At 35.1% G+C, this 72,089-nt stretch overlaps 1 protein-coding gene and 3 long non-coding RNA genes across 4 annotated transcripts; 2 read left to right on the forward strand and 2 right to left on the reverse strand.

Annotated features, from left to right (window-relative positions):
• Positions 1-9,096: 9,096 nt before the first annotated feature.
• LOC125673422 (delta-like protein D) lies at positions 9,097-38,787 on the reverse strand. The gene is made up of 5 exons (XM_056159689.1): positions 38,716-38,787; positions 18,271-18,388; positions 9,752-9,897; positions 9,461-9,575; positions 9,097-9,378 (listed from the first exon to the last, which is right to left on the reverse strand). The coding sequence occupies exons 1-5, from the start codon at positions 38,749-38,751 to the stop codon at positions 9,245-9,247; spliced, it is 549 nt and encodes a 182-aa protein (XP_056015664.1). The 5' UTR covers positions 38,752-38,787; the 3' UTR covers positions 9,097-9,244.
• On the reverse strand, positions 27,409-32,755 carry LOC125673414 (uncharacterized). The gene is made up of 3 exons (XR_007369523.2): positions 32,442-32,755; positions 30,259-30,382; positions 27,409-28,079 (listed from the first exon to the last, which is right to left on the reverse strand). It is a non-coding gene; the product is annotated as an uncharacterized LOC125673414 (long non-coding RNA).
• A 6,030-nt stretch (positions 38,788-44,817) lies between the features above and the next one.
• LOC125673415 (uncharacterized) lies at positions 44,818-46,585 on the forward strand. The gene is made up of 3 exons (XR_007369526.2): positions 44,818-44,871; positions 45,421-45,474; positions 46,482-46,585. It is a non-coding gene; the product is annotated as an uncharacterized LOC125673415 (long non-coding RNA).
• Positions 46,586-52,110: 5,525 nt separating this feature from the next.
• Positions 52,111-52,732, forward strand: LOC130053106 (uncharacterized). Its single transcript, XR_008801574.1, has 2 exons — positions 52,111-52,211; positions 52,674-52,732. It is a non-coding gene; the product is annotated as an uncharacterized LOC130053106 (long non-coding RNA).
• Positions 52,733-72,089: the final 19,357 nt, after the last annotated feature.

Raw genomic sequence — 72,089 nt, forward strand, 5'->3', positions numbered from 1 at the left:
CCTCACCCTTTCCCTCTCATTTCCATTCCCACCCTTCCTATCTCTCTTCGCTCTCCCCTGTTTATCCCCTCTCTCTTTTCTCCCCTTATCCCTTTCCCTCCATCTCTCTCATCCTCCCTCTATATCTCCCCATCTCTCTTTCTCTCCCTCCTCTCACTCGGCTCCTTCTCTTACCCTTCCTCTCTCTCTCTCTCTCTCTCTCTCTCTCTCTCTCTCTCTCTCTCTCTCTCTCTCTCTCTCTCTCTCTCTCTCTCTCTCTCTCTCTCTCTCTCTCTCTCTCTCTCTCTCACTTCCTCTTCCATCTCTCTACCTCCTCTCTTTCTAATCTCTCTCCTCTTTCTCTCTATCCTTCCCTTTCCCACTCTTCCTATTTCTCTTCCCTCTCCCCTCGCTATGTTCTTCTCTCCCCTTGTCCCCATCTCTCTATCTCCAATTCCCATCCTTCCTCTCTCTAAACTCTCTCTCTCTCTCCTTTTATTCTCCGCCTCCCACACTTCCTCTCTTTTCCCTTTCTACCTCCCTATGCACTATGTCTCTCTTCCCTCTCTCTTTTCTTTCCCTCCCTCTCCCATCCTTTATCTTCTCTCTGTCCCCTCATTATATCTTTCCTCTCCCCATTTATATTTCCCTCTGTTCTTTCTATCTCCATCTTTCTAACCCCTTTCCTTCTCCCTCCTCTAATTCTCCTCTTTCTCTCCTGTCTATTTCCACAACTCTTTCTATCTACCCTCTCTCTCCCCACTCCATGTCTCCCCATCCTTTCTCTATCTCCTGTCTTCTTCCTCCTCTCTCTCTGTACCACCCTTCCCCCCTCTCCCTTCACTCTCTACCCTCTCCTCTTTATCTCTATCTCATTCTCACCTCTTTATATCTCTATCCATCCCTCTCTCTCTCCCCTTTCTTTTTCTCCCCCTATCTCTCCGACTGCAGTGTAAAAGAAAGGCTCCTCATTTATTTTGATTAATTACACTACAATTTGCAGTTTAACCAATAAGTCCATTGAGTGAAGGTAAGATAATAATATTTTTTATCTGTATACAAATACATACTCAAGATATATCATCATATTTTGGGCAAAAGCATGTATCATTGTATCGAGAGAGCTTGAGACACTGCAATCATATGTAATCACAATTGTTACTGATATGACAACATTACCATAAAAAGAAATGATTTATTATAACTTTTGGTTGAAAAATCTAATTGAGAGTTACGCGTATAATTGATCCTTCTTTTCTACAATATCACAGTTTTTGTAAGTATAAACAGCATTGATAGGCGGGTCAAAGGTCAAGTGATGATGTAACAATATAAGCCATTAGCGCTATGACTCAAAATGTCAATGACGTAGGATTAGGATCGACTAAATCGGATCACGCGTTAGTCTTTTTCCGGTAAAAAAAAAACAAACTCGGACGTGGATCGGCGCAAGAATTGCATCAAATTGATGCATTTCTTCGCCGGAAGCGCGCCTGTGGATTAGGTTAAAAGGCCAAAACCGAATCCTTGTATAATGTATTATTTATATTTTCACCAGATATTCATTTCTGATATGATGAACGTCTTATTCACTCTAATACATAAACATAAAAGTAAGAAAATAATAGTGGTAGAATACATTAGACATGTATGATATCTTAAATGCATTTGAAAGCTCGCGTTTCATATTGAAACATACGCCTGTGACGTCATAGTTGCATTTGTGTACACATGGCAACAGACTCTTATGGCGTCGATCCACATACGAGGTTCATTTGCGGTTACGAAAATAGCCGAGTAGTTACGATTGGGATGAACTAGGTCGGGTATGATATGAATTGGTACCCTGTTGACCTCGCTTCTCTCGCAAATCAGCGGGGAACCAGTTTAGGGTATAATATAAAAATGCAAGAGACCTATGATGTCAAGTCGGATATGACGTAACAATAGAAGTTGGGAGCGCTATGTTGTAATGTTAACGTAGAAAAGATTGAGAAAGCCAAGAGCGCTATGACGTAGCAATGACAAGGGAAAAATCGATAAAGTCGGCGTAGTGTTTAAATGTGTTAATAATAAGTGTGCCAGTGGTACCATGTATGTATAGGAGGTGATATAGGTGATTGTATGGGTGGTGGTATGTGGTGTATGACTGTGGTGGCACAATTTGTATGTGGTGTACACCACCCATACACTATCAACCACAACCTATACACCACATACTATTACACTGCTCATACACCCCTTACCACCACCCATACTACAAAATACCATTACACCTATATCACATACCAATGCAATTGTTACGTCATTGTGTTCTCTGCTATTTCAATTTTTCTGACGTTATTTTCCCTACGTAAAGCTAATAGCTTTCATTGTTACATCATGCTCGACTTTACGTCATATCGCTCTTAAAACTTCCGCCAGAGTGCGTTTGCTCAAAAACCAAACGTAGTTGACGTAGTAAGGCCTCGACGGGGAGTTTGTACGCTCTTGCATTCCTACGTCATACAGCTCCCGGCTTTCATTGCTACGTCATACCTGACCTAGGTCTAGTCTCGTTCAACCAGACACTCGACTGTCGTGGCAAATCTCCAACGATTTTTGGAGAGAGCCGAGCGTCTGGTTCCACGAGACTAACTTAGGTCCTAAGCTGGTTCCCTACTGATTAGTGCTACACACGACAGAAGCGAGATCAACAGGGTACCAGTTTCTCTAGGTCTTAACCCAATCGGAACGCCTCGAACGTCTCGTGCACTCGACATAGTGTGCCATTATCTACCCCTAGTTCTGTACGCTACTTTTAAACGGAAAGGAAACGAGAATAATTGTTTATATCATGTGATTATATTATCACGTGATTCCAAGCGTTGACAGAGGTATAAGCGAAGCTTGCGTAACGCTACCTCTGGTAAGAGAAGCTTGCGTAACGCGCCCTCTGTTGAGAGAATGATAGTGCGTGAGACGTTCGGGGAATTCCGATTGGGTCCCAACCTAAACTGGTACCCCTCTGATTGGTGCTACACCAATTGTTACTATACACAAGAGAAGCGAGGTCAGCACGGTACCAGTTTAGTTCCAACCTAGTCCTATGTCATTATCTCACCAGAGGGCGTGCTAGGCAAGCTTCACTTTGTTGTAGCCTTAGTACGTAAGTCCTCGAAGCTCGCACTTCATAGTGCAGTAGGCAGTGACGTCATAGCTACACTTTGTTGTGGAGCGTACCGTAACGCTCTCTGGTGAAAACCGTAAGCTCCAGGATTTTACAACTTGGTACCTGTGGTCACCATGATGAGAGGAAGGTGCTTATTGTTTTTCAAGGTCAGAAGTCAAAGGACAAGGTCGTAGCATTACTTAGTAGGAAAACCTTGTAGGCAGGATACAAACCGAACCGTAAGCTCCAGGATATTGCAACTTGGTACATTTGATCACTATGATGAGAGGAAGATGCCTTTTGTTTTTTAAGGTCAAGGTCATAGTATCACTTAGAAATTGAGAAAGAACCCAGACCAGCAATTTGTTTTATCTTGGTTGGACCCTGCGACAAAAATATTACATAGAGAGTACAGTATTTGTCTTGTTTTTACGATGCAAAGAAAGTATACCACACCCTGATGAGTGTTGATACTACTTGAAGCCAAGTTCTGTAAATCGTTGTGTAAGAAAAACACCCTATATTAGCTTTTCACGGGCGTATTATGTACCGTTAGCGGTACTCTTGTTTAGCTCACCTGAGCTGAAAGCTCAAGTGAGTTTTTCTGATCACCCTTTGTCCGTCTTTCCGTCTGTGTCCGTCATCGAACTTTTTTTTTTACATTTTCAACTTCCTCTCCAGAACTACCGGGTCAATTTCAACCAAACTTGGTAGAAAGCATCCTTGGGTAAAGATATTACAAGTTTGTTCAAATGAAGGGGCAGACCCTTCAGTGGGGAGGTAATCACGAAAATACAAAGTTGAATGGGGCCAGTTGGCCAGAAAATTTAAATTTACATGAAAGCTTTCTGACATAGTGTAGATTCAAGTTTACTAAAATTATGCCCCCGTGGTAGTACAGGGTCACAATAAGGAATCAAAGTTTTACATGCGAATATAACGGGAAGATCTTTGAAGATCTTCTTCTCAAGAACCACTGCGTCAGAAAAGTTTAAATTTACTTAAAAGTTCCCTGATATAGAGTAGATTCTAATTTTTTCAAATCATGGTCCCCGGGGTTAGGGTGGGGCCACAATAGGGGATCAAAGTTTACATTTAGATATATAGGGGAAAATCTTAACAATCTTCTTAACTTGGTCAGAAAAGTGGCAGTTTTCATGAAAGCTTCCTAACATAGAATAGATTCAAGTTAGTTCAAATCATGGTCTTCGGGGGGTTAGGATGCGGTCACAATAGGGGATCACAGTTTTATATGCTGATTTATTTTGGAAAAATCTTTAAAACTCTCTAGAGCTAGGGATTTTATGCTTGGTATATACATTCGTTCCAGAAAGACTTTTCATGTGATGACATGGTGTGTGATCTTATGACATTGACCTGGAAGTTTGACCTACTTTTAATAAAATTCTGACCTATGCAATATGTCCTGAACTATTTAAGATTGATCTTTCATATCTTATATAAATGTCTTGTGGGAAGACCTTTCATTGCATAGCATGACCGCTGACCTTGTGACTTTGAACTCTGAGTTTGACCTACTGTTTAGAAAACATAACCTACTAAGGATATCCGGAACTATTTTGGTAGGGCTTTCATATTATGTGTATATATTCTTCGACAAGACGTTCTGACACAATGGCGTTTGATCTTTTGACATTGGAGTTTGACCTACATTTGAAAAACCCTTGACGCATTCAATATCTCCTGAACTATTTTAGGGTTTTTATATTTTGTATATATACATTATTATACTTTGTTGTTTGACCTAATGACCTTGAACAATGGCAGGGAAAAGATGGCTCATGTGAGCGATGTGGCACATTTGCCTCTTGTTTGACAGCGTACATTTCCCATTATTTTTTACATTCAAAAACTATCTTTACAATCCAAAGTAAAATATTTTGGGTTTACCCCCTATTTTTCAAGTATGTAAGCTTAAACAAGAGAAGGCAACGAGCGTTGACAGTCACATCCCGTGGTAAGCCCATATCTTGATCAGGTAATCGGAGTAATCCGTAGTCAAAAGTAGTATGTGAAGAACATCCTCACAATGGGGGTGTGTACTGTAACTCGTCAGACAACATTTGATCCTATGAATTGAATCCGTGTAGAGGAGGACGAATACTTACTACCCCCCCCCCCCCCCTTCACGACCCTTTACAATTTAATATAGTGAACTTTTAGTAAAGATCGTCGTTTAGTTTGTGTGTATGTTTTTTTTTTCCTTACAGGATTTCGAAGTTATGGTTTATTTAGGTTTTAAAATTTTACAGATTTTTCTTTTATTTTTCTTGTCAAGAATTATAGACATCTGTGAAGTCAACTTCCCATAAGACTGTACTCTCTTTACTTTGAAAAATTTGCTATGAGCCTGTAATGCCAATCCACCAATGAATGAAACAACCATTCCTGAAGATATAACAGGTAGCAGACAAATATCTGCCTGGGACTGAAAAATATCACTAATTGTACCTCATTTTGAATTCATGCCATAATTTCTTTCTTTTATAAACATAAATATGAGCTGAGTAAGCTAACACCAGCTTGGATTTATTTCTGTTGTTAAATATCACGAAAACAATATTCAAATATTACAGGTAAGATATATATAAACTCTGCAAATTGATATACTTTAAATTTATGATCTATTTGACATGACATGCAATTTTACAGATACTTACATGTACGGAGTTGATATGTCTTTGATTTTACCTTGGAAAATTCTACATTAAGAAAACATTGTGTTTATTTGTTTAAGTTCATGTAATTGTATCATTGCTACTGCTTGCTTAGATTTCGGGAAAAAGAGAAGGTCTTAAAACCCTTCCGTAAGATATATCATATAAATTAGTCAGCTATCTCGTTACAACGAGGTGGATAATTCGTTATAACGAGATACTAAGTCGTTATAACGAGATAATGAATTCGTTATATCGAGATAGTTAACTCGAAATAACGAGATACTAACTCGTTATAATTAGAAAATTAATTCGTTTTAACAAGGTAACTAACTCGTTAAACGACATAATTAACTCGTTATAACAAGATGATTAGCTCGTTATAACAAGATAATTAATTCGTTATAACGTTATAACTAACACGTTATAACGAGACACAAACTCGTAATAACGAGATCATTTACTCGTTATAATGAAATAATTAATTCGTTATAACGAGATAACTATCTCATTATAACTAGATAAATAACTCGTTATAAGATATAACTCGTTATAATGAAATAATCAACTCGTTATAGCAGAGATAATGAACTAGTTACGAGTATAAAGAGATAACTAATTCGTCATAACGAGATAATAACCCGCTATAACGAGATCATTTACTCGTTATAATGAAATAATTAATTCGTTATAACAAGATACTTAAATCCTTATAACGAGATAACTAACTCTTTTTCACGTTTGAAAAATGAGCCTATCCGGCTGTCGTAGTAGTCATCATGAACGACGTTTGCTCCTTGTATAGAAAACCTTAGTTGTTATCCCTAAAAAAAAAACGGGTTAGCACAGTACCCGTATAGTATAGGTCTTGCTGGGTGGCAAAGCTTATCTGGTATCCCTCAAAAGAAGGTGTATATATCGCCTGGGAACTTGGGCTAGTTGAGCATCGATAATAAACTCGGTATCCCTGAAAGGCAGGTCAGATATAGGGCTCGCTGGGTGACAAAGCTTATCTGGTATCTCTCAAAGGTAGGTGAGTTTAGCACCCAGGAACTTGGGCTAGTTGAGCGTCGATAATTAACTCGGTATTCCTGAAAGGCAGGTCTGATACAGGGCTCGCTGGGTGGCAAAGCTTATCTGGTATCCCTGAAAGGTAGGTGAGTTTAGCGCCCGAGAACTCGGGCTAGTTGATCGTCGATAATTAACTCGGTATCCCTGAAACGCAGGTCTGCTATAGGGATCGTTGGGTGGCAAAGGTTATATCGTATCCCTCAAAGATAGGTGAATTTAGTGCTCGGGAACCTGGGCTAGATGAGCGTCGATAATTAACTCGGTATCCCTGAAAGGCAGGTCAGATATAGGGCTCGCTGGGTGGCAAAGCTTATCTGGTATCCCTCAGAGGTAGGTGGGTTTAGCGCCTTGGAACTTGGGCTAGTTGGGCGTCGATAATTAACTCGGTATCCCTGAAAGGCAGGTCTGATATAGGGCTCCCTGGGTGGCAAAGCTTATTTGGTATCCCTCAAAGGTAGGTGAGTTTAGCGCCCTGGAACTTGGGCTAGTTGAGCGTCGATAATCAACTCGGCATCCCTGGAAGGCAGGTCTGATATAGGTCTCACTGGGTGGCAAAGCTTATCTGGCATCCTTCAAAAGTAGGTAAATATATCGCCCGGGAACTCGGGCTAGTTGAGCATCGATAATTAACTCGGTATCCCTGAAAGGCAGGTCTGATATTGGTCTCGCTTGGTGTATGGTATCCCTCAAAAGTATGTGATTTTAGCGCCCGGGAACCCAGGCAAGTTGAGCCTTGATAATTAACTCGGTATCCCTGAAGGGCAGCTCTAGCATAGGGCTCACTTGGTGGTAAAGCCTATCTGGTATCCCTCAAAAGTAGGTGTTTAGATCGCCCAAGAACCCGGGCTAGTTGAGCCTTGATAATTAACTCGGTATCCCTGAAAGGCAGGTCTAGCATAGGTCTCGCTGGGTGGCAAAGCTTATCTGGTATTCCTCAAAAGTCGGTGACTTTAGTTCCCGGGAACCCGGGCTAGTTGAGCCTTGATAATTAACTCGGTATCCCTGAAGGGCAGGTCTAGCATAGGGCTCGCTGGGTGGCAAAGCTTATCTGGTATACCTCAAAAGTATGTGTTTATATCGCCCTGGATCTGGAGCTAGTTTGGCCTTAATAATTAACTCGATAACCGTGAAAAGCAGGTTTTGAGGAATGCTCTTTTTAGTGAGTTATAATGTTGAATGAAAGTTTTGTTTTGATTTTGTGTACTGAATGAGGGGGTGGGGGATTAAAATAATTAAAATAATTTCTATGATTAACTTTCGATCAAAATACCATTCTGTACTTTCAAAAATAATTTCTAAATATATTTTACTCTGACTACCGTAGGTATCACAAGTATTGCTTTTAATAAGACTTCTTATTAAATATCATTTCTTTCCATGTTGCATTCGTTGTTTTATCTACTTCCTAGTGGCGAGATCAGAAGTTCAATGTCTGACAAAAAAACTAAATTCACATAGTTTTTACCCCCCCCCCCTCCGCCCCCGCAACGAACCTCTAAACTAGATATGATGAGTGTTTAAACTATAATAGATTAACAAGTAAGAACAAATGAGTATAAATAACTCTGTATACCCTATCTTCTGTTTATTTACAAATGAAAGTGTAGATTAAAACTATCAAATGTTCATTAAAATGTAATATCGTCATGTGGTGTTGAACAGTCACTTGTCTTTCTCCTTTTTCGACTAATGTGTAATCGATATCGGATAAAAGAAACTTACAGAAGTTTTACCCCCTCCCCTTTCCCCTAACTATTTGAATTTAGACTTTTATCCGAAATCAATCTTTTGATCTCGCCCCTTACAGTTTTTTATATCAAATTTCTTACTGTTTTTAACATCTGGGAGAATTAGGATTTGATTAATTATGTTAATTAAATAATACTCTGTACGCTTTCTATCAAATCGTATTTCTCTCCATATTGCGTTCATTGCTTTATTTATTTCTTACATTTTTAATAGTTGAGCTAATTAGGGTTTAATTAGTAATCTTAATTAGTAAAAAATTCCAACAATTTTCTTGCTTTTTTCATCGTAAACACATGCCTTTACGAAGTATTATTCGACGTACGACTTATCTTTCTATCTATGATCAGGGGCAAGTAACTCGTGGGTCACCTGCTTTTCAGGGATACCATCTAGTCATCACCTAAATTTGTCAACCGCCACTTTCGGTCGTCATCGTAAATGAACAAAAAAATTTAATTTCAACGAGAAACCCTTTAATCTGGAGAATTTAGATATTTAGGACAAAATCATCGTGTATGAAAAATCAGTTTACCTGACAGTATGGTATATGTATGTTTGATTCACACCAACTTTCGTATGCTATTTCTTTTTGATTTTCGGTGATTTGGTTTTACTGTTATTGAGTATATATTTCACCTATTTCACAATCATGCCCCCTCCATCCAGGTAAACACGTGCATGTATACAGGTTGTTACCGTTGTGGCATGTTCCCCCATTTTGGCACGGGTTGATCGCACATTCGTCAATGTCTGAAATCATAAAAAGACTCGTGGAAATAGAGAAATATGGCTAAAATATAATTTCGTAGTAATAATCATTCCATAGCCTTACCAACACAAGCAGATCTAAAATGAGCTGGACAGGGAGTAGTCAACAGACAGTGCTGGCCAGGAACACACGGTGCTAATGTTGCACACAGTTGTTCTCTCGTATGTTCATGTTGACCCTAAAACAAATGTAAAAATTGTAAACATATAGATATAATACCAAAGTCACTGCAATGTTTTGAAAATGAATAAGCTCTGTTATAAAGCAGACCAAAGATACTGTACACTTCCTAACTTTCTTCTGGTTACTTTCGGAAATTCTTGAAATAGTTCAAAGTATGGAAAATCAGTTTACCTGACAGTATGCTATGTTTAATTCACACCAACGTTCGTATCTTAATTCCAAGCAGTATGCGGGGTTTAGGGTAGCTTGTTTTTTGTGTAGGAAGGATTTGGCCTTGTGCTCAGATACCTCCGGGAGGTAGAAATGGTGACCAAACGCTGTAAGTAGAAAATGGTGTATATAGCTGTAAGATAACCTCTATTTGCATTATTCTTTTAAAAAGTCAAAATTATTTATTGAACCGTGGTACAGAAAAACAAACATCCAGAAATGATCGGCATTAGTGTGTTGAGATACCGCAACGATCAATCATGTACTGCTTTAAACCCCATAGGAGAAACAATTTAAGATAAATGATTAAACAATGACATGAACCTATCGTTCTATAGAGTTTATTGATAAGATTATTGAATCAATATAGAATACTGCTTTGATCCCTGTCAGTAGATATCGGGGTAAGTACAATGGAAGTAGTAAAACCATCTAAATGAGCAAAAACCTGAGCACAATCTTTTTAAAGGACTAAATCAAATTTTGTTCGGGCTGGTTGTTTATACTAACTAGATTGATTAGAATGCACGTGTATGTCTAGAAGAAGTTCCCATCTATCAGTTGTGAAATTATTTCCAATTTCCGCTTTAAGAGATATTTTGTCCGAGGATAATCTAAAAAACAAAACGGATGAAGAAAATCTAGAGAAACTTTGAGGGATAACAGATTGTACTGGAACAGATTGTTGATATATGTATTTCATTTGATTATTTTCCTAGATAAGGTTAAATCCATATAAACTTTCATTTATTAATTCAATTTTCATTGATTTACAATCATCTGTTTTATAACTGGCGTGTTTGTGTATTGGCAGCCACTGCCTTCCATAAGTATAACTTTAGAGTTATCGGCCCTTTGTATATTTGTGCCGCGCACAATTCTATGGACAGCTTTCCGAAATTTTCCATAAGCTTGGCTGGCCACAATGTAAGCATGCATTAAGTACATTTTGTATGATTTATTTAACAAGTTAGAACTATTTTAGGAATGCACATCATGTATTTTATCGTATATTGTGATTTCCATGCGGTCGTCTTTAAGTCACGTGGTATACTTCAGGCGCGGATCCATAATTTTTTTCCGGGGGGGGGGGGGTCGAACCTTTTCACAAAATCGAACCCGTGATATAATGTTTAACCCTTTATTTTTTATTAATATTTACTTAGAATAATAAACGAATACTAGTCTGTCACATTGAGTCTGAATCAGAGGTGTACTAAAGCCGATGACTTTATGACGATGCAGTAGCATAATGACAAGATTATGACGTCAATCACTCGTAATAGGATATTAAACAAATCGTTCCTGTTTAGATTCGTTTAGAAACTCGAATGACATTTGTGATTTGATTCTAACCTCATATTGACATTACAATACTAAGAAAGTTAATTCAGAAATATTTATGATATAATAACAGTCAACTCATTTTTCTTATAAATCGTTATATTGTAATTTGTTTATCTTTGCATGTACTTATAAACATGCATTTATAGTTAGTTGCTTCTCTGAGATTATACTTGCTTGGCTTATATTTACTTCTTTGTTCTGTTATATAATTTCCTTGGTCTGATTTGCTAATTTTTACTGGATTTTAACGTTTATTTAAACTATGGAACGCACTTTGTGTCATAATCGTGATGTACAACTTTTATTAAACGTTTCAATTGTCAGTTGAAATTCGTTTCTGTGATTATGTTTTTGTAGTTTTATGATGTGTTAACCTTGTGTACATGGAATCTTTACTTTTCTTTGTAGCTCTTCACCATTCAGTTATTCATTTATTCATTAAAGTGGTTTAACTGACTGCGTCTTGTCTAGGCAGTGCACAGATCTATCATTGTATAAAAGGTGAAGATAACGAACAGTAATCAATCTCATCACTCCTATAAGCAATATAAAATAGATATTTGGGCAAACACGGACCTCTGGACACACCAGAGGTGGGATCAGGTACCTAGGAGGAGTAAGCATCCCCTGTCGACCGGTCACACCCGCCGTGAGCCCTATATATTTCTATTGTAAGATTTGAAAACGTATTAAGTTGTATTTTAAGAAAATAAGCAACAACAGAAATAACTAACGTTAAGATAACGTGTTTTGTTGCTGTTGTTGTTGTTTTTTTTTTTGGTTTTTTGTATTCATTTACATGTACATGTAATAGTGTCGAGCTAATATTATCTCCGACGTTTAGTGCATCAGGGCAAATCTACATAAAAAAAATGTTTAGCCACATTATTAAATATGATATATCATCTTTAACCCTTGAGATAGACCTTCATAAAAGTGGCTGTCAGGTGAAAATAAGTATGTTGTCGCTGTGACGCAGGAATCGATGTGATAGCGCATGAAAAGGAACGTGCTTACTGATTTCACATAAAATATGATAGATATAATAGTTTACATATTAATTTATTGATAATTGTTTTTGACATATTCTTGAATTGACTGTGTTATATATATATATATATATATATATATATATATATATATATATATATATATATATATTACCAGCATTTCATTGTAGATTTTCAGCATGGGAAAACAATGACGTCACAATCACATTCATTTACAAACTGCACAGGGTTTCCCGAAAGTGACGGAGTTAGGAACTTTATGGATTTTGACATTCGCCTTTAAGAATCAATTATTATAGATATGATTTGAGTTCCTCTCTTTTTTATAGTATGCACTGATTTGTAACCTAAACTTTGAAAATCTAAATCCGCCAGTGGATGGAATTTAATATCATATAAAGATTTCTAATCCATGAAGCATTTTATCAATTTTTTTTTTAAGAGATGATAAACACTATCGTGCTTCTGGCAGCCCTTGAGATATATCGAAAATAACACTTCCGGTCTGCGTGGTCAAGTGGTTAGAGCACTGCGCTCAAATTCGCACGCCTCTCATCTCTGTCCGAATCCCGCACGTGCGGTTAAGTGAGAAAGTGTCCCAGTTTACTTTCGGAAGGTCGGTGGTCTCTTCTCAGGTACATTGAATCTGAGTTCTCTCTTCCACCAATAAAAACTGGGCGCCGCCAGATAACTGAAATTTTTTTGAGTGTGGCGGAAAAGAGCAATCACTTCCGGTCGGCAGGTACTAAGGACTTTTCGTTTTGATTTTGTCTATCAATTTTTTTTGTACCGAACGCTTTTGGTAGACAAATGGAATTTTCGGGAATTATTGTCAATAAAGAGTGTGTTATTATATGGGTAACTATACCTTCATATGACTTCCTGTCATCACCGGAAGTGACGGGAAATGCGTGAAATTTTAAATAATACTTTTTTAAAAATAAAATTCAGAAACTGTTTAGGGTATGCGTAACGATATACAAATTGAAGTTTATATTGTTTCTGTGTGTTTGTTCTAGCGCACATGAGTGGTAAATGGTGATTTCAAATTTTGAATTTTTTTTCTATCTAGTATTCCTCACAAACTATTTGAAATTACGTGTACTCGTGATAGACTATTGACTGTATAGTTCTGATTTCGATCTGACAGTTTTCTCCGTCAATTTGGTCCCCATAGGAAGTAGTCGCATTTATTTTCTGTTGATATAGTTTCTGTAAAAAATGTCTATTATTTTTTATGGAGATTTCAAAGATGATTGAGTATTAAGTCCCTAAAACTGAATATCATATATATCTCAAAAACTACAAACATTTTGTTAAATGTTATAGAGCATAAGTTATAGATAATGATGAGACCTATTCGCTGATTTCACGTTTTAGGTGTCAGTCCCTTAAATAAAGGACCGATAAGAATCAAACATATTTTTTAAACATCTCATGAACGGAATTGAATTCGTTAAGTCTTATTAAAGCAAAGTTGTTTTGATGTTCTGCAACTGTTAATGTCAGCAAATCAAGCACTCATTACGTAATAAGGAATTTCTAAGCTAATAATGTGAGCAACTTTGATGCTGTCTGTCTCTTGTAATGCATTATATAACACCAATTTGTCATAATGTCACTCTAATCAACGCGTGCCATGTACAAATTTGTCCTACGTTTCACTTTAAGAAATTCAGAGGATGACCCCTAACATGCATATCCTATACATCTTGAAATCTAAAAACATTACCTCTTTGTAAGTAGCTAAACTAATATTTAATAAATATGTCACTACTATACACTTTCAACACAACTTAAAACAAAATATGTGACGACGGGATTAAATAGGGGGCGTTTTAATAATAATTGGAATATAATGAAACAAATCATATTTTCTAAAAGTAGAGTAAAAACTAAACAATTTTTCTACTCAAAGTTTTTCTGTGCGATGTTGGGAACTAGTCGAACACATGCATTCAAAATCGCACATCGTTACCGGAAAGTAGGAAAATTAAGCCGAAATGACAAAAATTGTGTTATATTCTGTTAGTAAAATCTTTTCTAAAAAACACAATATTTAAAAACGTATATGATATTCGGAAAGGTTGAAACATTTGCTTAATTTTTTCTCACGGTCATATTTAGGTACGGGCACGTGTCATAGACCTATTTCTTCATGGAAGTAATGCATTTTACAAGTTAAACGCGATAAAAATGCACTTTGACGTCATTTGACATTAGCGTGCGTGTGTATTGCGCAAATAGATTATATAACGATACATAACTATATTTACGTGGAAAAAGTAAATAAATTTATAACGGTAAATCTGTGATTGGGTTTTTATTTTTGTTTTATGAATTAGAACTACTGTTTTACAACCTAAATACAATGTACATTTATTTCCCTATGTAAGCGTATCCGCCTTCAGCCTAGGTATACGTGTGTGAACAATGGCCAATGGTACCTTAGCATTCACGGATTTCTCTTACGGATCCTTACGTATTCCACAAATCCATAAAAGTACACGGATTTTTACGATTTAGACATGGATACCGACGAGTGATTTACGAATGCTTGTGATTGACTATGAGTCGGAGATCCGTAAGGACTCGTAAGAAAAATCCGTGAGTGTGAAGGTGGTATGATGCGCAAGGGATTTGTGGGTTTTTCTCTCTCTATCTTTTTGACGTACATGTCCGCATTCAACCTAAGTATGTATGTGTGAAAAATGGCTAAAGCGCACGGAATTTGTGTTTTTTCTCTCTCTATCTTTTTCACGTACGTGTATTATATAATCTAGAAGAATAAAGTTTTGTTTACATTTGAGTGTCTCGCATGCATGAATTAAAAAAGGTATATATGTATATTTCCATTAGATGAATAGGCAATGAATATGATGTAGGCTATGGAAAGGACTAAAATGTACATTTTTATAAGTTAATCATTACGAGCAAGTTGTCAGTGTGTGTTAGATGTAAGTATGTATACTCATTTAAAAGTGTTAGCGTTTAGATTATGATTTTTCCGTTTATTTGCAATAATAATCTGTTAGAATTTAAAGAAAAATAACTTCAGTACAAGTAAGTCAAATGAGTTGTTTTGACTAAATATTTCCATTTCTTGTTACGTTGTCATGACTGTAACGTAAACAGCGCATAATTTAATCATGGAGTATAGCGCTGAAAGCGATACAGGCTCAGTTTTGTTGTCCGGTGGGTCACCGTCAGACATTGGTGTAGATGACTACAGTTATGAAGAAGTTTCTATAATAAGGACAATAAATCAGAATATATAGAAACACGGTCACCAGTGTACACTGGACAGTCATTTGAGTGACATTACGGACGAATATTTCTACTTTTAGTCGCATCAACTCCATAGCGTAAATATTGTAAAGTTCCATGAAGATGTTGGTCCTTCTCATGAACTTGATTCCTTACATGAGGGGCGGACAGGGGGTGGCCCTCTCACCCTCTCTTCCCCTGAATAGTGATGAATTGCATATTTCATTTGGGTACTAAAGCGTATTGCATGCCATTTTACTATCCATATGCACGGCAACGATTATGATACATATAGATATAACAAGCTTACGCGATATTGCAAATGTATTCTTTATATTCTGTATTTGTTAATTGTTTCTTTTATCTGTTAAAAGACAATGGGTACGGCATCGAATACGTATAGCCGTTGATGCATATTAGATGTGAAAAAGGAAAAACGAAGGAGTTATAAGAAAAGAAGTATAAGAACCTCCCCACTAAATTTCCGTTATTTGAAAAAACACCATAAAACACACACATACACGTGATTCTACAGCATAACATATTCATATATGTAAATACAAAATATTGCAAACATTTTGAATTATGTCAGAGAAAAAGTACGATTGTGTACGGTGCCGACGAAGACTCTCTGATCTACTATTAGTACTAAATAGGATGCTTTTAAAAGTACGCTTAAAATATTAGTAATTAATTATCACTACATGTAAAATCATGCAAGGAAATGTACTCTATTGATTGAATATTGTTTAATGTCCCTCTCGAGAATTTTTCACTCATATGGAAACTACTTTGTAAAAATGGATTCTATTATGTACGGTACATATTCAGTACACAAAGACCTGCAGGATAACCGCATTACGACATGCAGGTATTTTATATAGGACAGGCACGTACATGTATGTAGCATAATTTTTCAACAGTGGGAGGGGGAGCCGGAAAAAATCCCTACACCATTGTTTAAATTTCTTGACGAGCAAATAAAAATAAATAAATGGATAAATGAATAGATAAACCAAAAACATAAAAAAGTTCTTTAGGACAATCAGCACTTGAATTCTCCAAACTCGGGGTGGGGATAATGCGGGAGTAACGTGCAACCTTTAAAAAATTCCGAAAATAAATTTTAAATTCAGGGGTGTGACATGTCTTAGCGCCGACTCATAAATAATCCCAAACTTCGACTTCTTAAAAAGGTGGAGGGGGTTGCGCACCTTTCAATACATGTACACAAGTTCAATTCATAACTTCGACTTTTCATTTTTATATTTCAATACTATTATAAAATATGGGAGGGGTCACCAAATATATCTTTTAACAATAAAAGGTGTTGAGAAAAGTTGGGGGATGGCAACTCCCCCTCCCCCTATTATACGTGTCTGCAGGGAACACGTTTTATATTCTATGGTTGAACACCCCAGGTACCGTGAAACCTCACAGGCATTACTCTCTAATCGATTTCTCACTAGACGTTGCCCAGTGTCTGATCGGAAACTTCTTCAGTCAGATGAGAAAACGGCTTGCATATGAGACACATCAGCGAAAAAAGCGTTGGTGCCGATGGTGTAGTTCTCTATACGTGATCGAGGCGAGACCGTGTACGCATTATTTTTATAATATAAATAGAAAAAAATCAGTAACAATTAATTTAGATCATATAACGCTTTAAACATATGGTACACTGTTTTATCAATATATTCACCGTCGCAAACCACGCCTAATGTACATACGTACGGTACTCCAGGACTTAGTAAGCGTGACTTGCGCGGATCCAATGTACATGTATTTGGCTTATTGTATTATAAACGAACTAAGCTATTGACGCATGTATGATCTACTGAACAATATTATATTAGAATTTGGAGAGTAAAGGTATTTAATTTCTATAGGCATATGGTTGTATGTATTGTAGGTTTATAAACCTTACATGTATATTTGAACTTGTACTGCTAGTTTTCATGATATCATTACGTACATGACGTAAATATTGTGATAGTTTATTGAACAATGTTTCTATTTCAAGGGGAGAAAAGGATGAAAAACTCATTTTAGCGATTTATGCGTTATTGTGTTGCCATGGCAACCATAACATCAGATCATACTACATAATTCAAAACTTAGTGTAGCAGTTTACTGGTCAATTTGTATTTTCATGTGAAGGAATGAATGAAAAATCAACAACAAAAATGTACCGGAAAAAAACCCAACAACATACTTTTGTGATTCATGGACTCATTTAGTTGCCATGGTAACTGTAAAAGTTTGTGACACTGCATAATTAGAAACTTATTTTTTTACATTTTGAAATTTTTATGAGTTATAGTCTAAAAATATGCGTAGAGAAAGTTTTAATTTCCATTAAAAATTGTCTTCAAGTTTTAAGGAACATTTTACAATAATTACAGGTAGTCTACTGTAACTTATGCGCATCTTGTACTTCAATGTTAATGTACATGTATAATTATATTTACAATAAATGACACTCAATTTCATGAATGCATGTAATACATGTATATGAATACAACTATTCCTAAAATCTATTCAAATGATGGCTGATAAACATTTAATTTGTGTGTTTTAGGTGACGAAAATGGTGGAAAAAACACATTTTTGGGGATTTGTGGGGTATTTTTGTTGTCATGGGAACCGTTACACCACATTTTAGTGCATAATTAAAATCTTCAAGAGTTTTCCTTTCAGAATATGTATAGGTTATATTACAAAAATGTGACTAGAAAGTGCTTTAATTTCAATTTGAAATATTTGTATCAGCTTTGAAGGAAAACTCGAAAATTTCTGGTAGTTAAAGGGTTAATAAGCGGACAATAAGATGTCTTCAAATAAGAAAATGCTTACTTGATCTATGTCCTCTAACAGATTGACGTATATTCGACTTCCTTGAGTGAACTGGGTTTCTAGAAGATGGATCATCAGAGGCAGCACAGAGGAATAAAATGGCAAGGCATATTGATACCTGTAATTGATTGGCTATATGATTTCTCAACACAGAGTAAACATCAGCACGTTTATGACATTCAGATACCTATGTTCCTGTTGAATTTATGCATGTTAATCTGTCTCGTATGAAAGTTATCGTACTTTTGAAGAACTGAATAAATTGCTATACTTTTTGTATCTTGGGGTGCAAAATAGACACAGGATAATTTGCAAAAGTACTGAAGAAGATGTTATCCCCATCATCGTACACTTGCTATCTTTCTATTGATGTGGTACCTATATCATTATGTATTTGTTTCTAGCAATCCTATAGGATGATGCCCTCCCCGATCGGCTACTCGCTGATTAATGACATGATTCAGAGGCATTATGTGTGGTTTGCCTGTGTTTACCTTACCAATACATGAGTTAATGCAAGGTGAAGATAACGAACAGTGATCAATCTCATAACTCCTACAAGCAATACAAAATAGATAGTTGGGCAAACACGGACCCCTGGACATACCAGAGGTGGGATCAGGTGCCTAAGAGGAGTAAGCATCCCCTGTTGACCGGTCACACCCGCCGTGAGCCCCATATCCTGATCAGGTAAACGGAGTTATCCGCAGTCAAAATCAGTGTGCCAGGAACGGCTTAACAATCGGTATGAAACATGTCAGACAGCATTTGACCCAATGCGAGGTTGTATTAACGACCATAGAATTTGCGAAATGCTGACTTCAATCGAGACTGTTGAAATCCCTGTACCATCAACTTGTTTGTCAGTAGCTTACCTCGATTTAAAAACTGACTATACCCAGAACAAGCTCTTGCGTATCGAATCAGTTGAGAGATATAAACACCATATGCAGGTGATAATGAGATATTGCTACATAAATGTGGGAAGTTGACGATGGAGAAGCTGAAATCATCCCGTTTGTCATACAGTTGAGTTGTTAGTTTGTCGTTAATGTCTACTTTCAATAAAATATCTAAGTATGAAGCAGAAATGGACGACTCTGTGGTGTCCTTTATTTCGAGCTCACAGGGATATATCAAATCGACATATGAATGAAAGCTATCATTGTTAATAGACAAAACGTCATCGATATATCTAAAAGTCGAATTGAAGGTCACAGCGAGAGATTTTTTCTTCTCACGTAGAAATTTTTGAATAAATTCTGCTTCATATGAATATAAAAACAGGTCAGCTAACAAAGGAGCACAATTCGTGCCCATGGGATTTCCAACAGACTGTTGGAAGACCTGATCACCAAAGACCACGAAGATATTGTCAATGAGAAACTCTAGCATATTTTTTATTTCAACTTTAGAGTACTTGTGCGTGGAATCAGAGTGGTGTTTAACAAAGTAAGTTTTTGAATGACTGATCACTAGATATGAATATTTCCGTTTTCCGTTTTTGTTGATGAAGCAACTGTCTATGATGTCAAAAAGTCTAGTCTTTAATTTATCGTGAGGAATGGTCGTGTATAGTGTTGAAAAGTCATAGGTTTTAATGCTATTGATTTGGGAAAAATTCTGTGATTTCAAGTTTACTAAAAGTTCTTTAGAATTTTTTAGATTCCACATTTGATTAACACCACTTCTGGCATATGTAGTCGCACAGTAAGTTTGAAGTTTCTCCTTCACAGCTGTTAACATTTTCGTGAGGAGCAAAGATAGGGGTTTGGTAGAGCACTTACTGGATCCAGCAATGTATCTTTGTGAGTGTTTTTATGTAGTTTAGGAATCCAGTATAGGTACGGTAACTCATATTCATTCGACCCATTGACTGGAATATTAAATGTGTCTAAAACTGAAGCATGGTTTTGAAGAATTTCGTCTTTTGAAAGGGCAGTTGGAGTATAAGTATGATTACCAAAAGTGGAATTAATGCCAAGTTCGTTTAAAATACAGTTGTAATAATGAGCCTTACAAACAAAGACAATGTTGTTACTAGCTTTGTCAGCTGGAACCAAAATATATTCCTCATGTAACCTATCTAATTCTTTTATCACTTCTGGTTTACTAAACACAGAAGGATAGATGGTACGTACTTTTGTTTTCATGTGTCTAATGCGGGATTTTAATATCCCTCTTATGCTTTCAACCCATTCTGACAATGTATCAAGTTCTTCTTTTTCATATTTAGCCCATCGTCTGGCATAATCTTCGACATAACTCATAATAGAGATGAAGTTCTGTGGCCAATTAAAAGACCGAGGTTCTCTGTATTTAGGACCTTTAAGAATAAGTGATTTGAGGTCCTCATTTTCAACTATATCAACATCACCAGTAATGACATGTCCAACTGGACTGTAGTTGAAAGAAGATGAAGAACAAGAACATGTTGGTGGATTACGTATAAGATGGTCTATATCTAAGCACTGCAAAGTTTGTTTATAATTAAAAAGTTTGGATGCAATAGTAGAAGTATAGCTGTAGGAAATAACGGGTTTAGATTTGAACTTGAAATAAGTTGAAATACACGACTGAACTCTTTTATGACGAAGAATGTTGCTTATGTTGACGGCATCTATTCCTTTGTTTGTAAATTTGAGCTTAAGGAACTGACGGCATGATTTGGAAGGAATATCATCCATGGTCCGTGCTGGTTTATAGAGCCTGTGGTAGGCAGCATCCATAATCATAAAGTTAAGTCTTTATTTTCTTGCGACTTATATAAATTTACTCTTTTAATGTGATATGCTCAAAACAAAAGGGAGGCCGAGTTCATACTACTAAAATATGAAGAAGTTTCTTCTATCTGACAAAACGAAAAATAGTATATACAGTACACGACACGAGTTTTATGCGTGTTCCACGCAACGCGGTGGAACAAATTTGCCCCAAACACGGTGGACCTTTACAATTGTCGACACCTTTGAAGTCCTATTTTTCCGCGCGAGCTAGACATTGAAGTCCACGGGGGATCTTCATGGATGTCACCGCGCATCTCCGTGGATGTCACCTGTACCTCCGTCGATGCCACCGTGTACCTCCGTGTGATAAAGCAAAGAAATAATTTTCGAAATGATTCACCCCAAAGACCTTTTCACTTAGCCAGCATGCATGCCCCCACCCCATTACTTATTTAGAAATTAGCTATCAATTATTCAATTCTTGCAATTGTTGTTTAATGATACGTTGGTGTTTTCGGTACATATCCGATTGTAGACTTCCCTGCAGACGTTCACACCTTTATATGAAACGCCCAAATTTCTCGACATCCTGTATATAAACACCTGTGTTATCCCTACCACTCGTCGGTACATTGTTTCACGGCACGTGCAGCACAATTTCACCAAATAAAAGAAGGGTCATGAACAACGACAATCACATGCCAGTAATTTCAATTTGATGAATAGCAGTTCAAAGAAATATGTACCATAAGCAATGGTTTATTTTTAACGTAATGTTTTCATTGTAATTAGGGATAGGTGATTAAGGTCTATGGAGCGCCAAATTAACATAAACTCAAATAATTGAAGATATCTTCAATTATTTGAAGATATCATCAATTCATTTGATGCGCGCAAAAATTGAATTAAAGATATCTTCAAATAATTAATGATATCTTCAATTCTGAATTATTGCGCACATTAATTGAATTGATGATAGCATTAATTCTTCAGCTGAATTGATGCTCGCTTTAATTGAATTAATGATCTCTTCAAATGAATTAATGATATCAATGCGCGCATTACATCAATTGATGAGAGGAATAATTGAATTGATGCTCGCATTAATTCATTTGATGAGAGCAATAATTGATTTAATGCGCGCATTAATTCAATTATTGCTCTCTTCAATTGAATTAATGATATCTTTAATTCATTTGAAGAGAGCAATAATTCTTTTAGAGAGAGCAACTATATAATTAAAGATATCTTCAATTCAACATATCCACAACTGAATTAATGATATCTTTAATTGAATTGTTGCTCTCTTTAAAAGAATTGATGCGCGCATTAATTCCTTATACAAAAGCATTGCAAATGATTTAAAGATATCTTCAATTGAATTAAATAGATCATCAAATTATTTATACCGAGCTCTAAATCAAATTATTGCGAGCAATATTTCTACTAAATTGATGCTCTCATCACATGAATTGAAGAGAGCAATAATTGAATTAATGTTCGCATCCAATATATTATTGCTGTCATTAATTGAATTAATGCGCGCATCAATTGAATTGAAGAGAGCAATAATTGAATTAATGCTCGCATTAAATCAAGTATTGCTCTCATTAATTCAATTGATGAGTGCATTAATTCAATTGATGAGAGCAGTAATTGAATTAAAGCGCGCATTAATTCATTTGATGAGAGCAATAGTTGATTTAATGCGCGCATTAATTCAATTAAAGAGAGCAATAATTGAATTGATGATATCTTCAAATAATTGAAGATATCTTCAATTATTTGAGTTTATGTTAACTTGGCGCTCCATAAAGGTCAGCTATATACATGTACATGTTTACATTGGAAATGAATTTCATTATGTACTCAACTGTGAAGCAATGTGAGCAAAGAATCAAATTTTTATAACCTAAACAAATAAAAATTAAGAATATCTTTACTTTTAAACAAACCTTTAGAAAACTCCGTACTTTCATTAAGAAAATAATAAAATAAAATGTGCTCCCCTACCTAGAATTTAATGCCCATACCTCACATTAATAATAACACGGGTATTTTTTTCTAACTTGGAAAATACTTTATTACACGCATGTATTATTTACTAAATGTATATAAAACAGCTTTTTGTCTTTATATTTTTGTATACCATTGCATAATAGTGATGAGAGCCACTAAATTGAATTGAGTACATGTAGTCTTGAACTATCACAACGTATAGAGTTGACAACCATTAAAATAAAAATGCAGACCCTTTCTCGTTTATTCGGTAACTCAATAACTTGCGCGTCTTCTGAATGAAAGTTGTAAAACAAACGTACTAGGTTTTGGTCAGTTATAACATAATACGGGGGTAAAATTCATCTAATCTCCGCTAGCAATGGGCTTTGAATCAACTGTGCCTTCGTGGATGAATAATCTCGACTAGCGAAGATGGGGGGAAAATCCTAGATAGTCCGCTTGCATTAACATGTATTATGAAGGTGAAATCGAGGAATTATCCAGTAAATCCAATGATGTTGTAGTATATATAGCATGGATTTATTTTATTTATGAATGAGTTCCCCCCCCCCCTTCCAAAACGATGTTACGTGCTTAGCTGTCTATCTCCCTCGGCCCTCTCAGTCAAAAATAAAATAAATACATGCTATATATACTGCAACATCATTGGATTTACTGGATAATTCTTCTATTTCACCGAAAAATTTAGCATGTAAAGAAAAGAAAATGGGAAATAAAATACAATATAGGAATGAAAGGGGATGGATAATTAATCAGAAAGAAATTGTACTTTCAAGATTTATATTGAACGTATTAAACTTCCCGTATCTGCATACAATCATGAATATTATAATCAATGATTGCCAATGCTCTCTCTCTCTCTCTCTCTCTCTCTCTCTCTCTCTCTCTCTCTCTCTCTCTCTCTCTCTCTCTCTTGCTTTCATTATCTAATACATCTAAAGATTAAATCAAAGATTGTTATCATTTGCCAAGTTATAAGTCTAGTCACTTTTGTTTCTCTCAATATATCTTAATAGCAACTTGTTTAATATTCTAATCTGGAAACTAATCACTTTAATTTTATAGTTAACTGTTTCATTGCGATAGTTTGTAGGAAAAATCTAATATCTATCCACGGAATTATATTATCGAAATTGTATCATTTATTTGCACTTAATATTTTAACACCTGTTTTTGATAACTGTCCCTTTAACCTGCAGTGTACAATTTACATGAGAACCAGTTTAAATATTTGTAGTTGGAATGTCAGGGGACTGTAATCTGAACATTATGACAAGACCTTAGATAGAATGTGTTGGCAGAATTCGATAACTTTGAGTTATCTTAACAGAAACACATGTGGGATATGAACACAAGGTCCAATTTGAAGATTTTAACTGTTATCCAATTTGTCGTATAAAAGTCAAGGAACAATCGATATTTTGGAGGTCTTGGCATTCTGATACGTAAAGGCATTAATAAAAGAATTTAAATCTCCAATGATTGCACTTCATAATATCAGTGGATAAAATTGTGCAAAGATTGCTTAAACTTCAAGAGCATTATATATTATGCTCCAAAAAGCAATACTGATATATTAGAATAACTGGGGGAAAATTATGGAAAGCCGGAGGGTACCCCCACATTATTATTATTTTTCCCTATATAAAATACCAAAATTATAATCTCTTCCAAAAATAAAAATTTCCCCCTATTTGCCCGATATTATTATTATATCGCAACGATAATAATAATATGTCCCGATTCTCAGATACCAAATTATAATATCATCCCCAAAATAAAAATATTCTTCATTTATGACATTATTATAATTATAAATACTGCCGCAATAATTATAAAAACTGACCCGATTTAAAGTCACACATTATCTTTATAAATATAATCTTTCCACCACAATAATAATTACTGAACATCACCAACAATAATTATCTTTTTTATTTGAACGCTACAAAATATAATCTGTACTGACAATAATAATTCTGGACCAGCCAAAAAGACAAGATTATTATTTGGACGCTTGAAACAGAAAACGTTTGTCTGACTCGGATTCACAATAATAATCTCCGACTTCAGATTGGCAGATATTATATGAAGCGTGAAGGTAGATATTATTTCATGCGTGACTGGGCAAGCGGTTGGTCGAGAGGGAAATCACGTGACATAGTTTCACTTTGACTTTATTATGGAAATAATTGTTTGTCGAAAAGGTATCCTGGTATGTGTTTCTTTTGGAGGATGATAAATGTGAATGATTCAATGAATAAATCTTTGTTGGAACCGGAGTATAACATTTTATATCTTTGTGACATGATAGATAGAAAGGGAATTTTATCAAACACACTGGCCAGCTGCACAGGCATTTTTTTTTCGTAACACAGGCCACCCTAGGGCTTAATTACGCAAAATGATATAGGGTTCACGGCGGGTGTGACCGGTCGACAGGGGATGCTTACTCCTTCTAGGCACCTGGTCCCACCTCTGGTATATCCAGGGGTCCGTGTTTGCCCAACTTTCTATTGCTTATAGGAGTTACGAGATTGATCACTGTTCGTTATCTTCACCTTTCATGGATCTCTTGAATCTGTGTTTTATGTTGATTTCTTAAGGTACTGAATAGGGTGTCATCACATGAGGTGTCCATTTCTGGTACAGGAACAACTCTATCCGGGGAGTGTCAGTACTAAGTAGCACCTCCACCGCTAAATCCCACATCATTTTGTATACATGACCACCCTTCTGCTTAGATAATTCACAAAGGTGGTACTAAGTACACATACGCCATGCAGTTAATTGTTTCCTATCTATTCACACGACCATCTAAGGGTGCATACAATGTATAATTAAGGAGGTACCTTACATCGTCATAATGACGGATTTCCTTTTAAAACATGGATGAAAAAATCAGTATCAGCAGCATTTATCTATTCCTTTTTTATTTAACTACCTAGCCAAGTAGCTCAGCAAACTGACTGGTTGTGCGTTCGAGTCTTCAGATTTCTACTATAACTGCATTTTTTACATTAAAATGAAGGAAATTTGAAAATTTTCAATTTCAAAATATTGTTGTACATATCCTTAGGATTACAAGGAGAAAGCTTTAAGAACCCTGGCTTATATTTGCCATGATTGTCATGCAATAAATTTGTGCACGATTCAGTTATTGCTTTTCATTAATCTAATTGATGTGTATATCAATGTGGTGGAGATACTGCTCACATTCAAATTTGGAGCTCAGTATAAATATATCTAATTATTTTAATCTGTTTTTGTATAAGAATTAATACACAGAAGAGAGCTACAATTCAATAAGATCATTAATTCAATTGTAGAAATGTTGAATTGATGATTAGTTGCTCTCTCTAAAAGAATTATTGCATACATCTGCAGTCAATTAATGTTATTTTAATCGAATTGTAGAGAGCAATACATCAATTACAGTGCACATTAAATGAATTATTGCTCTCTACAATTGAATTGTAGTTTACACCAATTCAGTTGTTAATATCATCAATTCATTTGAAGAGAGCAACAATTCAATCATAGCGCACATCAATTCAGCAGAATAATTACTGCTATCACCAATTCAATTAATGTATGCAAAAATTCTGAAATGAAAATATGTTAAAATTATTTGAAGAGATCATTGACTTGTTGCATGCTTCAAATGAATTGATAGTATCTTCAAAATAATTAAAGATGCCTTACATTATTTGAGTTTATATTGATTTGGCACTCCATACAACTGAGCCAAAGACCTCAATAAGCTTGTCTGATCAGAATGTCATTGTTGCAAGTCCTCTTTCAATTTTTCATTTGGCATTTCAATGAAACTTAGTAGAAAGTATCTTTGAGTAAAGAACTTTTAAGTTTGTTCATTTCAGGTTCCATGCCACCCCCAAAAGGGAAATGGACCTTATATCAATTCATGAAATATAATAAAAACCAAAACATGTTAAAGCATCTGCCATATTCAAGTGGTCCAGTGTTTCTTAACAAAGAATGACTACCAGAAAACCATCCATATAAGAAGGTTAAACTTTTTTTTTCCCATTGAGACGTACCGGTAGTACATACACAAGAAAGATATTTCATTGAACTGAGAATCAATTCCAAAATACTTTTAAATAATTGTTATAATGAGGGTTTTAGGAGAAATCAACACCAATCATGGTTCAAAGAGTTATATTGTCTTAATCACATTAACTCTAAAATATTTAAACAATGTCACATGGCATAGTGTCTAAAACATATATATACAAGTATGTGGATGCATACTGTAATTTACATTATAGCAACCAACATGACTATTTTAGATCAGAACCTTTGCTTTGGCAACCATAGTCTATTAAAGCACAAGCACTTTAAGTATCAAAGACAATTCAATAAATACATGTATATAATTTATTACACAATCATACATATCTGACATTAATAATACGTATCAGAAGGTGCTAAACATTTTGAATATATAAATGCATAGTAAATAAAAAAACATTTCTGTAAACTTCTCCTGTGGTTAGCAAGTTTAACAGTACAAAGGTATGGCTTGGACAAAATTCATGGGTGTTTTTGTAGGGGATGGTGGAGTGGGATGGGAGACTTCAAAGAACAAATTCTGTTCATGAATAGCCTTTAGCATTCATACCAAATGAAATTCTGTAAAGCTCCACATTTAAAATATTTCAAGGATAAAAAAACACCCCCAGAAAATGCGAATACATGAAAATGTATCTGATGAGTTAAATACATAAAACTATGGAACAGAAATCAGCTGTCAATAAAAGCAAGTGTACAAAGTCATGGAAACAAATGTATATTCTACAACATCTTATGATGTTAAAGAATCATCAAATGCATCATGCACTCCCTCAGATATATGTAGAGATGATGAGCAGAGGTCCAGTCTCTCAAAGTGTCAGGCAAAGGCAGATCATGCTGATGCAAAATAGATGTTGCCACACATGTAAAATCTTCATTAATATCTTGGAAATTGTTTAAATATGAGTCTCTGTAAATGAGGCGCTGTATTTTGTTGAACTGCATAGAAGTATTGTGAAGCACCTAAAATCGAAAAAAAATCTATTATAATTGCACAATGAATCTCTAGACATATTCAACATACCCAGTATATAAATTGAACAAGAGGCCCACAGGCCTAAATTTATCGGTCACCCGAGTACTAGTGAAAAATTATCACTACTCCCAAGGGCTATGGAATCTAGAAATAATTTCCTGTTCTGAAATCTAATCTAAATTTTAACATTCAGCAAAAGTATAAAACAAGATGTGTTCTTACAACTTCAATGCCCTCATAAGTGCATACATTGATGAAAGCCTTCACATAATACAAGAGATGTTTGTAAAACACATATGCCCCCAGGGTGCAAAATTGAAAAGAGTTATACACACACAAATTATTTAATTGATAGTAGTATCATCAATGCAAAATATTGAGCGGACAATATCTTCCTATGTCAAGAGTGGATTGACCATGTGACCTCAAAATCAATAGGGGTCATCTTCTTCTGAAGATATACCAGTGTACCAAGTTTGATGTCTGTCAAGCAAAGGGTTCTCTAGACATTAAGTGGTCAGTGTATTCCTATGTCCAGTTTGATCTTTGACCATTTGACCTCAAAATCAAAAGGGGTCATCTACTCCTTAGGATGTACCAGTGTACCAAGTTTGATGTCTGTCAAGCAAAGGGTTCTCAAGATATTGAGCGGACAGTCTATTCCTATGTCCAGAGTAGATTGACCTTTGACCTGAAAAACAATATGGGTCCTCTTCTCATAATGAACCCACATATGAAATAGCATTATGATCAAGTGAATGGTTCGCAAGATATTGAGCAGACAACATGTGGTCTACCGACCGAATGACAGGTGCAAAGCAAAATATCCCTCTTCTTTGAAGGGGGGGGGGGGGCATAATAGGTATATAAACATTAAAAGATTATACTAATTTCGACCCATCCTAGAGTCAAAACTCTGGGTTGTGAAATTCATCATTTTTTGTACATCTTTTTCTGCTATTCCTTGGTATAAATGCATTAAGATTTTTTACAGTATCAGCAAACTTGCACATAAACACTATATTTTAAGTTTGGCTCCACCCTGGGGTCAGAACCCCTACCCCAGGGACCATGAAATTTACAATTGTGGTAAAGACTTCCTTCTGCACATCTTAATGCATTAATTTTTCCTAAACGTGCGGTTCTAGAGAAGAAGATTTTTGAAAATCGGTCAATTTTGGACAGTTTTTGCCCCACCTCTAAGGTCCTAGGGGTGCAGGAATCCTAAAATTTACAATTTATGTCCCCCTTGTCCCAAAGATGCTTCATACTAAATTTGAAAAGAATTGGACTGGTAGTTATTAAGAAGAAGTTAAAAATGTTCAATTGTTAACGCATGACAATGGACGACAACCAATTTAGTATCAGGGGTCCGTGTTTGCCCAACTTTCTAATTTGTATTACTTATATGAGTTATGAGATTGATCACTGTTCGTTCATCACCTTTCATTGTAATCCCAACCTAAGGGTCATGACATGACCTAACTTCAATTCACATACTGTATACCATCTTCTATTCATGACGATTAGTTGACAATTTAGCAATTTACAACTGGTTCTCGGTGACCAATATTCGCGACCAAGATAATCTTAAACAAATACAAAATACATTAATGATAAAGTTCTCGCAAACTTCACGAAAATTTCATGCGAATAAAAGTTGGTTTACAGTATCATGGGTATGCCTCAATATCAATATCACAAACATGACCTTGCTATTCTGGTTAAGAACCTTTTTAAAAGATATTCTTTTCTGAATGCATAAACCTACTTCATGGGCCACAATTTGACTAAACTTGAATCTACACTATGTCGTCAAGCTTTCATGAACATTTCAACTTGTCTAGCCAGTGGTTCTCAAGATAAAGATTTTTAAATGACCCCACCTATTTTTGCCTTTTCTTGATTATCTCCCCTTTGAAGGATGGGTGACCCTCCATTTAAACATCCAAATTATCCAACTTTGAAGGACTATTTGTGCCAAGTTTAATTGAACTTGGCCAGGTGGTTCTAGAGAAGATAAAATGCAGTTTACAAACAGACAGATAACAGACAAGAGGTGGTCAGAAAAGCTCACTTGATCTACTAATAATAAATATATCATGTCACTGTGTGCGTAAAATCTCACATAGATATATACATGTAGCACTATTTTATTTGTGTTACCTTGATTTGCTCCAGATTTTCCCTAAGTAACTGAATTGCCATTTCCTTCTAAACAGGATTCAATGAAATGCTGCAACGATTCCATTCTCTGTTCCAGGATCCACACAGATCTTTTGAGGACACCCTTAAAAAAATATGACAAAATCTCAAACTTTAAACTTCCATGCATGGAAATTTAACATCAGAGCAGATTCTGTCTCATTTCAATTCTTGTGTAAAAGGACTGTCTAGGGTAATTCCATACATTTTATATCCAGGTCCAAAAGGAAAACAAGTTCTCAGTGTTTAGAAATAATTATATTCTGTTGTAGTTGAACATGTTATAGATATAAAACATTATCTTATGAAATCCAAGGGCAGTGGTGGATTTAAGGGGGAGGGGAGATCCAAGGGCAGTGGTGGATTTAAGGGGGGGGGGGTTGCAGCCACCACCCCCCCCCCCCATAATTTTTCAAATTTAAGGTAAATCGTGGTATCTTGTTTAGAAAAGTATACTAAACGATAAAACTTATACTTATTTCACCTTATTAAAAATAAAAAATAGTACAAATGACTTAAATAGGAGATGTACTTCAAGCCCTATAAAATCTGTAAAAATCCAGGAGCTTCCGGGGGCTTTGCCCTCTGGGCCCCCATCAGGGCTTTGCTTTGGACCCCCTGGAGGCCTCAAAGCAGCCCCCAGACCACCTGACTAATAAAGTGGCGACATTAATATTTAGTAATTATTGTTAATTGAAACTGAAGCAATTTTTTGCCTTTGGTGTAACATGAGGTTAAAGATTAATATGATACTTTATCAAATTATCAGGAACTGAAGTTCTCTGATTGGTCCAGACTCTCTTTCCAAATGAGTGTAACTCAGAGTGAGTTCACCTCAAATGAAGTTCCAGGAGGTTTATTCGGGTTCCCCTCTTAAGAAACTGTAGATTTGTTTACAATTTTATCAACCAATCAAATTGCACATTTTAACGGATGTATCGTTGTGAAGATACACAATGGCAGACGCCAAGTATCAAAGAGACAAAACACCTTTATTACTTATTGATGGAATATTTATTGTTATAATACTCTTTTCCACTTTTTAAAAACAGTTTTGATTCAGAAACTGTTTACATATACCCAGTAATTATGGTGGGTTTTTATTTTACATAACACATCTTCTTTTGTGTTTATATTTGCTGGAGGCGGGAACTATATAGTCTATAGTGTCAAAAATGTTGTAAAATTCCTGATTATTCAATAAAATGTTTATTGACTTTTGAATTCAGTCTACTCTGTCTTGGTCAACCAATACCCGACTAGTTCTATATAGTTACAAGTAGACCTCATTAAAAGTCAATAATTGTATAATGTGATCAAGCCACTACGAATAGGAGAGAGCAATATCAGTTACATACAACAAATGAATTCTACAGTATATCTACAATTGAATTTAACTTTCCTAAACATTTATCACCATAGAACATTACAGACCAAAGGAGGGGGAATAGTGGTATTATTTGGTGAACAAAAGTTATTTTCCTTCCATTTAACATGACTGCATTTCAATTCACTTCCAGGGGGGGGGGGGGGGGGTTGTTCCATGAACATTTTCATAGTTATGTAACAGTTAAACTTTATGTTAAAAAAATAATAGGAGGGTCCCATCCCCCAATACTATGTGCCTGGGACTGTACAATTTAATTACATTCTAAAATATCATTATTGTGTCTCCATAATATACTATATAGATCTACAGAGAGACAATTGTACTGAGATGTTTGGCACACACCCCCCCCCCCATTCTTCGACCCCACCGAAAGCAACTGGATGACTGCGACATTCCTTATCTTATTTTGAGGACAACAGGCTACTACAACTAGCGACAAAGTTGTGTCACTTATACTTCTATCAGTGATAGGGTCATAATATACAAGTACATGTAGTGATTCATACATATTTATCTATCGGAGCATTTTCAAGCTACAAATAAATGATGGGGCTACAATGGCTTGAACACTCTTTCAAGAGGAAGATGCTGCATGGTGACATCAGTTGTAACAGGGAATTTAGAATGAATTCATTAAAACCCACTGACCCTAGTCTGTAAATATGGCCAATGTTAAGCTTTTTAGAGCTCCTAACAGATGATGAGGCACCTGACCGTTGCACATAATCACACATGTATGTTATTGTAGCCTTACCTCTATCCATGAGTCAATAAGTTGAATAACGGTTAGGTCTGTCAGACAAAAGTACTGTAAGCATACGTGCCGCTTGCGTCACGTGCTAATCTCTCTCAATGGGGTGCTTCTTTTCGTCACGCTTCAAATAATATCTGCTTTCACGCTTCAAATAATATCTGCCTTCACGCTTCATATAATATCTGCCAATCTGAAGTCGGAGATTATTATTGTGAATCCGAGTCAGACAAACGTTTTCTGTTTCAAGCGTCCAAATAATAATCTTGTCTTTTTGGCTGGTCCAGAATTATTATTGTCAGTACAGATTATATTTTGTAGCGTTCAAATAAAAAAGATAATTATTGTTGGTGATGTTCAGTAATTATTTTTGTGGTGGAAAGATTATATCTATAAAGATAATGTGTGACTTTAAATCGGGTCAGTTTTTATAATTATTGCGGCAGTATTTATAATTATGTAATAATGTCATAAATGAAGAATATTTTTATTTGGGGGATGAAATTATAATTTGGTGTCTGAGATTCGGGACAGATTATTATTATCGCTGCGATATAATAATAATAATATCGGCAAATGGGGGAAATTTTTATTTTTGGAAGAGATTATAATTTTGGTATTTTATATAGGGAAAAATAATAATAATGTGGGGGTACCCTACGGCTTTCCATAGAAAATAGAAATTTAGGAGATATTATTTTAACTGGTGACTTTATTGCCAGAACAGGTTGAGAAGATTACTATATAGCACGAAACAGTAACCTTCATATTCCAGTAAACCATAATAACTATAAACTGAATTAGCAATTGAGCAGAGAGTTAGCAAATATAATGCTGTTGATCTTAGAGGTAAAGACTTGTTAGAATTTTGCAAATATAACCAAATACCTATCTTAAATGGAACATGTTTTAATGATAGCTCAGGCAGTTTTACCTGTCTCAAACCCACTGGTTGTAGTGTAGTTGTTTAAGTATTTGTCCCACAAGATTTCCTCTATGAGATTTTAAAGCAATGTCAAATGAAAATCCTGCGTTTGCTGTTTAATTATAAATTTCATACATGTACAATATAGTTATGTGCATGTATAGCATGTAAATTGATTACTGTGCATGTACTTCATGTACATATGTTTAATGTGTATTTTATGTATTGATATATTTGACGGCTAACTCTCTGTTCATCATACAGTGTAGTTGTTTCTTTTTTCCTTTTTTTCCTTGTCATTTGTGTCTGTGATTTTGGACTTTGTGCATCTTAATGTTCCTCTATGGGCCCAAATTGGTTGAATGAATATTATATTCTATAGATTTCGCATAGCGAGACCTTCTATAATTAGAAAATAGAAAATCAATAGTGTTTGACAAGCGGTGTATTCTCGAGGTCACGCGATTGCATTTGAAATTGACACGATCATAACATGTCTTACTTGAGCATTACATTGAGTATCGTAAAATTTTGCCAAGAATTTAACCTTAAAAATAAAACATGTGACGATATATTTTGAGATCAGATGTGTTTAGGAAGGCGTGTTTGATATATTGTGCAATTTTGTGTCAAAGTGAATTGTTTTACTATAATATGATTATACCATATCATTAATTAATGTGCTATCTTAGTGGTATCCCCCTACTTCTACTGACTGGAACTTATAAGTAGAAAAACTAATATTAAAATTGATGAAGTATTGAAGAGAACGATTTAAGAAAATCGGGTTGACAAAGTATACTTCAGTTGTGCTATAACACCCCTCCCCCATTTTTTATGAAATCAGTGGTAGGCTAAGTGAAAACTTTTTATATTTCAAATTTGGATACAGATATAAAGTGGAAAACATGCTAATTTAGAGGTATTTTAATTTAAATTCATACAACATGTCAGGAGAAGAAATTTTCACGTGCAACTTAACGGAAAAGATAGCAATTTTAGTCGAGGGGAAGTATATCGATTGATCAAACAAACGTATTTAAAAGTCGGGGCCTTGTATCAATCGATCGGACTAGCGTGAAATGTGTATACATGTAACTTGCGGTTGACTTTGATATAAATTGCGAATTACTACTAGCTGCATTATTGATCGATAGTTACTTCATGTGATTAACAATACTCTTCTCATTGAATTCGCTCATCTCTAAATTTGATCGAAACTTTAAATCTTACCAGACTTCGTGTTGTAATTTTCACGAACATGTAAACAAATAAATCCTTTAAAACACCTATTTTTAAAAAAATAAAGGTTTAGATTTTACACTTCTCAGAATCGCCCCGTTCAATAACTTTGGTGCATATACTGTAACAAGACAGGCGAGGCTAACGAACAGTGATCAATCTCATAACTCATAAACAATGCCAAATAGAGTGTTGAGCAAACACGGACCACTGGAGAAGATAATTCAATGGACGAAACCATTAGTTATTATTGACAAATTACCTTTATGTGACAAAGTATATGATATATCACTGAGCCCCTTTCTATTACACGACTATTTTCCTGGTGATTGTAATAACAATTTTACCTTTGTCAATGCGTGATGTTTTAATACGGTATACATATACATGTATATGTAATTATTTTTCATTCCTTATTCATTATAATCGGAAGGATAACTAGAAAAGTATTGAGGTGTAACAATCATATTTGGGGTATATGCAAGTAGAATAAAACAGATTATCTGAATGAAATATAGCAAATAAACTGAGAGATGTTCATATCATTTAACTTGATCGAATATATCATCTCGCTCTGAAGAACGAGTGTATTGCTTTCCATATTTCGCACTACATGTACCTCTGCCTTTTGATACCCGAATAAATAATTGTTTTCACATGAAGATTGACCATGCAACTTTCTAAAGTCACTAACAGCAAGGTTATCAACTGGGTTTTTTTCTACAGCTTCTGTCAGCTTTTTCTATAACCATATATAAGAACGAGCGTTTAAAAAGCTCTAAATATAAATGCTATCTTACAAACTGAACTCATGATCACAAATATAGACATAGAATCTTCCGGCCTTCGAAACTAGTAACCTCCTTACATTTGTAATGAAATACTGCATCTAGCTGTTGATAAACGTTCTTTAGCCACGTGCCGGGTACATGTACTTTTGAAATGAAACCAGCCTACATGTATCAATGAAATACAATGACTACAACTTCTAAACTGGATTCATTAATTGCAAAAAATGTAAATCGACATGCAACTCTTCAATGATGAAACTTAAACAAACCCTGGGGTGGTTCTTTTCGTATAGATTTTGACTATGGATTGTACCGTTTACATAATCAAGACAAAGGATTTACGGTAGGTGTAACCGGTCAACAGCTCATGTTTTCACTTCAATGGTACCTAATCCTACGTATGCTGTGTCCAGTAATCTGTGTTTCTCATCATCATGATTTTGTATTCTTTATACGAATAATTAGAGTAATCACTTTTCACATCAATTACCCCCTTTCTGCTTAATAAAGTTCTTGTGCATCGTCCAATTTTCTGACGTACATAGCCCAATTCATCGATTCAAATGTCTCTTGTATTCCGAATCAAAACGACACTGAAACTTGTATTTCTATGACTACCATATGATTTTACGTTCACCCTTGCAATTCATTTAATCGAATTGGCAACGAAATACTCAAAACTGGCCACGAAATATCCTCCGGAATATCCTCATGTACGAAAACTACCAATTTCTATCGTTATCAATTCTATAATCTTGACATTTCCAATGTTTCAATATCTATATCAGCTGTAATGATAGCCATTTCCTCATGAATGCGATGCAGATGTCAACTATTTGCGTATGAATTTTGATAAATATACTATTGTAGAGTGGATTGAAACATACGTTGTGATAGACCAATTAGATGGTGTAATCTTTATCCAATCAGCATTGTTTAGCCATCCAATCATAATCTTAGTATAAGTAGCCAATCATTGTGGATCAACCTAAGGCCAAAGGATATAAATAGAGCCGTCCTGTCATCTTCGGCTAGTCTGTTGATACTCGAACTCGATTGAGGTCTTTAGACTGGTAGTATTGTGTTGGTATTCAGGACAAGCTTGGGGTTGTGTCGGAAAGCAACATAATTGTTAGCTAGGCCACTCAGCTCCTACGCTTGGTCCTTTGTGTCTTTAGAATTGTGTCTTGGTGACTTGTTTTAGGGATAGTATCTCGGTGACTTTCCCAGGTGATAGGACGGTAGAGAGCTTAGATTAGGTGGTTGCAGACTGTGTCGGGAAACAACAGAATTGTTTGTTATACCACACAGTCTGTAGCGACTTAAGGTCTATTCGTGATTTCTCGCATTGATTAGTCTGATTATTTTTTTTTACTATTAGCCCAAGGTTTGTTTAATGATCATCCAAGTAGGACCAATGAAACTATTATTCCTGGTTTTAGTCAGTTAGACTATCCTGGTTTATTTATTAACGTTAATGTTACTGTTCATGTTCGTCTGCAACGACGATAGATACATGACAGTAAGTGTATTATAATTGAACTTAATTTCTTAGGAAGGAAACCTAAGCAAACTCATATAATTTTTCTAAATATTTTTGTTAGGTAAATATGTTACACCCACCCACCCCCATCCCCAGATGGAAGTAGAATTAAAATATGAAGAAAAAAATGTGTGTTAGCGTAACATTATTATGCCCACATAATTTCAAAAAATGAAATTTATTTCTTAAATAAATTCTTGAAATTTCAGCAGTTCAGATATCGAGAGTTCGATATGCATAGTCGAGGCAGGCTACTGACAAATAAGACGGTGTTACAGGGATTTCAATGCTCTTCTTTAAAATCAGCATTTATGTACCGATTTTTACGACGGATCGCTCCGTTTGCCTGATCAAGACATAGCACCCACGGTGGGTGTAACCGGTCGACAGGGGATGCCTACTCCTCCTAGGTACCTGCTCCCACCTCTGGTATATCCAGGGTCCATGTTTGCAGTACTCTTAAATTTGTATTCTTTATAAGAGTTAATGAAATTGATCACTGTTCGTTTTCTTCGCTTTTTCGTTCTTGTATGATGCATTATTATTTTACTTTATACCCTCTACTAATTCACGACATGGTGAGCCAAAATTGGATTGGATTTATACTGGAAATATACATGTCCTTTATAAAATGAACTAGATATGCTGTCATAAGACAGTAATAGTTAGCCTTTAGATATACACCCCGTCATACTTGTGTAATTAGCAACGAACACATACCATATAACATACCCTATGTCATATATATTCTTGCTGCATATGCATTGAGTAAATGTTAGGTAAGTGTCCTGGTGTAATAAAAAAAAACTATTTCGAATTGTTGCAATATATCTAAAACACTGAAATCCTAACCCTTAAACAATATATATATTCCTGCTGCACATATCACGTGACCGGGGGTCATCTAAACCCCCATCATTTTTTGATTATTGAAATGTCTTTAAAATGGCGAATATTCCCAAACTTAAGCAAATGTATTCTTGTTGCTCTGAGCACCAGGTTTCGTGTGTCGTTTTTCCAGCCTATTTTGCACCCGAAGGGGAAAAAAGAAACTTCCAAAAACTTTTTTACATATTTAATGGACACCACCAATCCTCTCCCAAAAGAATATTTGACTATTGCATAAAATATATCAGGTGTTCTGGGATCAAGGTTTTCCTTCTGAAAATTGTCGTTTTCCAACCCTCAAATTGGCCCTCGGGATGAAAATGAAATTCCGAAAACATTGCTCATCTACAAGACTTCCCAAAGATGATTTGTCTACTGTGTAAATTGTACAGCGTAAGAGGAGAGTTCTGGGAACCAGGTTTTTGTACAAAAACGTCGTTATCGACCTCCCAATATGGCCCCAGGTTGAAAATGAAAATTCAGAAACTTTATTGTATATCTCCAGGACCCTACCAATCATCTACTAAAAGATTAATTGGCTATTGCGTAAAATATGAGAAGTTCTGCGAATCTTTTGTCAAATAGAAAAAATATTTGCGACCTCCATTTGGCCCCGCAGGTTAAAATTTTAAAAATTCTAAAACTTTATTGTACATCTACAGGACACCACCTATCAATTCCAAAAGATTAATTGCTACTGCTTAAGATAAAAAGAACAGTTTGAGGAAAAAAGAAAGTGTGACAGAGGGACGGACCAGGGTAACAACAATATACCCAACTTTCTTTGCAATGCGGGTAGGAAAATGTAGCAAAGTAGTTTTCTGACAATTAATGAAGCAACAACAAATAAACAAGTCATTTGTTTTAAAATTATCAGAAGATTCTTACCAAAATAAGAGTGTATCCGCGATGTATGTTTTCCATTCCAGCAATATAATGAAAACAGGTAGCTAATATGCACAATTGTATAGATAAGAAAGTGTTTTACAAATTCTTTACGTGGATATGGGCATGCCAAAACTGTTATCTTGAGTACTAGGAAGATGAATAATTCTAAAAGATAAGGCTCTAAATTGCTACCTATTTTGACATACACTAATCCCTATCAGCAAAGTGTATTTATTTTTAGTGAGCGAAACGATAAGACCGCTCAAAAGATTGTGCATTTGAGTCATGTGATTTGCTTTAATGATGAGGATTACCCATACTGCTCTTGGAAAACGTTGACACTGACTGTGGTATATATTGAACGTCATTAACAACCCCGTAGATAAAATAAACATGTTGCTTCCTTTCAAAAAGGACAGCAGTACGTATTCCATAACCGTGCGCTTCTAACAGAAAATTAATATTCTACCTTAAGAGAAAATGTGTTTTGATACAGCTTTCTTAAACCTCGAAACAAACAAATGTTTTATTATAGTTACATTTCCATATTTTACCTTCGATAGCTGTACCAATTGAAGTGATAGCGATTTCATCATGAATGTGAACAATGTGCTCATGACTCTTGATTAATATAATGCGACTAAGCTGGGAATATTCCTACTAAAATAAAAGTAAAATATAAATATGAAAAATAAATTCAACACATTTGATAAAATGTGTTTGTGTAAAACGTAGCAGTTCGTGCCATTATGTATTTTCAAAAAGGCAATTTATTTTATCTTAATTCATAAATCATTCCTATTGCTAGAACTGTAATGATATTTAGGCTTAAGGTATGGTATGTCAAACTTTACAATGTTTGATCTTTTCAGTTTGTATTGTATAACTTTCCGTTTGTATTATATGATTTTTTCCTTTGTATTGTATGTTTTCTATTCATATTGCATACTTTCCATTCGTATTCGATATTTTCCATTTGTATAATATATTTTTGAATTGCATTGTATAATTTATATTTGTATTGTAAGAATTTACAATTGTATTGTATCCGAGGGACTGTTAGGAAGTATGTCATTAGTTAACGTCACTTCGAGAATTATTCACTCATTGTGAGACATCACCAGCTGTAGGTGAAGTACCAAAGATATATATATCCTTAGCGCACAATACGAAAGCAGTGGAGATTCTTTAACGTGGCAGCACCTGTCGCAGCACGTGATCTCTGCTTTTAAGGTCATATTCGAAAGACCCGTGACTCTCATTTCTAAATACCGAGAGTATGACGAACGAGCAATCACTACCTATGTTTCATGCAGCAACAGCACGGGCGGAGCTCGAACTCACGACCACACGGTCCCGAACCAAAGGATATATCACCTGAACTACCGCAACCGTTTCCGTGTAGTACTAGTGAAACACTAGTTCATCAAAGATACCCCCAAACATTCTATTATTTGACATTTACCTATAAGGTCAAGGCCAAAGGTCATCCAAGATAACACGTGGCACACTGTCGCCATGTTATACCAACATACCAACTATTAAATGGCTATGTCAAAAGACAAAACGTTATGGTCCGGACACCAAAAATACCCAAAGAATATTATTATTTGGCCTAGTCATTTTATGTAAGGGTCAAACGTCTTAAAACATGACACACAACACACTGCCTTATCATGGTATATCAATCAATCAATCAATTAATGCTTTATTCTCATACATGTACAGTCATACTTTACAAAGAGGAGGTCGGAAAATACAGAATACTGCATATACAACATGTACAGGAATAAATATCTTTATATTACTATGTATAAAGTGGAGAAAAATTGATTCAACAAATGTACATTACCACGAAATCAAGTTTTATCCGAATGAGATTATTAAAGCTACGTAAAGTTCACAATTTCCTATACCACAAATAGACATTTATATAAATGTGGATTCTGAAAAATTCTAAAGGACTTTTAGTAAACTTGAAATCACAAAACTGCTCTCAAATCAATACCATCAAAACATGTGACTTTTCAACACTATACATGACCATTCCTTACGATAGATTAAAGACTAAACTTTTTGAAATCATAGAAAGTTGCTTTTTCATCAAAAATTGAAAAAGGAAATATTCCTATCTAGTGATCAGTCATTCGAAAACTTACTTTGTTAAACACCACTCTGGTTCCACGCAAAAGTACTGTGAACTTGAAATTAAAAATATGCTAGAGTTTCTCATTGACAATATCGTCGTGGTCTTTGGTGATCAGGTCTTCCAACAGTCTGTTAAAATTCCCATGGGCACGAATTGTGCTACTTTGTTAGCTGACCTGTTTTTATATTCAGATGAAGCAGAATTTATTCAAAAACTTCTACGTCAGAAGAAAAAATCTCTCGCTGTGGCCTTCAATTCGACATTTAGATATATCGACGACGTTTTATCTATTAACAATAATAACTTCCATTCATATGTCGATTCGATATACCCCTGTTAGCTCGAAATAAAAGACACCACAGAGTCGTCCACTTCTGCTTCATACTTAGATATTTTATTTAAAGTAGACATTAACGGCAAATGACAACACAACTGAATGACAAACGGGAAGATTTCAGCTTCCCCATCGTCAACTTTCCATATCTATGTAGCAATATTACTTTATCACCAGCAAATGGTGTTTATATCCCTCAAATGGTTCGATACGCAAGAGATTTTTCTGTGTATAGTCAGTTTTTAAATCGAGGCATGTTACTGACAAACAAGTTGATGGTAAAGGGGTTTCAACAGTCTCGATTGTGGTCAGCATTTCGCAAATTCTATGGTCGTCATAACGATCTAATTCGTCAATACAACCTCGCATTGGGTCAAATGCTGTCTGACGTGTTTCATACCGATTGTTAAGCCGTTCTTGGTACACTGATTTTGACTGTGGATAACTCCGCTTACCTGATCAGGATATGGGGTTCAAGGCGGGTGTGACTGGTCAACAGGGGATGCTTGCTCCTCCTAGGCACCTGATCCCACCTCTGGTGTGTCCAGGGGTCCGTGTTTGCCCAACTATCTATTTTGTATTGCTTGTAGGAGTTATGAGATTGATCACTGTTCGTTATCTTCACCTTGTATGAAATAAAACAAATCATGTAATAAGAATTTATGACAATTTTTTTCTGCATCAAAAATAAATGCATGATTGTACACATTTTTTTTTATTGTTTTAGAGGAGGAAAGTGTCGATTGGGTTAAGACTGATCTGTACAAAGGTGGCTTTTCTGTTGTACACATTTCAAAATACAATGGTAAGCATATTGAGTTCCTATAATTGATAATAGATAGTAAATGATTAAAATATACCATTCTGATTTATTCTAACACTGGGTACATTCATGGGTTTTTAGTGAATGATATAATAAATCATTTATTTATTCTAGAGTGATACAAAATGCAATCAAAACATGATCTATGAAAATCTATCTATTGATTAAATTATGGATATCATGAACTATTTAGTATTGTTATAATAAATTACCTAGATTTAGAAAGAAGTGTACAAATATGGGTTGCATTAAAATGCACTCTAAATTCATTGGAGATGTAGGGTTAATTAGACTAGTTCTAAGGGTTTAATGGTCCACTGATTTGTTTATTTTGTCTACTTTAAACCCCTGTTGAACTAGAAAGGTTTTCAAATATTTGAAACGATGTCACGATGGTTTTTTTGTGTGCCTTTTAACTTCCTTGTAAACATGTTAAAATGACTTGTCATATACTGTAAGGGTCGACCTGTGATCATTTACATTTTCATTAATCATATACTGTCGATTTGAAACAAATTGCAGAAGAAATATGAATTAACATCTCAAATTACATTAGGAACATCCTGAGGTATAGATATATGCATGTAACCATCCCAAAATCATTGTGTCCATGACTATTCAAAATCTGCCTTTAAAAAATTCCATATGCAATCTTTGAAATATTGGATCAGATAACTGATGCTATCACAATCATATGAAATGATGAACTGTTTTAATTTTTTCTTGTTATAATTAAAATTCAAAGAACTTTTATCTGTTTTTAAAGATTTTCTTTTCATGAATTAAATGGATTCATTAAAAAAAAAGGCACATTTCATTTCTTATTTGCTGTACCATTTCTTGAAGCTTATTATTGTTTACATATTATGTTGGATAAACATAGTAAAGGAAAGTAGAACGATTTCAGCAACATTTGAATAAAAACTGTAGGAGTAGATAAAAATGTTTAAAAAAGATCTTCCATAATTTGTGATTGGTTTTTATCCAACAAGTTGTTTGTTTTTATTTTTTGTCCTTGTGAAGGCTTCAGGATAGAAAACACATGTACAATATCCAGCAGCAGTCAATCGGGCTGCTCAACGATGACCTGATAGCCCAGTTGGTAAAGGGCGATAACTCCTATGCTGGAATTCCTCTACTGTATGTCTATTATACAAAGATTCCCCTAATATCACAGTTTATACATACTATATTCGTCCTATTGAGCACCCCGGGTGCTTAGAAAATTGGAGGGCGGAGGGGTGGTTATTTAGTACTATATGCTGAAATATTCCCATTAAATATACACATAAATTTTATTTCATTTCTTTTAACACTAATAATTAATCCATTCTTGTCTACATTAAAATATACAGTAGTAGCTATTACTTTCAATTTCACTTAAAACCGTTTGTGTCATAGACTAATACCACGTACGATTTACTAAACTTTCGGTTTCACTTTCGCAGCACAACTATGGCCGAGTATGAATATAGTATAGGGGATTTCATGTTTACAGAGATATCTATAATCTGGGATCCATTCCAGGGAGAAACTCTTAAAATAATAGAAATCAACAATCCTATGCATAAATATGCGATTGCTGTTGTAAAGGACGGTGCAGTAGTTGGACACGTGCCTCGAAAAATAAGTAAAGTTGTAGCATTATTTTTAACAACATTGGGGGGGGGGGGGGGGGGGCTTTGAAATGCAATGTAAATGGAAACTATCACTACTCCCAAGATACCGGTATTGGTGAACTAGAGATACCATGTATTATGAAATTCAGTGCGTAACCAAGAGATTGTTATAAAGATTAAAAACAAAAACTCTGTTATCAGAAAGGTGAGTAGTACTGTATTTCAAAGGGGGGGGTTAATTTTTGAGAGTTGAAAAAAGGCCCTTGGGGGTTTAAGGGGTAGGGGCACTCAATAGGTCAAATATTTATAAATAAACTGTTTTTATATACTGTTGACATTAAAAAATTGTCATTTTAACACATTTTTCTCATGTTTTATTACTCTGCTTTACGAAAATGTGTGGGTTTTTTATGTTAACCTATACTTCTGTTCTTATATGTTTGACATCTTAAAAAAGGTGGCAACACATACATTTGCTTTGGTTACTAATAAAAATCAAACTATACCGAGTGTAAATTAATACAGTGTTTCCACTTTCAATCATTAATATTGATAAGTCGCATAAGGGTAGAGCTACCTTGAATCTGCATAAATGGTATTAAACATGCAGTATGCAGGTATACATTCCACTGATTTATTGTTCCGTGTTCAGGTTGTGATTGCTGACTTTATGTTTTCCTAGTGTGTGTTTTACATAAAATCTTGTCTAAAGTATGCATGTACTTGCAGAGAAATTAATTTTAAAATAACACGTTTTATAATAGTTAACAAACACACACATGTGCATAGCTGGGCCTCCAAAAATGGAAAATGCAGATGCTTGGATATGTTTTGGTAGATGATTGAAATGGAATTCACAAATAAAATGTTGATAAATTAAAAAAAAATCATTGGCTAAGAAAAAGTGACAATGTTGAAAGTACTAAGGGCACAAACAGCATATGTGTACATGTGTGTGTACAAATGTATATTGTCCTCCTAAGAGGGGTAACATATATACATGTAAAATAAAATGGAGAATATGACATGGAGACAAAAACAAAAAGGACTTTAAATCTTGTGTGTTTTGGGGGATTGTAGCCAAAACTCTTGCATATCATTGCTACATTACTGTGTTAAAACCTGTAGTATGCATTATGTACAAGTATGTGTTTGATTTGTAAAAAATTGTCTCTAGGAGGAACAATCCTGCACATCATTTGTGGAAACGGAAGAGTTAGAGGCAGAACAGGTAGGGAACATAATTTTTATCTAAGATTATACCTCACCATCACATTGCAACGGTCTCTTTGAAATCAATCAGAAGTGACAAGTCTACATAAAGTAGAAAATGTATTTACATGTATATATGCATATATATTGTAAGCATGTATGTTTTGGAAAATGATAAATATGGCATTGAAAAAATAGGTTGATGATATTACTTAAGTAAAATAGTATTGTTCCATAGGTTGCCGCTTAGAAAAAGTTACAATGTTGAAAGTGCCAAGGGCACAAAGGGTGTCTGTAATTGTATGTGTGCAAGTGTATATTGTCCTCCTAAGTTGGGTAACATATATACATACAAAATAAAATGAGGTCCTCCTAAGAGGGGTAACATAAAAGATTAAGTGGAGAATATGACACAGAGACAAAAACTAAAATAACTTTTGATTAAATCTTGTATGTTTTAGGAGATTGTAGCCAAAGCTCTTGTTTATCATTGTAACATTACTGTGTTAAAACCTGTAATATGCATTATGTACATGTATGTGTTTGATGTGTAAAATTTTGTTTCTAGGAGGAACAATCATGAACATCATTAGTTGAAATGGGAGAGTTAGAGGCAGAACAGGTAGGGAACATAATTTACATCTAAGGTTATATATCACATATCACCATTACATCACAACAGACTGCTTGAAATGAAATATTTTAAAAATAAAAAAAAATCAAGGAGAATAACCATATAAAGTTCAAAGACTAATTCCAGTTATTAGTCCCCTACCGGTTTATAAAACGAAAGTGGATTTTAGGTTTCCTCTCTGTCCGTCTCTCTGTCAATCAGTCTGTCCCATTGGTTTCCCAGATATTTTTGCATAATGCTTGCGAGAATTCATTGAAACTTGTAGTGCAGTAGCTACAGATTGAGTTCAAGTTTCATATCGTTTGATGCATAAGTGTGAAAGAAATTATTTTTTATATTGTTATGTCTTTGTATTGATCAAGATTGGGATGTGTTCCAATGGAAAAGCTGTATAAGTAGGACATCTGAATAGATCGAGGCTGGGGTTGTGTAAATAATATTTTAATTAATTCCACATTTCAAATTCATTAATCGCAAAAGGAAAATATCAATAACTAGTGATACTAATCGTTCGCGAACAATTAGAGGGCTTCCCACCTTCCACCTGTTTTTCAGTAGTGTTCAAATGCTAAACAATTTCATTTGGATAGAAAAGAAATTCAAATTTGCCGCCTTGAGTGTTGAAGTGTTGGAGATTGAGGCCTTGGTTTCGCACGATAGTACCGGTCAAATATTTGGAAAAAAGGGGTGTGGGTGTTGGATAACCGGCACATATCGGGTAAAAGTGTAATATGACTTGTGCAGGTGTGTGGGGGTGACTTTAGACCTGTTAGATATGATATTTGGAGGTGTAAAGAAACCGGAAGTGACATTTTCAGAGATTACACATGTAGTGCTGACACTCTGCTCATGCATGCTGGGACTATGAGCCTCATGTTGAGAAGATGGTAGGAGTCTGTGCACTGGATTTTACCATATGTGTTATGGATTGTGGAATTTACAGTTTGTAATTGCCCATCCTATGTGTTCTAATTCACGGAGACAATGCCTTTCAGTCATTTCACCCAAGGAGGCATGCATATGGATTTAGGCTGTAAAAAAGAACCTCAAACAAAATGCCGTCTGGTGAATTAGATAAAGTTTCTGAGTGTAGGATCTGAACGGAGAATAGGAATACTGCATCCCATTTGACCCTGCAGGTAAGTGTTTATTTGTTTACAATGACAGTCGGGATGGAATGTCAAGGAGTTTAATTGTCGAGTAAAGTTGCATCATCATTATCATTAAAAAAACAACAACTGAACTTAGTCTTTATGTTGATGCAGGCAGACATTAATGAAATTCGGCACATGTTTTTTCATGAATGTAAATGGAAATATTTGATTTACAAGACAGTCAAGAAATGGAGAAAATGGGTGTAGGTCAGATGTGTATGTGTAGGTCAGATTAGCTAGAATCCTGTTGTTTGGGCATGTGACCGGTCAAAATGGTGTAAACAGCTGATCTAACATACAGATCACTTGAAGGGTGGGGGATTTCTTCCTTTGGGACGATAGGCGTGATGTGTGGGTTTGCCTTGCTCGTGGAGACTGGCCCCTTGATGTGTGGCCTTGATATTTGACCTTGACCCACTTTCAAGGTCAAACCTCGAAAACTCCATGACAGGGAAAACTTGACCTTGACCTCATTTTGAAGGTCAAAGAGGTCACGGGGCTTCGCACAAGTGGTCCCTCGTCTCTATCTAGATCCGTGAAAAAGTTGTGGGCTCGAATGACAACGTCAGAGACTTTCGGGGGCGAGAACCGTGCTTCAGGGTTCTCTGTGTCCCTGTGTCAACTTCTCTGTGCGAGAGTGTTTTATTGTGAATTCGTCGGCGAAGGTCTCGCGTCTCCACGACTTTCGGTCTAGTAGGAGTAGCGATAACAGGGTTTTCGATGCGAGTCGCCGACATTCGTGGTGTGGTAAAAGTTTTAGAATTGTAATTCAAGATATCGAGACCAATCGAGAATTCCTTGCTGACCCATGTGATATTTCGATGTTATCTGAAGAGGGAAAGAGAGTATAAAATGTGCCATTTTCTCGTCATTCTGGATGACCTTGACATGCTTTTCAAGGTCAAGGTCACCCAACCCATTCCAGTGTGTTACATCCCTCTACAACGAATACTTTAGGAGTCGTCAATTTTTTAGGTAGAAATCGCGAAACATAAGGGGGCATTAACTCCTTTTGACGGTCAGTTAATCCCTTCATTTAAAGTTCTTCGATTCTACTAATTGACCTGTAAAGGTTTCATCCTCCTATCATTTACGGTTAAAAAGTAGTAGCGATAACAATGATTTCTGCCAAAGGTCAGATAACTCCGTAAGGGGTCAAAGTTCCATGACGCAGGTTGAAATATATTCGTTTCTCAAGAAGTGCTATATCATGAACTTTAAAGTTTTCGATAAGTCTGAAGACGAAAAAAAAATTTCACGGCAGGAAAATAATAAACAGAACAATAACAATAGGACTGTCCACAGAAAGATGGAAAGCCCTAAAAATATGAATGAAATCTGTTAATCACACAAGTATTTTTCTGTACTCGGTGAGAGAGGTCTGAAAATTATAGAGTTTTGAATAAGATTATTTCATTTCTGAAAAAAAAAACTATATGAGACAACTGTATGAACTGTGAAAGATCAAACTATTATACTAATATTCAATACTGGTATTAAACATGGTAACATGTAGGGGTGCAATGATACGCTTGCCTCATGATACGATACGTTGTATGATACAGACTTGACAATACAATACGTATCACGATACTTTTAACATGCTACAAGTGTATCAATTTGAATGATAACTCATGAACAATGACGCTGGTTTTGGTATCATTTAATTGCACCTTACTGTTACAACTGCATGTCCAAAATGCTCCCGTATTTGGGATTAATGGTTCACAGGGCGAGAAATAATTCACTGGCACCACATTTTTCCATTTCCGGAAACCATCTTTATTTGGACAGGGTGTCTTATGGTAACCATCGTCCGTTTGTCTGTCCAGACCTTTTGGGCAAGATACATACTGAACAGTAACATCTAGGATTTTGCAACTTGGTACATTTGATCACCATAATGAGAGGAAGATGCCTAACATTTTTCAAGGTCAGAAATCGAAGGTTAAGGTCGTAGTATCACTAAGTAGGAAACCTTTGTGGGCAGGATACAGACCAAACCATAAATTCCAGGATATTTCAACTTTGTACATTCGATCACCATGACGAGAAGATGTCTATTGTTTTTCAAGGTCAAGTTCACAGTATCACTTAGTAGGAAAACCTTGTAGGTAGTATACAAACTGAACTGTTGGGGCTAAGACTGTCAAACTTGGTACACATACACCTTTTGCCAAGTGGAGAATGTCGACTGTTTCTCAAGATCAAAGGTCAAGATAGTAGTAGCAGGATAAAGACTGAACCATTGGAGCTGGTACTATCAAACTTGGTACACATATACACCTTATGCCAAATGAAAATATTACATAGAGAGTACATGATATGTTTCTATGATGCAAAGAAAGTATGTCACACCCTGACATTGATTGCTGATACTACTTGAAGCCATGTTCTACAAATCATAGTGTAAGGAAACACCTTATATTAGCTTTTCATGGGCATATTATGTACCATTCGTGGTACTCTTGTTACAACATACATGTAATCTTAAAGCCAAATTGGACAGTTCAAATTAATCCAGATAGAGAATACCAAACTGCGGTATAGTGTAAAATATCGTGAATCGAACCGTTGCATAAAATTACAGTGATATACCGTGTCTTGGTTAATCGTTGCACCCTTTGTGACATGATACCAATGTATTTAGTCACAGTTCAAGGGAGGGGGGGTGTATTCTTCTGTTCATGAGTTGAAATCAATCTAGCCTTACATTTCCAGTACTATTCACCGCTACTATATCAAGTGACCAGCTAATGAATCGATCTTTGCATGTACTAATAACAAACTTTTATATTGTATGTGATAATTTAACGCAATCTCAGGAAAACGGGGGGGGGGGGGGGGGGGGGGGGGGGGGGGCTACATGTTGCTACATGTATATGTACATTTCTGGAGATATATTTATAAATAATTTATTGTGATTTATTATATCATTTCATAACGGTCGGTTGTTATAACTCAAGAAAATCTTATAAAGTAAATATCCATACAAGTGCATACGGTGTAGGAAATAGAATTTCTCTTTTGTGTTTATCTCTGCTACCAAACATCAGAAATTTAATCCAATAACTCATGTTTTAGTACAAAGACATTCACTTGCAACATTCTGAAAAATAATTTTTAAATCAGGCATATATTTTTATATCAGAAATGAGTTGTCTTTAGCCATCACTAATTTGTATACAAGAGTTTCCCAAGTGACGTATAATTTTCGTAACTTCTTTTTCTGAAGAGTTCCAAAATTATCTAGTTCTGATATCCCATATTTATCTTTTAATAACATATAGATTATGTAATGTAGTTATATCAATTCAGATTTCGGGAAAGTCATCTTTTTGAAAGTGCTAAGCATATTGTATAGACACTTAGGTGTGATAAATCTAGTACATGTATATAATATTACAGGAAGAAAGACCTCTGGCAAAGACAAGAACAAAGGAGGGAGAACATTTCTGGAAATTTATGAAATCTTCAGTGTGTTTGGACACAGGAGCTATGATATCCATTCTGGTTGCCTCGGGATCGATTCTTGTGAATATAGAAAATTGGAAATTCAAATGTTGGTTATTTTACACTTTAAAAGTGCTTATTGCTTAGTCCAATATCTTGATAAATCTAGTCTTTTATGATTTTTCAGGCAAATTAAATCTCCAACACATGTATACATTTTTGATAAATTACCCCAAGAACTCTATATTTTTTCAAAATCAATATATATCTGAAGTAAATAAAACCATTTTTGTTGGGTCACACAATGAATAGAAATGACAGATGTAGTGCTTATATCAAGGAATTTCTGTAAACAGATGGTATTTTTTACACAGGTTTTAGCTCACCTGAGCCAAAAGCTCAAGTAAGCTTTTCTGATCAAAATGTGTCCGTTGTCTGTCGTCGTCGTAAAGTTTTCACGTTTTCGACTTCTTCTCAAGAACCGCTGGCCAATTTCAACCAAACTTGTCACAAAACATCCTTGGGTGAAGGACTTTCAAGTTTGCTCAAATTAAGGGCCATGTCTCGTTCAAAGGGAAGATAATCACAAAAATGCAAAAATAGGGTGGGGTCATTTAAAAATCTTCTTGTCAAGAACCACTGGACCAGAAAAGCTGAAATTTACATGAAAGCTTCCTGATATAGTGCAAATTCAAGTTTGTTCAAATAATGGCCCCCGGGGACTGGATGGGGCCACAATAAGGGATTAAAGTTTTACACACTGATATATAGGATAAATCTTTAAAAATCTTCTTCTCAAGAACTACTGAGCCAGAAAAGCTGAGATTTACATGAAATCATGGCCCCTGGGGGGTATGATGGGGCCACATTAGGGGATTAAAGATTTACGTACGAATATATAAGGATAATCTTCTTCTCAACAACCACTGAGCCATAAAAGCTAATATTTACATGAAAGCTCTCTGACATATATTTCAGATTTCAGTTTGTTAGAATCATGGCCCCCAGGGTAGGATGGGGTCATAAGGGGGATCAAAGTTTTACTTACAAATATATAGGGAAAATCTTTACGCACGAATATATAAAGAAAATCTTCTTCTCAAGAACCACTGAGCCAGAAAAGCTAATATTTACATGAAAGCTCTCTGACATATATTTCAGATTTCAGTTTGTTAGAATCATGGCCCCCAGGGTAGGATGGGGTCATAAGGGTGATCAAAGTTTTACTTACAAATATATAGGGAAAATCTTTAAATATGAGCTAAGGTGACTCAGGTGCGTGATGTGGCCATTGGGCCTCTTGTTTAAAGCCTTTCATAATTACCAAATTTAAAAATTGGTCTGAAACTGGAAGGTACAAACGAATCCAGTACCATTTTGAATATTCATAACCTAGTATGTTATGTTGACATGTTTTGTTTAGAATTTTGTTCAGAGAAATGTAGTTCAAATGATCACAAAATATACACTGTCGCTGGTTTTGGTATACATATAAAGGGTAAATCCTGGTTTACCATGTTCATAATATATGCCATGCAATAGAACTAAGTGCTCTGTTGTTTAAACTGTGTATTGTTATAGGATTTTCGTTTAGTGTTTATGACTATCTCATGTGAGCATTACTGCCTATGATATTTTCTCTTTAAATATAATTGTTTTGAAAATATGTTGATAAATGACCACTACAGTTTGATTCATATGTATATTATCTGAGTTCAAAATGTTCTCTTGTGTTTTGTCTTATTGAGATGATATATTGTGCTCTTTGACTTAATGATGCTGCTTTAAGGCATAATTGTTGGACCTATAATGTATTCATTTTTAAATGTATTGAAATATAATATTTGATAATAATGAGGCAATGCTATACTTGTTAGGGTAGTAATGCACCAATAATTCAAATGTACATTGATGTCTTACCCGAATGTTTTTGTCATGTCATATGTTTGAATCAACTTGCGAAACATTCTCTTTCTATACGAATTACATATGTACGAGTTAATTGTATAAGAGAGGATGGAACTCTTTTGTATTTTGAGTTAACGCACGTTTTTTCTTCGCGCCAGCAATGTTTAGAGCATTCTGTGTATTCATCTTTTCTTTTTGGTTCGCCACGGTGTAAGTATTTACATTTATTTGTAAAGCATTTGTACTTATCGTGCTGATATATTTGTATTTTCAATTATGATCTATTGTTTACATTTGCACATTATTGCACATCGAATTGAGTTGTGTCAATCATACGCATGCAACATGTGTTTAGTCAAGAGTCAGCATAATTATCTTTAAGTCATAAGTAATTGATGGTATTGCTGCAATACATACTTGATTCTTGTAAATATTACTGATTTATTCAATTCCTACATTCTACGGTTCACCATTAGTGTCATAGTTGTATCGGCATAAGTTACCTTCTGCTATGTGTGTCATTCATCTCAATATTTGATACTGAATTAATTAGATATCAGATGACTTTATATTTCATTTGGAGGATACCATGCATGTATTTGCATGTTATATACATTGTATATTGATGTGTGTTATGATTGTGAACTTATGATTGTTTTGTTTTGTTTGTAGCCTTTTACCACTTTCACTTTCACTTGCACCTGTGCAACATTAAAAGGCGGTTAGCTATCTGCAGACTTCGTCTTGTCTATGGCAGAATAGTTTTTATTTGGTTACAATTTTGGTTTTTGATAAGAATTTTAGGTCATATAGGTAATCTCTGGTGACCTGTCTTCTGAGTAAATTCAGGTAACAATTGAACATTTTGTAAGAAAAACGTATGCATAGTCAGGTAGAGGAGGAAGGCCTTTACTAAAAATGTAGATGTCGTAATCCATGGGGAAGGGTTTCTGACTCTGGGGTAAGACCAAACTTGGTATACATAGTGCATATGTGTTAAAGGCATAGGATCTATCTTTTATCTCAAAAATGACATCACAATATTTTGCAAGAAGAACTCCAAAAAACAAATTTGTAGTATTAATTATGAGTTATCTATAGCTGCAGCGCTTTGAAATTTAAGTCATTTTTACGTTTTAGCCCTATTTAAATTTTTTGTCAGGAGGACAATTTATTAAACTGGTACCCCGCTGATTGTTGGCTACACACAAACATAAGAGATGCGAAATCAACAGGGTACCAATTTAGGCAAATGAGAACAGGGAATTATTTTGTAATTACTATCGTTATCCAATGTGTTTGTAAACATTCTGAAGAACTTTGTTTGATTTTCTAGTTACTATGATCGTAAATTTCGCCACCTTTTTGGAACATGCAACATTTCACCAATATTTTAGACCCTATGCCTTTAAGGTAATTCCACAACTGTAGAATTATAGGTTCAATCTTATATTTGATTAATGATTATCTTAGTAACACATAAAAATGATAAGATAAGTATGTTGCAGTATTGATAAAAAGATTTATCAATTAGCACGCATATACCTGTTATTGATGTCAGAAAATTACAATTGTCCTTAAATACATTTCATTATCACAAAAACTTGTTAAAACGATATAATGGTATTCATAACAATTTCATGAAACTGTTTCTTAAAAAAATATACAATATGTTTGTGAAAAGTAAAGGAAATCTATCCATAAAAAATTGATAAATAATTTAATGAAAAAGGAGTTATTACCCTTGGATTCGGTATTTCGAAACTCATACGTGACTTTTGAAATATCGTATGGTTAACAAGATATTTTACAATAACTATTGAAAAAGACTTCAACAAAATTTATGTTCCCATCATGCATAAATCTTATCAAATCATTGACTTTGCGAAATCTTATGACATCACAGGAGAGTGGAACTACGTTACACAATTATAAGATATCTTTTAGCTCACCTGAGCTAAAAGCTCAAGTGAGCTTTTCTGATCGCTTTTTGTCCGTAGTCTGTCTGTCTGTCTGTTAAACATTTACATTTTCAACTTCTTCTCCAAAACCACTGGACCAATTTTAACCAATGTTGGTACAAATCATCCTTATGTGAAGGGGAATCAAAATTGTTCAAATGATGGCCAACCCCCTTATCTAAGGGGAGATAATAGCAAATCAGTAAAAATACACTGAAATTTTTTTAAAATCTTCTTCTCCAGAACCAGTAAGCCAATTTCATTCAAACTTAATGCAGATTATCCTTAGCTGAAGGGAATTTAAAATTGTTCAAATTAAGGACCAGATTCTCTTCAAAGGGGAGATAATCACAAAAGTGAAAAAATAGGGTGGGGTCATTTAAAAATCTTCTCATGAACCACTGTACCAGTATAGTTGAAATTTACGTGGAAGTTTGCTGACATAATGGAAATTCAAGTTTGTTCATATCATGGCCCCCAGGGGTCGGATGGCGCCACAATAGGGGAAACCATATTTTATATGTATTTATATAGGAAAAATCTTTTAAAATCTTCTTCTCAAGAACTATTGAGCCAGATGAGTTCAAATTTACATGGAAGCTTCCTGACATAATGCAGATTCAAATTTGTTCACATCATGGCCCCTGGGGGTCGGATGGGGCCACACTAGGGGAAACCACATTTTATATGTATTTATATAGGAAAAATCTTCTTCTCAAGAACCATTGAGCCAGAAGAGTTCAAATTTACATCGAAGTTTCCTGATATAGTTCAGATTCAAGTTTGAAGCTTTATGCCATAGTTCAAATAAAAGTTTGTTGAAATCATGGCCCCCGGGGTGTCAGGTTTTGCCACAATAAGGGAAACCATATTTCCTATGTGTAAATATATGATAACTCAGGTGAGCAATGTGGCCCATGGGCCTCTTGTTTAAAGGTTGATATTAACATGAAACTAAATTAATATGTGGTAGTCCTTAACCAAAATTGTAAAATACATGATTTCCTGGACAAGGGTTTAGTTTCCAGGATAAGGCCAACTATTGTCTTTTATGTGATATGGTAAATAACTAAATGCATGCTTATTAGAAGCAGAACAGGATATACCAAAGTGGTGATTTACACAACCCCAGGGTTTTGACTGTACACAGGTCCAAAGTAGTCATATTATTTAATGTTGTATATATAACGTCTCCTTATTAGTGAAATATTCTCGAGAGGGACGTTAAACAATACACAATCAATCATCTGGACTGTGTAGGCACTTTCGGGGCATTTAAGTTTTATGAACACATCTTGTTTTATTCTGTTTTGTATGTTAGGATTTAATTTAGGTATGCAGAACAGGAATTTTTCTCAAGATTTCATAATCCTTGGGCTAGTGATACTTTTAATTAATTCTCATGAACCCAATAAGGCCTGTGGGCCTTTTATTTCATGAAATGCATTAAATTCTGATTGATATGCCTTTTGTAATTTTTCATGAAATAGATGAAAATCCTGTATGTTTTAATAATATTTGACCAGCAACCATACTTGAAAATGATTTGTATGACATGCCAGTTTTTGTTACAAAGTAACAATTATATAATGAATAAATTTCATGTTAAAGTTAACTTTTAAATTGTCTTTTATGTACTGTTTTGAAAGTAATTATTTTGTATAACAGTATTCGTGTACAGTGCAGATGGTGGTTATTTAAATGAATGCGAATGACATGATCAAAGTTAATTAATATTGCTATGGATAATTTGTTGGACTCTGTAAAGATTATAAATTAGTCAAAATTGCTGCAGAAAAGCTGGTTGAATAGATAAAGAGATTTATCAGAGGCAAATTTTCTACAACTTTTTGTGGAAATTGAATGGATATGCATTATCAGGTATAATTTCAGTGATAGCAAACTTGAATAATTAAATCGTATTCCAAGATAGGTTGTCCCAAAAAACAGTAGCCACACAAAAGTTATAGATGTTTGAAAAATTGGCCGGTATTTCATCTGTGCTGGAAATCAATCGCATGCAGTTTTTGCATAATTGTAGTTTAAATGCCGTCTCTCTAAAGTCTTCAGCTGGTTTGGAAAATACTGTCCACCTTCTGGTGGAATTGTATAAATTTATATGAATATAGAATGTCTGCCCAAGGCCTACTGCGCATATAAAATATATTGTCTACCTTACGATGGAATTGTATAAAATTATATACAATGTCTGCCTAAGGACTACTACGGATATCTGAAAACTTAGGCAGACATCATAAATTGTATATCTTTCATTCTTGGTATATTAACTTTAATTGATTTGAAAATTACAAATAGGGTGATAGCTAAACAACATGATCGAATGCATGATGAAAAATGTTGAAGTTTAAAGATGGACTATATATGTCTGCCTAAGTATGATTTTATGGATGTACCTGCCTAATGCTGAAAGCAGATATATATATATATATATATATATATATATATATATATATATATATATATATATATATATATACACATATGCAAGGTGAAAATAACGAACAGTGATCAATCTCATAACTCCTACAAGCAATACAAAATAGATAGTTGGGCAAAAACGGACCCCTGGACACACCAGAGTATATATATATATATGTTCTCCAAACAATATTATCTTATATTCAAAAGCTAAAATTTAAAACACAGATAACTTATTTCAAATTATTAGTACTATATCAACAGATAATTACATTTGTTTACAGAATGACGAGATATATTAACTTGTACATGCAAGCTGATTTGTGCGACGTTTGTACGCTTATGATCCAGTTTGTAAATAAAGGTCACATCATCAAGCCATAGGATCCTGATTCTGATAAGCGTACAATTGTGTATTCCCCCATAACACCCAGTTTAACCTCACATTTATAATTTCTGCGTGTATACCTCAGGGTCCATGGAATTAATAACATGAGATATGCTAGGCACAATAAGAAAGAGTTCATTGCTGATTAGAGGGGTTAAAGATAAATATATTACACATTTAAGTTTCTGCATATAACAGTGGCATATATATGACTCTTTATGTAGTAAACGAATGAATATGTAAAATCACTTAATCAAAGTTAACTGCGAAAATTCAGCGAACGTAATATATCATTAGTATTATCTTCTTTTCGGATTACTTTTCAGATACTGTAAATGGGGAAATGATTGCGGTGGTTTTAAGAGCAAGGTACATTAAGCAAGGCAAGGCAATTAAATGTTCTTAAACGAATAGGCAAACATCTTAGCAAATTAGGTAAATTAACCATATATCATTCATTTATTATGTCAAATTTTAGTTATTGCCCGTTGACATGACACTTCTGCACTGAACAAAACACCCGCAAAATTGAAAAGATTCAGGAAAGAGCTCTGGGGTTTATCTATGGTGACTATAAAAGTACTTACGAAAACTTATTAAAACAATCTAAATTGCCTTCACTAAAAACCAGAAAAATGCGAACAATAGCTTTAGAAACTTTTAAAATGATCAACAAAATGTCCCCACTATTTTTACAAGATCTAGTTGTTATAAAAAACCATTCATACAATTTTAGATAAACAAATACAGCGGAAGTACCAAGACCTAGAACAACCTGGTACGGGATTAAATCTTTTAGATATGAGGCAAGAAATATTACATCATATAATCTATTCTCAAATTATATTCAAAATTGGTGTGGGGGATTAAATTGTAAATGCAGCTCATGCAGATTCCAGCCTCTCCTGCCTAATCTTAATGTTTTGATCTAACTTCCAACTATGCTTCTAAGCTGACATGTACAAATTTAACTGTATTATTTTTACTCTGTCCTGTCTCTTAGGAATGCATATTTATTTAGTCTATGTATATATCCATATTTTTATGTTTGTGTTGCAAACATTTTTCAGTGCTGTGCATCTTAATATAGCTAGTCCCTGTGTATATATATCATTAATGTTTTGTGTTTTTTATGCTATATAGTCGGTTAAAGAGCTCTTAGCTCATGTTTATTGTTACCTGTATATAGTTCCGACTTTAAATAAAAATTATTTACTTACTTACTTATTAAGGCCCAAATTTCGCCACAAAATTAGGATACATTTAAAATGTGATTTCACTTGGTTTAATCATTATGATTTTGCACTAGGGCATTGGCCCTGATAGTACATGTGGAAATTAGTGACGTAATATGTTCTGTGATGTCATTTTCCTTATCTGCGATTGACATGATTTACCGAAATCGCCGAAATTAGCCGTTTTTTATGCCTTTAAAACCATTTTTAAGATCGAGCACGTGTAAAAACCACAAAGATGTTTTGTGTACAAATTAATCATGTTGAAAGTCAGTAATGAGCAAAATTTCGACTTGGTTGGTAAATGAGCAGGCTATTAAATTTAACGTTTAACCATTTTCTGCGTTCATCTGTGATACAAATTTCAACGTTGATAGTGTTCATATATACAAGTTTAATGAATAAATAATATGCATATGTACAGCATATTAAATTTTATAGGACTCTACGTAGTTTGCATTGAAGAAGATAGTGTGTAATCAGAGAATTGGAATCCTCAACACAGATACTTCCTATTGCAATTTTACTCGTTTTATGTTTCATATAGATACCCAATGATATCAACACAATTAATGTAACACATGGCAAAGTTCAATCACATATTCTTTTTTATCATAGATATTTTATGATATGAATTATCCCTCTAAATCGGTGTGCATATACTGTGCCGGCTACAATGCGTATCTAAATACATGTCTAAATATGCCTTGCCAGTCATAGTATTCTAACGTACATGTAGGCTAATTATAAATTCGGTTATATTTTCTCTGTCAAAAATGAATTAGTAGCAAGTCAAACATACAGGCTTTAAATATATATACTTAAAATCAATTCATTACAATATATTGTTCATTATTTACATGCTGCAGTACCTGTAGTTTTATGACATGCATGTTTCCTATCAAAACAATTCCAACTTCATCGATCTGTCGTTTATATTACAAAGTTGTCGAACTCATTTAGGAGAGGTTACTCCATGATATATATGGTAATGAAATATTCGGATCTACCCTGCTATAAGAGTGAATGTTGGTAGTTGATAGATGAACGATGTAGTATATAGATATCTAAATTATTAGTCATTTGTAAGCTAAAAGATAAAGTATACGCTTGCACTGTGTGTTCCAAGAGGACAAAACCCGGTGAACCCCGATCATTACATGTAAAAAAAAAAAATAGATAAAAACATTTCTTAAGAAAACATGTTTAGTAGAAACATGTGCCGGTCATGGTCACGGTCTGATGATATCGTGGCACTTTTGCACGATGATGAATGTCTAATATGAATGTAAGATCGCATGCAACTTAATTGGCTGTTTTATAATAATTTGATTATTTACATATTGTTAAGTATAACATTTTCTACCATTTTACGTTCTCTAGTAATTTTCTTGAGATCGATTGGGTGAACAACGTGAACAAGCATACGATATGTCTCCGAGTAAAACATTACTTAATCGCCGAGTTTCACCTGAAAAAAAAACTATTTAGTAAACAATGCGCACCCCTTTCTCACACGAAAAATCCTTGAAAAAAAGTGCATATCATATTCGACAAAATACGGTACTATGCTACACATCGACGTATTCTTCATGATATTCAAGCATAAATATGATGGTTTGATGAGAGAATCAGGATAAAGAGGCTAGATTTGGTCATAAAATTTTCATTTATTTGTCTCAAATGAACAATTTGCATCTAGATTTAGATTTTTTCCCCGGACCCCCGCCCTCTTTAAGAGGAGACAAGCCCCTCCCGCACTCTTCCCTTCGTCGCATCGCGACTCGGCCGTCTACTTTTAGCAGCCGGACTAGTCACACATCAACAGGACTAGTAAGTTATAGATTCTAGCAGTCCTTTTCACTAGTATAGTAAAAAAAAAGCTTAGTGTCAAAAACTGATTAGATCTTACACCTTTCATTATTTTGGCAATTGCTAGAAAATATAAATATCTTTGACTGACGGCATTACATGAATGTATGCTGATGTACTGTCATAGTGATTGACTTTGGTACTGTTATTAGACAGTCTCTGCTTCATTCATCATTAGAAACTGGCCGAAAAGGAATTATTGAATGATTTATTAGACAGGGAAACCAAGGTTGTTTTCATATCTCCGACTAAATCGGCATGTATCAAAAGGTAGAAGGGGGGGGGGATATACGATCCTTTCCCATGCGGACTTCGGAGGTGGTTTGAGACAATGAATATGATTCAAACTTTTTTCCTTTGCGTAAATACTAATGAAAGATTTGTTATATTCACGGTCGGGGATTTTTAAAATAACCGCAAACATTTTGCAAGTGTGACACAATACGTTTTGAACAGTTACCAGAAATCTATTTGTAATTGAATTCCGCGAAAATAAAACAACCGCAATTAGACCAATATGAAAAACCGCGAACTTTTAATCTTTTTTAATTGCATGTTTGCATATTTGTAACATTGCCTAATATTTTATAGTTATTTCTGCAAGATTTCCTTAACAAACGACATTCAGTCCATAGCATTCAAAAGGTACCATTGTTAACGAGATTCTCACCTGACAAAAGGCGTTTTCCCACCGCGACGTTTGGTGCATCGCCCATTTGTGAATATTCCTGAACTGGCATCTCGTGTTTGATTAAGGACGTCAGAAGCCCTCCTTTTGTTTGTGTCAAAGTATTGTCATTTGATGGAGAACTTTTAAAATTATTTAGTGGAGTGTCCTTTTCATTAACAATTTCATTCTTTTTCGTGTGTTTTTCTGCATTTCCGTCAAAAATGTCTCCCAATTTGAAGTTTTTATTTCGGACACTCGACTATTCCCTTCCACAGCTGTTAATCTGATTTCTTGTTCCTAGTTTTTACATTCTAATTCTGAGACTCTACCTTTAAGGAGGTACATTTGTCTATTGGAGTCAGTTAGAGCTTCCTCAAGGCTTACTACTCTCCTTTCCATATCCTGATTTTCTTTCTCGAGCTTGATCTTTAACGCATCATGTCCGCTGTTTCCTAAATCGTTGTCAGTGACAGCCTGGGCTATCAAATTGATTCTCAAGAATTTCAAGTCTTTCTTCACATGTTTTGCCTAACGCTATTTCAAGAAAAGTAAAAATCAGAAAAACACGTAGCACGAGTAGAATCATGTCCTTATAACAGTAAAGTGACAGACAATATTCTCGGACTGATAAGACAGTATATATGTTCAGTGCTTTCAGATAACAATAGGGTCATAACAGCTGATCTCAATGTTACGTATTAAGTCATCAATAATATACAAGCTACAATAAGGAATTGTAGGTACAAGTATTCTGACCAAAACCTCCAGAGACGATATTGCCATATAATTAGATGATGTAAAAATCACATATTGTATTGTCTTGTTTATGGTATTATCCTTATACTGTAGTACGTTTACTTTTCAAACATCCCCTTATGATAGAGTTATAGAAATATCGGGGGAGGGATTATAGGGGGAGATTGTAGACCTACAGACTGTCTTTACATGTACCAAATGTACATGTATTCTGACCAAAAAACCATAGAGACGAGACTGTAGTTCTAAGCTGTATAAGCCACACACTGTATAGTATAGTCTGGTTTGCGATGTTCTGTATAGGATTGCAATTTTTAATCTACTACACTTTTTTTTTCAAAATCCCTTTAAGGTATCACACCGGTAATTGTCCAATGAAAATGATCTTAGTCAATTGTAGTTGCATATATTTAAAGAAATATTTTTTTCCTTGCGCGATTTTTCTCATTTCCTCTTCTTCTTTTCTCTTAATTTTTGTACCCCTGATTAGGAAGTTTTGTGTAATTTGTAGAAGTAACCAAGTGTATACAAAGGAACTATTTGCTGTTGGTAGCTGAGGCTACTTCCTGAGGTGCACTCCGGCTGTTTACACACATGTCAAAAACACGTGGATTTGAGGGTAGGATTGTTTGCGGGTAATTTATTTTCGAAAATGCCGCGTAGGGTGTTGTTTTTCTGGTGTCGTCAGACGAGAAAGGTAACACAGAACGTGTCTGACTGCGTTATTCGGCATCAATTTTGTAAACTGAATTTTTAATGATTTTTTTCCCTCTATAGTAATATATAGTGAAAATAATTACCGGTGTGATACCTTAAGAGTGTGAGTTATGGAAATAGCGGGGAGGAATGATGACGGGGAGGTGGAGAGAAGGCGTCGTAGATCGTCCAAGTGACAATTTACTCTGTTAGATCGAGATATAATGCATGTACATCAGAACCTAACAAGATCAAAACCTTGTATATATAGAGAATCCGAATTTATATAATAATAATATTTATTTATATAGCGCCCTATATGACTATAAATAACCACTCTAAAGCTCTGCATACAATAAAAATGATACAGCATGTTATAAAAGTAGTAAACGGAAATTATAATAGCATTAAGACAGATAATATCAAAACAATGCTAGAAAAACATCAATAATGTGAAGTAAAATTACTTAAATCTAAAACATGATATGCATGAAAAAAGTTCCACACCGTACAATCAAATGACATAAAATACAATAGTTGAAATAGTATACAATTATACACTTGAAAATGTCATGTTAAAATGATGGTAAAGAAACCATAAAGATTTAACCACCTGTAATACTAATAATATACAAGTCTAAACAGATGTGTTTTTCAATGTTTTTTAAAAGTGTTCAAATTCTGACAACGGCGGAGGGTATCAGGCAGAGAGTACCAGAGTATAGCTGCTGCCACGTTCAAGCGCTTATTTCCATATGTGGAGGTTCGACATCTAGGTCTAACTAATGTCAGTGAATTTTCAGATCTTAGGGAACGATTTGGTTGGTAAACAGTGATCACCTCCTCCAAGTATTTTGGTGCCATCTTCTGAATCACCTTATATGTGTAGAGGATAATTTTGTACTGGCTGTGCCTGTCAATAGAAACCCAATGTAAAGAAATCAGCACTGGAGTTATGTGATCACTTCACTTGGTACGGGTGATGATTCGTGTTGCCATATTCTGTATCCGCTGCAGTTTTGTCAAGTCAGTTGTGTTGATACCGAAAAGAAAAGCATTGGCGTAGTCGAGTCGATATGTCACGAGGGCACATATTTGCGTCTTGCACGAACGACCGTATTCGTCCGATGTTACGTAGTTGATGATAGCAAGCACGAGACACGGATGAGATTTGCTTTTGCATGCAAAGTGTCTTATAAAACCATACACTTAGGTTCTTCACAAACGTTGTCTCTCTGATAATAGTGTCGGCAAAGTTCAGATGGCACGATGGTGAGTCAGTGACTATGGTTTTCGGTGAAAAAACAATGAACTCTGTTTTGTCCTGATTTAATTTTAGCATATTAGCGGGCATCAACATCTTTATTTCGTCCATACAAGCCTCAAGGCGGCTAGCGGCATTTTGCCAGTCATATTTAGGTTTGAAGACTACATAGGCTTGTGTGTCATCTGTATAACAGTGATGTAGAACATTGTTTTTACGACATATTCCACCAATAGGTTTGGAGAAAATGGCATAGAGCCGAGGTCCTAGGACAGATCCTTGTGATACGCCGCAATTGAGACGGAAATCGTCGGAGAAGGTAGATCCCATGAAGTAGAAAATGTTTTAACAATGTTTCTAAGTACAATGATGACTGAAATGAAAAGTTGGTTGTTTGCACACACTCAACGCAAAGTTGGATAAAATTGAAGGTGCTATCAGAGGCCCCACAAATTCAGGAAACACATGGAAATGAAGAACGGTTTAACCATAATAAGGTCATTAGTACGTTAGAGGAGGCAGCTACAATAGTGGCTAATATCTAAGGTCGAGTTAGCGGCAGATGCTGGAAAAGTGAAACTAGCAGATATGGTTATGTTGTGACCTTATTTGAAAGTAGTTTAAAGGTCATTTAAAGTTGGCTGCTTGTATATTGTATAATGACCCGGTCCGCAATTTTTCACTGATATGGAAACATCACTATTGTCGGTAAAAGGTTGAAAAGTATATGTCTTTACTCAGCGCTTGCGGCATTTGATCAGGGAAATATATTTTTATCGTGCCACACCTGCTGTTACACGGGACCTTGGTTTTTGCGGTCTCATCCGAAGGACCGCCCCATTTAGTCGCCTCTTACAACAATCAAGAGGGCCTATATATTATTATCCCGGATTTCCACGAAACCTAACATTTAGGCTTCTAATTACTAGAGGGTATTTCATTTATTTAAAACCTTTTTAAACATACACTTTAGGGTTGGTTGTATATTTTAACGTCCCTCTCGAGAATTTTTCACTCATATGGAGACAGCACCATTGCCGGTGAAGGACTTTAAGTTTAGGCCTATGCTCAACGTTTATAGCCTTTGAATAGGGAGGGATCTTTATCGTACCACACCTGCTGTGACACAGGGCTTTGGTATCCGAAGGATCGCACTATTTAGTCGCCTATTACGAAAAGCAGGGGGTACAAAGGACCTATTCCAATTAAGCAGACGGGACCCGGATATTTGAATTTTCTAATAACTACGGCTGCTGTCGGCAAAATAGAATCATTTTGTTGGTTTTTTTGTTTTTTGTTTTTTTGTTTGTTTTTTTTAAAGAGTGAATACTTAAATATTTTTGCGTACCGAAGTATAGCAGAAACATTTTTTCAACGGGTTTTAACCAAAGAATTCTAATCTCTTAATTTACTGGTCTCTACATTTCATAGCATAGATAATTAAAACTCTTGTATTTGTTTATCTCTTGCAAATAAAAAGCATGTGCACTTTTAAAATAATAAACCCCTGCAAATCATGTTGATTAATGTTTCGTCCTTTGAATTCCTCAAGACGTCTCCATGAAAGGTGAAGATAACGAACATATGAATAAACAATTCTCGAGAGGGGCGTTAAACATGATACAATCAATCAATCAATTGAATTGTTCAACTTTGCAAATCATATTAATGTTTCATAGTTTTATTTTTCACATCTTGTTAAAATGATGTGATGTTTCTTCTCTTGGATTTACTTATATTTTAATCAACTTTTCTTCCTAATAATCAATACTTGTGTGCACTTCTCAGATATTAATTCCAGTGAAAAGTTCTAGTCCGCTTATAATTCCAGTCTGATATTCCACCTTATTAAATCGGTGGAGAGTCATGTTAAATTGGACGTTGACAATAATTCCCAATCATCAATATAAACATGTGCCTCTCAATATGTTATTTCTTTCAAATGAGTGGTCAGATAAAATATTCAAAATTTAACAGATTTAATTATACATGTATCAGAATAGTTTCCATGAAAGGTGAAGATAACGAACAGTGATCAATCTCATCAATCTCATAAGCATTACAACATAGATAGTTGGGTAAACACGGACCCCTGAATACACCAGAGGTGGAATCAGGTGCCGAGAAGAAGTAAACATCCCCTGTTGACCGACCACACCCGCCGTGAACCCTATATCTTGATCAGGTAAACGGAGTTACCCGTAGTCAAACGGCCTAACAATCGGTATGAAACACGTCGGGCAGCATTTGACCCAATGATGTAAAACTTATACGGTACCATTTTTTTGATACACCAGATGCTCATTTCGGCAATGCCTCTTCAATGATGCTCAAGCCGAAATTTTGGAAACCCGAAATATCAATAAACTTGTAAGAGCTTAAAGGAAAACTAGAGTGCCAAAAACAGGAGCCAAAGGATAAGAGCTATGTATGAGGGAGATAATCCTTAATTTTGAAATGAATTTCTAAATTTTAATCCAGTAATTAAATATACATGCGTATTTTCAAGCTAGTAACCAAGTACTTAGCTACTGGTCTGTAGAGACCCCGGGGACTAACAGTCCACCAGCAGAGGCCTCGACCTGATAGGTTGTATTGGCAAACGAGATCGTTATAACGACCATATAATTTACGAAATGTTGACTTTAAACGAGGCTGTTGAAACCCCTGTACCATCAATTTCTTTGTCAGTAGCTTGCCTCGATTTAAAACCTGACCATACGCAGAACAAGCTCTTCCGTATCGAATCAGTTGAGGCATATAAACACCATATGCAGGTGATAATGGAATATTGCTACATTATGGGAACTTAACGATGGAGAAGCTGAAATCATCCTGTTTGTCATACAGTTGAGTTGTCAGTTTGCCGTTGGCGTCTGTGACAGGGTGATATTTTTCAAACGTAAAATATATTATTCCATTATTTAGATTATGAAGATTAGTACATGACAAGAGTTGTCTTTACTTTTAATTTATTTTATGTACAACTTAATAGTATATGCAAATATCTCTAGAGTTATTTATAGATTATGAGATAATAATTGTCAGTAATAGCACCATGTTAATATTTATAGAATATAGAACTCTCCAATTCCATTGGTTGTCTAAGTTCCCTCTCTTTGCTATTGTTCACATTTTGAATTGTCTTCTAAGACTATAGAAGTGTTTTCTAGAAGATTTTCCAGACGATTTTCCTAGTACAATTTGACTATTTATTACCAGCATATAAAATATTCTGGACCTGACCAGAAATTTGGCTCTGTGTCACACATAGAGTTAATTAGAAAAGAATACAAACTCTGATAGAACCCTACCATTGGTGTTGTGTTGTTTACTTTATATACCTATACAACCCACACTATTACATGTCTACTTTCAATAGAATATCTAAGTATGAAGCAGAAGTGGACGTCTCTGTTGTGTCTTTTATTTCGAGCTCACAGGGATATATCGAATCGACTTGTGAATGAAAGTTATCATTAATAGACAAAACATCGTCGATATATCTAAATGTCAAATTGAAGGCCACAGCAAGAGATTGTCTCTTCTCACGTAAAAGTTTTTGAATACATTCTGCTTCATGTGAATATAGAAACAGGTCAGCTATTAAAGGAGCACAATTCGTGACCATGGAAATTTTAACAGACTGTTGGAAGACCTGCTAATGTTAAGAGCAACCCGACTATTTCAAATTCGTGTGTACAAATCATATAGTTCACAATTGTAGAGTTTCACACGTATGACAGAAGGTCACGTGGACAAGGAAAAGTTAAAAAGAAGAATATACCTTACTTTTGATTACTTTGATGGCCATAAATTACCAAAACAAAAGTTTAAATTATGTCCTTTGTAGCAACAATTTAGCACAGATTTTCATGATGTACAAGGATATCGGAACTGAAAACAAAATGGAACTCATCAGTAAAAGAAGTTACGAAAATTATTTTTCACTTGGGTAACTCTTGCATAGGAATTAATTATGAGTAAACGATTCATTTATGATACAAAATTATCGACATTTTCAGAATGTTGCAAACGAATATCCCACTCAGACCTAGTATGATACAGCATGAATTATTAAATTAATTGTTTGATGTTTGATACAGTAAGGCAACACAAGACTAATTCACAATAACATGCATTTCCTCTACCGTATATGGATATTTATTCAGTTTCTTAAATGTTCTCAAGTCATATAACAACCAATCGCTATACATTGATATCCTAATAATACGATTGTATGTGTGAATCTCCAGGTATGTGGTAAGGGGGAGGGGCAGCCTCATCGTCCCTCACATACACGTGGCACGGGACGTACTTTTCCCATTATTACATACAGATTTTGTTATATCGATTTATCAATTTCATTCCTTTCTAATTTGTATGAAGGATTTTTAGGACAAGGGATGTTTCGTATAAGGGTGGTGCCAACATGAACACTTACTGAAATTTGAACATGAAAACATTTTCAATTCCTTCATAATTGCATTCCAATTCCTTTCAATTATGGTTTGAAGCACCTTTGAAATGAGGAGGAATACAATTAGAAATTTCAGGATCCCTGCACCCTGGAGTCTTAGGGGCGGGGCAAAAACTGTCAGAATTTGACAATTTTCAAACTTCTCTACAGCTGCACATCTTTAAGAAAAACTAATTGTGATAAACAGTACGAAAACCGCTATTAAAATTGTTACTTTCATGATCCCTGACTCCAAGGCGAGGTCAACTTGGTATATGTATTATATACGCGCGAAATATTATATGATATCTGCTTTAATGTCACCGATACTAAATTAAAACTAAATGGATATTTAGAAGATGTAGGTAGTCCTTTACAGATATTGTACGTGTAATGATCCAATGGTGTAAGGGTTTGGTTTCAGGGTGGAGCCAAAATCATTATAGTGATTATTGTTTTGATGATATGAGGGACTTCTTAAAGTTTGCTGATATCATATGAAAAGTAAATGCATATTTAGGAATAGCGAAAAATGATGTACAAAAATTGTGAATTTGGAAACCCCAGGATTTTGGCTCTGGGATGGGTCCAAATTAGTCATATCATTTAATATTATTATATGTATTAATTAATATATAGCCTTTCATCATTATATGCACTCTTGAGGGCATTGCAGTTTTAAGAACATATCTTGTTTTATACTGTTGCTGAATATTAGAAACTACAGTGCTATGAGAAAAGTATTCGCGATTTTTCAAAATGGTGACAGGTTACATTTGCATCTCGATTAGGAAAAGAGCGATAAATCTTTGGAAAATACGAGTTATCCCTTGATTTCTTCACAAAAGTATCTTTAATTCATAAATGACGTAGTTAGATACAATTTGTTGTCTGTAAACATCTTGGTCAGTGTAAAGAAGCAAATTTAATCATGCGTCGAAAGTCTTCCGAAATTCCCGACGATGTCAAAAAAAATAGTGGTGGACATGATATTAGAGGGACAAAAAACATCAGTTATTGTAAATTTGTTACATATCTATTAATATGCTTATAGGAGTTATGCGATTGATCACTGTTCGTTATATTTACCTTGCATATACCTGAGTCAACTATCAGATCTATTTGGGGGAAGGACGTCCCCGGAAGCTGTTATTACGAACTCAGGACTAAATTAGGCCTATTAGACATACAAAAACTAAAAGAGGAAAAGTTTTAAAAGATATTACTAATGAATTCAATGAAAGCAGGGGTGTAAATCGCTCTGTTCACCCGCGGACTGTTCAAAGGTGTTTGAGTCATCAAGATTTTAAGTGACGAGTTGTGAAGACAAAAATGGTCGTTTCCGAGATTACCAGGAAAAGGCGTGTTTAGAGATAAGAAAACCCACAGTGACTAATCACTGGAACTCTATTATTTTCTCGGAAGAAAGTCGTTTAGTTTTAGGAGAGAATCATAGAGTGTATGTGTGGAGAACATCTAAAGAATCCTACTTTTTGCAGTGCATTTGTCCCCTACGGGAGAGAAGACTTTTGGTTATGGTGTGGGGAGGAATCACTTACGGAATCGGTACCGTATAAGTTTTACATTATGACCCCTGTGTCGAGGCCTCTGCTGGTGGACTGTTAGTTCCCGGGGGTATCTAGAGCCCAGTAGCTAAGTACTTCGTTACTAGCTTGAAAATACACATGTATATTTAATTGCTGTTATAAAATTTAGAAATTCATTTCAAAATTAAGGATTATCTCCCTCATGCATAGCTCTTATCCTTAGACGAATTTGACTTCACTTTTTTGGCACGCTGTTTTTGGCTCTAATAGCTCTAAAACTCCATTGTTATTTCGGATTTCAAACATTTCGGTTGAGCATCACTGAAGAGACATTATTTGTCGAAATGCGCATCTGGTGCATCAAAATTGGTACCGTATAAGTTTTACATTACCACAGGGTAGGTACGCTATGATTGATTGAATATTGTTTAACGTTCCTCTCGAGAATAATTCACTCATATGGACACGTCACCACTGCCGGTGAAGGGCTGCAAACTTTAGCCTATCATCGGCGCCAATGGTCATTGAGCAGGGAGGGATCTTTATCGTGTCACACCTGCTGTGACATGTTTCATCCGAAGGACCGCCCCATTTAGTCGCCTCTTATGACAAGCAAGGGCGTACTGAGAATCTATACTATGAATGGTTAATGGGAATATCAGTGCAGTCAAATACATATCCATTTTAGAAGATCAACTTTGGCCCGTTATTGTCCGACATTTCCCCAACAAAACCTATCGTTTTCCAGATGACAGAGCTCGAATTACCCTGAAATATAAACAAAATGATAATATTTCTACAATCGTATGGCCAGCTCAATCACCGGACATTAACATTATTGACAATTTATGGCTTAAGATCAAGATAACTCTGGAAAATAGAGCTCCAAACATCAAAACTACGGAAGAACTATTGGACACAATTTTACACATCCGGCAATACTTTGATTCTATGGTCGTTATAACGATCTAGTTCGTCAATACAACCTATCATTGGGTCAAATGCTGTCTGACGTGTTTCATACCGATTGTTAAGCCGTTCTTGACACACTAATTTTGACTGCGGATAACTCCGTTTACCTGATCAGGATATAGGGCTCACGGCGGGTGTGACCGGTCAACAGGGGATGCTTACTCCTCCTAGGCACCTGATCCCACCTCTGGTGTGTCCAGGGGTCCGTGTTTGCCCAACTATCTATTTTGTATTGCTTATAGGAGTTATGAGATTGATCACTGTTCGTTATCTTCACCTTGCATGAAAACTATACCAAATCCCTGTACGAATCCATTCCCCGTAGATTATTAGCTGTATTCAAGTCTAAGGACCACCTCACCAAGTATTGATAAAGGTAAGTCAGTTATTTGTTTTACATTTTATTGGTTGTTTCCAGGAAGCCCATCGTTGTTGACGTCCGCCATTTTGAAATATCGCGAATACTTTTGTCATGACTTTGTAGTTTAACTAATTCGAACAGGAATTAGGACTATTAATATTTTTAACTCGTACTCAGGTGACTGATCAGACATGTAGGCCTCTTGTTTTTATGACTTATCACTATAGATGAATATTTCCTTTTTCCATTTTTGTTGAAGAAGCATGTCTATGATATCAAAATATCTAGCCTTTCATTTATCGTGAGGAATGGTCGTGCAAAATGCTGAAAAGGCATACATGCACGTTTTCATGTTGTTGATTTAAGAAACGTTTTGTGATTTCAAATTATCAAAGTTCTTTAGAATGTTGTAGAATCCACAATTGATTTACCCAACCTCTGGCATATATTTTGGCACTGCATGTTGGAAGTGTCTCCTTCGCAGCTGTTGATATTTTCGTGAGTAGCTAAGAATTCGTACATATTAGAAATACAATATTGCAACGTTACTCTCGCTTTTGCATTTTGTCTAAAATTGATCACTGTACAATTTCAGCATACACACAAACTTATCTTTTTTTCCTCATCAAAATTTGTTCTACCCACATGTGTAGTTACAATAACCTAAATATTTCTTTTAAAATGTGAATTCCACAGGACGTTCAAATGTTAAACAAAACAATTATTTTTTCTAAAAATCTACTTACTAGTTGGCCAATACTTCCCAGGCAACCCTGTTTGATATTTAAGATGATACAAAACAGTTTTCCTAAAACATTTAAAGCAAAAGTAGGCTCAGCACAGCATCGCTTTGATCAATCACTGTAATCGATATCATTATGTAATAGACATGCAACTGAAATAACCTAGATCAATTCATATGAAAAATATACTTGAGTGGCCTACTTCAAAAGCAAATGACCCCAATAGATATCCTGTCTATTTTTGTCATACTAATGAAAAGAAAGTTAAATATCTTCATTATATGACGATGATTTCCTCAAAACCTTTCTTGAATTAGTCAACGATCTATCGTTTGGAATACAGTTGTAAACACTGAAATATATTCACATCAGCATTTCTTCCCAGAATACTCTTAAAAGATATATATCAATAATAAAAAAAAAATACAACTGTAGTTACTAGCTATTGAATGAATACCTTCATTGGATATATAGTGTTACCTATTTTCATTTTTGTGTATAAAAAAATAATAAACAATGCTGATAAATTAAGGTTTTTGTCGTAGTTAGAAAACGTCTATTTTCTGAAGAAATTATTACATTTTCTCCATGAGTTCTATTTTTAGAGCTCATACATCAACGTAAATATCAAAAATCGTTAATTTGCTACCCATTTTGAATATTCACTGAATCAAATCCTATATCAGATCTCAATATAATGAAATTATCTTTCGTGATTCGGTGGG

The sequence above is a fragment of the Ostrea edulis genome, chromosome 3 (assembly GCF_947568905.1).
Source record: "Ostrea edulis chromosome 3, xbOstEdul1.1, whole genome shotgun sequence".
Taxonomy (NCBI): Eukaryota; Metazoa; Mollusca; class Bivalvia; order Ostreida; family Ostreidae; genus Ostrea; species Ostrea edulis.

Coding starts and splice junctions, on each gene's coding strand:
- LOC125673422 (XM_056159689.1), bottom strand. CDS start 38,751: ATGGAAAACATACATCGCGGATACACTCTTATTTTG. Junction 18,389..38,715: donor GCGGATACACTCTTATTTTG/GTAAGAATCTTC, acceptor AATCAATTACAG/GTATCAATATGCCTTGCCAT. Junction 9,379..9,460: donor TTTTAGATCTGCTTGTGTTG/GTAAGGCTATGG, acceptor TTATGATTTCAG/ACATTGACGAATGTGCGATC.